The following is a 72,089-nucleotide window of genomic DNA, read 5'->3' on the forward strand; positions in this document are numbered from 1 at the left end:
AGCAGGAGGCCTTCTGTGAGGAGGCAAATAAACAAAGCCAACCGCACAGAAACGGGTTGTTCCGTTTCACATCCTCCCTGGGTTTCCTCCGAACAAAGTGACCCTCCATCTGTCCGCAGGCAGGTGGAGCCCGTCCCACACGGCGCACATCCCCTCCTCCCAGCCGCACAATCCTATACGCGTGCAGACGCGGACCCTCTGGGTCCCAGCTGGCGGGGGAAGGACACGCCCCCTTCAGGGAGCACGCGGCCGCCGCACGCACACCTCGCGCGCGCCTCCCCGCCCGGGAGCGCGCACGCGCACGCGGGGGCGGGCCTCCTTCCCGGCACCCACTGAGCTCCCGGTCCCCTCACCCCACCCCGCCCCACCCCTCTGCTGCTCAGGCTCCGCCTCCGCGACTGGGCTGCTGAGAGGAGGCGACCGGAAGCCACTTAAAAGAAGAGCTCGGGGTGACAGGCGAGCGAGCTGGAGCGGGAGTGCAATCGCGGCTTTCTGCGCTCCCGGCGGCGGAATGGCCAGAGCGCCGCTCGCCGTGTCTTCGGCCTGCGACCCCTAGACGCCCGAGTCAGTCCTCCCCGCCGACCTCCTGGCGCGGACACTGCCCGCTAGCCGGCGGCGCCGCGACTCGCCCCCTTCGGTCCGTTCCCTCAGGCTGCCCGTTCAGGTAAAGGGCTCCGGGTGGGCTCCGAGGGGTCGATGAGGGACAGTAGCTGGGATGGCGGGCACGGAAGGGGGCGCCGGCCTCGCTGCCTGCTTTCACGGATCTGAGGTGATTGATGTTTAAATTTACTCGGATCCCGTCAATACCGGAGTGGCATCGGTTTACAGTTCTCAGTCACTTCGGGCCTCTGGCAGGTGTATAAATCAGAGTAAGACATCGAAGGGTTTAGTCAGGGGCGCCGGCGTCTCCCGATTCCCACTGGGTCAGGGCGGTTCGGGGGCGCGTCTACGCGGTAGCCTCCGCCAGGCAGACCCTAGGTCTCTGAGGGGGAGGGCGACTGAGGCGGAGGGCACGGCCGCTGAGGGGAACCTTCCAGAGGACCCGCGTTCCGGCTGCAGCCAGAAGTTTGCAGACTGTTTTCAGATTAACTTCGAAGTCTTCGCCTTCCTTCTCGCCAGCCTGAGAAGCGCCCGCCGCGTTTCCCCTGCTCTTCTCGGGTCGGTGACACTCGGGACGATCTCGGGGAGGTCGGTGGAGGAGGAAAAGAAATTAACTGTGGAAGGCGCTGCGAGTGGCCTCTGGAAGAGAGGGCAGCCGGGCAGGGGTCGCTGGTTGGGAGGGGCTGGCCCCAGGGCTTAGCGGGGGCGCCCTGGCTGAGGGGCAGGCGGGATGCTCTGGAACATCCGGAATTGGCCGCTCTGAGCAGGAGTTGGTGCGACCCCCACGGCGCCCAGCTGCACAAACCGCCGGCGCCAGCAGGAGGCGTCGCTCGGACCCTGGCTAGGTCCCCGGAGTCCTGAGTTGGGAGGGGGCGGTTTCCAGGGACCGTGCGATGGGCCGGGAGTGCCAGAGAACCCGGGGGCATCACGAGGTGAAGGGTGGAGCGGTAGGTCGCCTGCAGCGGGGACTGGAGGAAGTGTCCTTCCAATCTTTATTTTTATGTTATGCAAACTCATTGAGGAACTAGGTTCTAGTGACTTCCCCACTCCAGCCACTCCTCCAGTTCTCTGCCCTTTCTTCGGTTTTATTTCTGAGTTTGACAGAGGGCAAAAATAGGGAAAGTTGTAGCGTGTGTTTGCACCCGTGTAAATGAACTGGGTTTCGACTCTGTTTTGCCTTGATTGGGTGTGATAGGAATGGGGTGTGTGTGTGTGTGTGCGCGCGTGTGCGTGGGGGAAGGCACAGGCTGGTTTGGTGTGGTGGAGGGGGAATACCACAATCTGTGCCAATTGTGCCTTGAGGCAAGAGCACCAAATGATGAATAATAACTCCTGGCTTGGCTGCTTTCCAGTTGATTTATGTCTTATGTCAAGTCCCTCCTTCTTCATGAAGGTTCTCCTAACAATGCCAGCTCACACTGAACTCTCCTTTTTCTACCTTTTCTTTTGTATTTGCCATGTGCACTAACACCTTGTTATATACTTTTTAAAATTTTTCTGAATTTGATTATTATGCATTTTACACAGGTAGATTTATCTCCAGTTAGATGTCTAATATCCATTTTAATGGGGACTTAATTTTCTCATTTTATTGGTATTGTTGAACCATAAAGGCTCACAGAACTAGATATTTAATAGGTGCTTTTTCTTCAGTAATTCAGCTCCCAAAATATGGAGCATCCACTGTGTGCATTGTGCTAGGCACTGTACTGAGTACCTGGGATGCATACTTGATGAAGTCATGGGCCTTTGCATCAAGGATTTCTTTCAGTCTATTGGACAAGAGAGAAGAGGGTTAGTTGCTCATCGCCACCCCTTTTCCACCTGGCACAATATTCAGTAAATATTTTCAGAATTAGTTAATGAATGCTAGATTGTGGAGGAGACACCATTTGTCATTTTACAAAGTTTTCTTTGCTTTTTATTCTTAAGTTCCAGTTTTTTTTCAAGGGAACTGATTCTTTGAAGAAAGCACTTTTTTATTCTCTGAGTAGTTCATTAGGAATCTTAAATTTGATGTGTCTTTTTTTTATGTTATTTTTCTATGATATGCTTCATTTGTCTTTTGAAAAATATGTATGTTTCTGAGGACAAGGAGGCCCCTTTCTGTATTATGAAGTTGCGTTTGGTTTTTAAAACAATATGCGGTGGTTGTTGCTGATGTAGTTTCTGTTGCTAAATAAGCCCTGGTATTCTCCCTCCAGTAGTGGTAATGTTTTGGGGATTGCAAAAGTAGACTCTTAACATCCTTGGGGAATATATTGGAACTTTCTGAATCTAGAAATGCTTCAACAGGGTCCTGGCTTTCTCCCTTATAACATTTTAATTGAGAGCCCCTGTTTCCTGAGTATATCCTCACACACCAAATTCACTGGTTAACTTTGAAATTTTTCCTGCATTTGATGAATTTTTTTTTAAACAAAGAAACAGTTTTTGTCACCTCAAGAGATAAGTGATACATAAACAACTGTGAAGAGAACCACAAAGCAGTGGAGATGTGGTTTCCCTGCTGTCATCAGACACACTTATTTCTACCCTTCACCCTCACTGTACCCTAGACTTACTGTAAAAATTAACACCCCAGCATAGTTACAAATCGTTATGTATTAAGTTCACAAATCAATGTCAAGAGCCTATTGGAAGATACTGTCTTTCACCTTTACTTGTTGTGGACTTTTAAATAACTTTGGCTGCTTTGGAACCTTGATTTCTCAATAAAATTTAAAACTGGCCTGTAAAAATGAAATATAGTATAAGAGGAATGAGTTCAGGGACTTAGAGACTAAAACAAAACATGTTGATGAATGAATAGGATTTGGTTGTTGTCAGCTTGTAAATAATCATCTTCTTTCCTTTCCTGGTAGGATTTTTAGACTGAGGGGTAATTGGAGCTAATCCACACTATGGAAATGGAAACCACCGAACCTGAGCCAGACTGTGTAGTGCAGCCTCCCTCTCCTCCTGATGACTTTTCATGCCAAATGAGACTCTCTGAGAAGATCACTCCATTGAAGACCTGCTTTAAGAAAAAGGATCAGAAGAGATTGGGAACCGGAACCCTGAGGTCTTTGAGGCCAATATTAAACACTTTGCTAGAATCTGGCTCACTTGATGGGGTTTTTAGATCTAGAAACCAGAGTGCAGATGAGAGCAGCTTACACGAACCTTTGGTGAAAAAACCCTTGGAAATCAATCCATCATGTCCACCAGCAGAAGACAATATGTCTGTCCTGATTCCTGATGGGACAAATGTTGGGGGCCAAATATCAGAAGCCCATCCTCCCACTGATGCTCCAGAACAAGTGGTTCAAATCCAGGATCACAGCTTTCCACCAGAAACCATCAGTGGGACAGTGGCAGATTCTACAGCAGGACACTTCCAGACTGACCTTTTGCATCCAGTTTCAGGTGATGTTCCTGCTAGTCCTGACTGCATAGACAAAGTCATGGATTATGTTCCAGGGGTTTTCCAAGACAACAGTTTTACAATCCAGTACATTTTGGACACCAGTGATAAGTTGAGTACCGAGCTCTTTCAGGACAAAAGTGAGGAGGCTTCCCTTGACCTTGTGTTTGAGTTGGTGAACCAGCTACAGTACCACACTCACCAAGAGAACGGAATTGAAATTTGCATGGACTTTTTGCAAGGCACTTGTATTTATGGCAGGGATTGTTTGAAGCACCACACAGTCTTGCCATATCATTGGCAGGTCAAGAGGACAACTACTCAGAAGTGGCAGAGTGTATCCAATGATTCCCAGGAACACTTGGAAAGATTTTACTGTAACCCAGAGAATGATAGAATGAGAATGAAGTATGGGTATGTATTTATCACTGCTTTAAAGCTGTTGTTAAATCCTGCAGAGAAGGTAAAGAGCCTAAAAGCTTAGTAGGGTGGTTTTTTTCTGGAGTAACCTAACAGGTTTTATTCTTTTTTCTACTGTTATTCTTTTGGCTGTATGCTATCCTGATTTTTTCATGGCAGTTGAATGCAGGCTATTTATCTAAGCAGACAATGAAGGTTTTATGATTTGAACAATTCAGATGTCACTCTGTGCAATATGTGTGTGACTGAGAACTTGCATATACATTGAATGTTGTGAGTCAAATACTATTTTAATCACACAGGAGAGCTTGCTTTTGAAAGAAAATCCATGGAGAATCTTATAAAAAAAATGAATGCCTAATTTATCTAATTGTAAAGTTTTGCGTATTAAGTAGCTGCTATTTTTTTAAAGGAAAATAGTATTGTATGGAGATTTTTGTGGCCCTCTTTTCATTTTGAATGGTCCAAGCTGTTTTTTTCTGTGAATGATTCAGAAGTTTGAGAGGAACTTAAACATGCCCAAACATGTTAAATCTCTTTTTTTAGTTCCCTTAAAGCTTTTTACCGTTAATTTTATTATTCTGTTTATCTTACACATAAAATAAATTGTTCCACAACTCGGTGTTTTTTTAAACCTTTAAAAGAGTCAGTTTTAACAATGAGTGAAGGGAAGATTTATGTTAATGGATATGTTTATTTGTCATTTACATAAAAAAAGTTATCCTCATTTTCTTTGTAGGAAAGACTGTATATAAATAATTTGGCTCTTTTAGTATGGATGTCCAAGCATTATTCACTGATAAGGAACTGAAATTTCCACATTTGAATTCTTCTTTAATGCACTTGAAAGTGGAGAAAATGATAGTTGCCACATGTAAAGTTGCTAGTGCAAAAATGGCTCTATCATAAGCATTAATCTTTGTTTTCCTAAGTTATTTCATCTATAGTGTAAAAGGACTTAAATAAGAGACTGACTATCCTAGCCCAGAAGGTCAGGAGAAAAACTTTCTTGAGAGTCATCTTTGTTCACAGAAAAGTTGGGTTACACTACCCAAGTGTCTGGAGAGTCAGCAAGCGAATGGTGGCAGTGAACCATTCCCATGTTGTCTAATTCTATTAGTTTTGATGTTAACCTTCCGTGTTCTAACACAGTGCCAGAATGTTGTTGGCATTACAGAAACCTGGTCTTTGTTTTTTAACTTTGCTTGCTCCCACTTAGTATTAGGTAAGTGATTTTCTTTGAATATTTCCATTATATAGTACACAGATCTGTGTGTCTTTTTAGCAACTTAATTATCATGAAACTAAAACTTTGCATCTTGTGTTTCAGAAGGGACTTGTAGAACAAGATGAGGAAACAATATAAAGCCCACGTTTAAAGCAGTATTATATAGAAGACCCCTTGGGATAAAAGTAAAGATTATATCAGGAATGTAGTTTTCCTGATCATAAATGAATTCTCTTGATGATATAATGCATTCAAGTACTTGGGTAGCAAAATTCTCAGATCCTATAATAAAGCTAAGTACTTTTGACTTATTTTTTTAAGCCAGCATTGGAAGAGAGAAAAGTGTTTTCCATTTTATCTTAAAAATCTTTTTAATAAGGTATTGTCCAAAATCTCTGTTGCCTATGAGCTAGCCATTCTGATTGGTATGTCAAGGGTAATTAATTTTATATACTCTCAAAGCCACTCAAATCCTTCCATCTCCAGATTGCAGAACTGTGCTGAACAGTGACCTCCCACTTCACTCTTATGAAGCAAATTCTCAGTCTGCTGAGTACTTTAGCATCTTGGTACATTAAGTTTCTATCTGAATTGGTCAGGAGGAAACTAGTAGGATTATTGTCCAACACATAACATTGTTACCATGAGCAAGACAAGACAGGTATTTTGATCCCAGAAAATTCAGGAACTCTGAGGTCAGCAGCATATTGAATATTTTATCCTTTGGTGAAATTTCTTTGCTGAATAGTAGACATAGACAAAAGCCTATTTACACGCATTGCTGGATCAGTTATAAAGTTGTTGCAGTGGGCGCTTAATTTCCAAATCAGTTTTAATGAAGTAAATGTATTTTTTTTGACACTTGAGAGGAAAGGTATGAGTGAGTTATTATAATTACTATTGCTGCTGCTACACTGTTAATGGTAGTAAGTGGTCCTGCCCTGATAAAAATAGCAAAAAATATTAACTGTTAATTACTATTAAAGTGAAATACTCCATGGACGACTACAGTAAGAAATGTTACAAGATTGTAGATAGCTAAGTGTCAAAAATTAGGCTTTTAGGAAGTTGACCTGTGGTCATTGCAACCTGGTTTTCCTTGTATTCCAAAGCGATGTTGTGTTTCCTGGCAACAAGATGCAGATAACGGCATGTTGAGCCTTGCTGAGAGATTCACAAACAAGCTGGAGCAGCCCAGGTTCACATGGTTACCACATTATTTGGCTAAAGCTATTAATCTCTGTGGTCAGGCCTGTAAAGCTGGTCTATCTGTGCAGATTGCACATAACCAGGAAGTGTGTGTTCAGCTGTGTGTATGTCCAAGTCAAAACCAGCAGTCTTTGGATTCAGGAATAACGAATGGCAGTTGTTTATCCCACTTGTTTTCAGCAGTTTATATGACTTGGTAAATCATTATTATATACTATACCAATAATAGTTCATTGTGTGTGGATCTTGGGGAAAGGTCATAGTTCTGAGTCTCTAGCAGAGACAGAAGTTCATAGTTTGAAACTGTGTAGATAAAATATGTGTTTGCAAATGTGTTGGATTTAACACCAAAGTTAATTCAAATTAGATGTGTCAGTTTTCATTTTATTCTCAAGAATGATTGGGAGGAAAAGTTGATCTGCATAAGTTCACAGGTCCCTTCCAACTCTTTTATTCAAAATACTTAGATTCTAAAAACACATAAAAGAGGATTTCAATAATAAAAATGCTTAATTGGCTTATTATAATGAATTATTTTAATTATTCCTTTCCAATTTTGCCTTCATCCCAAATTATGATATCATCCCATTTTGCTTTCTCAATGCATTTATACATCTGCAAACCTTTATTGCCAACATCAACTGGAAACTAGTTGTATGTATGAACTCCCCATATTTAGATGCCAAGGCTTTGGAGAATTTCCAAATTCCAAATATGCAGTTAAGAAAACAACATAAAATGTTGTGTTTTCGATTAAGCAAACATAGTCTCTGACAGTTTAGGCACTCATCCTTAGTGGAAAATGATACTGAGTGGCAGGACTAAGCAGTTTTAAAAGGGTCTCACTGTGCAGAATACTGTTATGGATAATTGAAATTGTGGAGGATGTGCAAATCTCCCTTTAGCAGCTGAGATCACCACTGGTTTTCACATTACATTCATTTTAAAATGTGCCAGAATAGTCTTCTAGTTATCACCCATAAGAAAGAGGCACTGTGCTGACCTTATTTTGGAGTTAATCTGCAGGTGAAAATATGACCAGTGATATTTCCAATTCTGAATTTCCTGGAAAGGAGGGAGCATAAAGGAGGGATTAATTTTTCTCAGAAGACGGTGTTCTTGTCTCCTCTTTAGAATTAAAACTGGTTGATTAAAGAAGGAATTTTACTTACTAAAGCTTAAGCTTAGCGTGTTGTCATAGCCTTAGTTCATTAGTGTTGAGTGATTTTGATTGCTAACTGCCCTTAGAAGTTTTTGATTTTGTTTTTGTTTTTTTAATCTGTCCAAGGGACAGTACCATTAGAAGACGTCACAGGAACTCTGTAAAAGAAGACAAGGAGAATTGCATATTAATGATAATAAAGAGCATATGTTATTCTCTATGACTTGCAGAGTGGATTATCTAAAGCAGAGCAAGCTCCTGACTGAACTCTACTGGAATAGTTAAATTAGCCAAGTTAGCTCTGGCCTGCACAGCTGTGATGATGTATGAACTAACTCATTATGTGTTATTGATAATGCTGGAGAGAGGAGAACAGCTGAAGCTTACTATGCCTTGTGACTTTTGGTATTTCTTGAATATACACAGCTGGATGAGTTTGAATTTATTTAAAAAATTCCTGCCTAAGAGAAAGAGAGAGCTCCATAAGCAAGAACTGTGTTTGAAGTGACTTTCAAAATGTGTGCCTTGTGTTTTAGGATAAAGCAATCCAATGAATTATTTTTTGTACCTCTTTATGATGCTATTTACATATGAAATAAAACTAATTGGCTTCTGTCTGTACTAATCCAGAGAAGTTACTGGGGCTGTGTAGAGCTGTCATCAGAATCAATAGCAATCATTCATTTATTCCCCTTCTGATTTTGTCAATAAGCAGATTAGACTTTTTGAAGCAGCTGTCACCTGGCTTCAGGTTGGGGTCAGTCTGTTCCTGATGTATTCATGGTAATGAAAATGAACCTTGCAGAAAGCAAAGATGTATAACTTTTAAATCAAGACAGTTGGAGGAAACAGCTTATCAGGTTATCTGGCAGTTCCTAAAAATAATTGCCTGACTTATGCATTTTCTCATTGAGTCGACAATACAGCTTTTACTTTCTATTGTAAATAAACAGGAGGAAAAGTAATAACTCTGTTCAACATTTAAAACTTCATTCTTCGTATGTGAACAGGCAAAAAATGCAACTTTTGACTGATTATTTTGTCCCTGTAAAATTATTTCCTATTGTTACACTAGAATTTCTAGATTTGCATTCTAAATTCATAAATTCCTTCTGTGCATCTTTGATGTTAGTGATCCTTAGTTTCATATTGGTATTTGGGGGCTATTTCTAAAGGGTGTGAAGCAGTATGTAGCCCTTCGCAAACCTTGACTACTCAAGGAATAATAAAATCCAGCCATTCCAGATTGTGACTATTTTCTTATGGTCTCTTTTGTATCTTATCCTTTGATCTGAGACCACCAGATTCTGCATCCTTTGTCTGATCATACTTTAACCTGGTAATAATTTTGGTCATATTTACATTAGGCCCTCTGAGGTCCTCTTAACCTAGGTTAGCAGTCTTTGATAATTACCAGTATCCTGTTTGTAGGTTGCAGTTGCCTTTTTGTGGAAGGAAAGCATAAATATTTTTGAGTCACAGGATGATTATTGATTATTCTAGAACAACTTTCTATAAGGTTGGTTCAATTTGGACACTGGCAAGTTTTACAAGAAACTCCCTTTGTAAAAGCAGTAGAGTTTCTCTTTTAAAAGAAATCTGGAAGCTTTAAGCCAAAATGAAGTCAATTTGAGTGATTTTTGTATCTTTGGAAGATATCAAAGTGCTGAGGGTTGAGCCATTTTGTGTTTCATTCTGGGCTTAAAATCATTAGGTAATAGCTTAAGATCTTAGGGTGAACTGTACTTTGCAAGGCCGTAAACAGAAACTGTACAAAAGAATAAAATACTATTAAAGTTCACCATTTCTAGGAGCAAACAAGTCACATTTTTAGATATGAAGGAACTCCTTTAACAAAACCAGATAGTACTTTTATATTTATAGATTATTTATGGCAGTGCTTTCTAGGGACCAGGGATCATACTGCACAGACTCACCTCTGTTTAAAATCCCTGTAAGTGTTAAACCTAATCCAGCCCAATCCCTAACACATTAACTGAAAGCCTTGAATTTCTAGTGTAGACGAATTCCTTGTTAATAGGGGGATTTCAAACTCCAAGGGATAGGTTCTAAAATACATTTTGAAATCTCTGAAAATAAAGAATTTTATGTAAAAATAAATTCCACTTATTCAACTTGGTAGTTTGAAAGATTTATACTCGGGTTTTGCAAAAGATAGTATCACAATCTTGTGATAAGTATAACCAAATCTGTGGTCAAGAACTCAAATATTAGAAGTTGATTACATTAATAAACTTCTCATTGTGAAACTTCCAATTTTCCTTGCTGGCTTAGCCAGTTACTGTTGCTAAGACAAGCATAGAAGGGAGTTAACTAAGCATTCGTATTTGCCATGTCTACACAACAAAATATGCCTGTCTCCTTGATCTTTCTCTGCTATGTGTTTACTTCCCGGTAACACCCACTTGACCAGTAAAGAACCTCTGCATGGTCTTCACAATGAGAGGATAAGCCTGTATGCAAGTGAGAATGCTAGAGGGACTGTTTTTCACATTCTGCAGAAAGCAGGGATTTGTGAATGTGTGTGCCACAAAATGTCATGTAAGGAGTGTATTAGAATCCCACGTGACTAAGTTTGAGAAAGAGTTTGGGAAATTTGAATTCTTCATGCAGATAGATATCCTTTGTTTTGGTGCTGTTGCTGTTGAGCATAAGGAAGGATTTGTGAATAGTCTTGTGTTGAAACTGCACTTAACAATGATTGGAAAATATTTTTAGGCCACATTTACAGGAATTTCTCTATTACATTAATTTTTTTCTCTTTTTGGATTAAGAGATTCTTAAACTGTTCCTTCTCATTTGGCATACAGCCATAGAGTTTTGTGTGACATCCTTTACTCTTAAGTTTTTACCAGTGTTGAATAGTCAGTGAAAAATGGCAAGAGTAGGGGCCCAAGGGTGAACTTTGCTTGCAGTTTTAGTGCATGTGCTTTCAGAATCTGGCCTGCACCTTGTGATCTTCACAGCTTCTGCAGCTGATCAGGGTGTAGTGAGGGCAAATGGCACAAAATACTCTAATTTCCTGCTGCGGTTGGTCTTTGGTTTCTTACTGTCACCTGGCTTTGCTCTTTCATTTCCAGGCGTTGTGAGAATAAAATAAGCACAGGAGAAATACTCAGTTTGCCTTCCAAGGTAATAAAAGACATCCTTGAATGGGGGTAGAGTATATGAAACAGAAGGAACTTTGCTTGCTTGCTTTCTAATGTTCAGATTGTCCAAATGCTGCCACACACCAGAAGCACTATATAAAGTGTTCTACAATTAATTTGTTACTAAAAAATAATTTAGGCTATCTCAACTAATTGATAAAGTTGGAAGAGAAACTTCGTTTTGAAGAATCCATCTCCTCTAGGAAAAGTTATTGGCTTAAGACACTGTTGGAAGGTTTTGTGGTCATAGTTTACAAAAACTAGACAATAAAAAAAATTATCTCAATATATTTTTTGTAGAAAGTCTTTTTTTTCTTTCAGAACTTCGTTTCAAAAACTGTCAGGGAGTGATAATTCTTTGTATAGTTTGTACACATTCAGATCTTTCATGCTTATTATGAGAACCCAGATATAAGAAACTTCTTATATTTTTAACTTGGTCATTTATTAGTTAGTTTATTTGTGCTAATTATAGCACAAATAAAGGAAAAGACAAGACAAAACTGAGAAAATTCTAAATAAAAACTTTTTAAAAGGAGATGTTTATAATTTAAAAAGCCAACCCAGAAATAAATTAAGCTAATAGGTTGTATCTTACTAGGGGTTATTAGAGGATATATTTTATGATAATTACTTATAATTAGTATTTAATTTATGTGTAATGAGTTCTGAATTGTTTGAGGTTATTTAAAAACAATTAATTAATTTTAGCATTTGCATACAACTGATTTTATAATTATGTAGAAGAGTTTTATAAACATATATTTCAGCCCTCTTTAAATATTGTCAAATTCTATATCCTCAAAATTTAATTAATCAGCAAGTATATGGCAGACTTTTTATTGTCTACTTTGAGGGAAGATAGAAACCTGTCAGTTTTAAAAATATTTCACTTAACAAAGGGGTTTACTCATCTTCATAAAAAGCAATAACTGCATAATTTAAGGTAGTATAAGGCATGATACACATTTTTTAAATCTATTGTGCACTTTCTATCCCAGCTGTTCTTGTAGAAATTAAGTTTCACTTCCTCTTCAGGCTATGGTTGAGAAGTATGTCTCATTTAAGTTACCTTCTAGGAGTCTCAGGACATGTGACTGAACTTGGATAAAAGTTAAGGCTGTATGACATTTCTCATGTCTTCAGGGTGCAAAATTTAATCCTGCACCTCCATAAATAGATACCAGTGAGGTCTTCTGATCTTATAATTTTTATTTATGAAAGATTTTAGGCTTATCCATATCTTATTAAAAAGTTCTTCTGTATTCTCTGCTTTGATCCAATAGTTTTGTAGTTAAAAAAAAAAAAAAGCCCAACATAACAGTATTTTAGTAGGTTCTCTTCCTCAAGTAGATATGGTAATTTGCTTTAAGTGATTGCATGGGGTGGAGGGGACATCAATGTATGATACGATTTCTTAGGGGTTTAGGAAACATTTAGATTTACTCAAATGGCCATGTCTTAGTACAAATTTTTTTGAAAATAAACAGTATTATGTGTCTGTTTAGTTCCCCATGTGCTTTTGGAGACTATAGAATTACAAAAGCGTAAAAACAAGGTATATCCTTTCACTTATAAAACCTACCTGCCTGCCTTTTTTTTTTTTTCCTATTCTTAGCCTCTCATTTATATTTCACTGTGTTCACTTCTAGATTCAATGTAACACCAGACATTAGATGTCTAACAGTTTGTAAATCAAATATGGGGTTTAGCATACAAGTAAATGTGATTGCACCAGCATCCACTCAATAACTTACTGGTTCTCATTCACCTGTGTCCAGGGGATCCTAGGAGGGACCAAGAGAGCAGCACACACAGAAGTTTGCCCTAAGAAAGCTGGTCCCCAGGAGCTCATTGTATCTTAGAGTGGGGAATTGTTTTTCCTAACCAAAAGTCTTTTGAGGTAAATCTATGATCCAAGTTTGGTATTAATTGTTTTACAGAACAATCTAAGCCTTAGTGATCCTGCCCTGGTTAGGTCAAGGTCTTCATAGAGGTGGGCAGATATAATTGAGAGTCAACATTTGATTCTTAGCTTGCACATAACTACAGAGTGTAAACTCCCAATTTTGATTTGTAGGTATGTCTGTGTCTATAGCTACTTTTGGATACAAAGGGGAAAACCCAGTATTACCAGGATCCAATATCATAGTCTAAAAGTTAAGTAGACAATTTTAACCTCTGGTAAATACTGAAAGGTGTTGCTTTGCTTGCAAGCAACATACAAAGATAAATTTTATTGCCTTCCCCAACAGCTTTGTGCTATTTATTTGAGTTGATGTTAGCAAAAAAATCTTAATTAGTAACAGAATAAATGACAGTTACTATGCTTCTAGAGCAGAAAGTTAAGAGTACATAGTCCTCTGAAGTTTAATAACTACACTGCTTTCACAAAATATGTTGGTATTATGTATGCTGTGGCTTTGATTCTCAACACCTTGTAACGTATTTGAAGGGCTATATAAGCTGTCAGATATTCTAGCATTGCTAAATGAGTTCCTGGAAACATCAAAGCCAGGTATCAAAAGCCAGCTATATTTTGTGCGCCTGTGAAATTTCTTTAGCAGCAGCAAAGATACCCCATCTGTCATGCCTGTCTCAAGTCTGTAGCAGAAGAGCCTAAATACTCTCCGTACTGTATTTGATCTTTATCCTTCTGGCATTATGACCCTCATTTTGGGGAGATATTTCACTTTACATCATAGTAATAAATAATTATGTATGGTTAATCCACCTATTGCAGGGGGTGTTAATTAGTTTGAGGTCACAGATTTATCCTTGCAGAAACTAGTTAACTCTTACAGGCAGGAAGCCAAGGTTTCGAAGTCTAACCCATCTGGTTAAAACTGTACAAACTAATGTCCAGAAAACTTTATATTTCACTGACCTTTGCTAAAGTCTGAATTCTATATTTTGTTTGCATCATCTTCCCTCTTAAATGTGTTTCATCTCCTCCTGCAATTCCTGTCTCACTTAATGGCACCATTATCCAGTCACCCACATCAGAACATGGGACACATCCTGGACTCTTCTCACTCCCTTCAGCCCCACATGTAATCATCCTCCATGCAGTTAGATTCTCACTCTTAAATACCTCTCAAATCATCTCCACTGTTGCCTCCTTAGTTCTCTACCATCATTTGTCTCACGTGCAATTCTGGTAGCTATAGATGGCTAACCATAAAATAATAAATATTAATGGTAAATAAATATGCTAATAAATATTTAGCAAGTAAGTGCCTGTCTCCACTCTTCCCCCACCTTTCACCACCAAAAATAAATCAACCAGTCCTCCATACTACTACTGTTGAAGTGACCTTTGTAAAAGGCAAGTCTGAACCTTGCCGAAACTTTTCCAGGGATCCCTGCTGCCCACGGAATCAAGTCGTAACCTCTTAACCCCATACAAAGCTCTTTAGCATCTGGCCCGAGCCAACCTACCCAGTCCAGTCTTACCATCCTGTTCACACACACATGCATCCTGACTTACCACACAAATTGCATGTGCTGCTCCTTCTTGAGTGTCTTGTTCCTCACTTAGTTCACTTTTACACGTCAGTCACTCTGCATGTAGTGTCCTGCCTCCTACTGTCTGTCTGGTGGCCAGCCAGACTTGGCTCTCATTTCATCCACTCTGGGACACCTTCCTTGACCACTTTTCGTGACCCCTTTCCCAAGAGAGGTAGACCCTTTGCCTCTGGATTGTTCTCAGACCACATTTGTGCCACATTTCACACAGTGCCACAGGGTTTTCTTTTCTCTCTTGCTTTCTTCCACTGACTCTGGCATTTTGCCTTTTTCATCTTCTTATCCCCAACACGTAGCCCAGTGCCTAATCAATATGTCTACTTAAGATTACTGTTATTTATTTTCATGTCACATTTTTGTCTTGGCTTCAAGCAATTTACAAATAGAAAAACTGCCTAAAATGGTTACAGTCTACTGAGCTCCCAAATGTAGAATCCCAGGAACTATTTATCTAGCTAAGAAATCATTTTCTTACTAATTTGTTTCATTCAGCAACTATTTCCTTTAATAGTTTTGGTTTTTATTACAGCTGTATCATTGTAGGACCTTTTTAGTATCTGAAATATACATAAATGAAATGATGGTGTATGGGGCTTACTGTCTGACTTAGTGTGGGTGTTGGTGCTCAGTGCGTTGATAATGTATGTTGGAAATGTTGGTATGTCAAGCTATTTGTTGAGTGGGAAGAGAACCATTGTTATAAAGCATCTAAATTATGAGAATGGCTGTCCTTTTCAGAATTTTAAATTAGTTTTATATTTGGATTCTTATATTGGTATGTGGTGGTGTGTTTGTTGGTGAAGCAAATAGAAACAGAATTGTTAATATTTCAGCAGTTCAAGTTCGTTCTTCCCTTTGAAGCAAAAATCAGCAGTCTGTCACAAGATTTTTTTTCTAATTCATCATGATAGGGTTATATTTTGGGTAAATCAAGGTTGATTGGTATAGCCACATGATACATTTAACCAAATCTAAACCCTGCTCCAGAGTGGCTATCTCCCATTACTCACTCTTTTCTGGCCATCCCTCTGTAGGGCTGCCGTTAAGTCAGATCAGGTTCCCATCTGCCAGGATGATTGCACCCTGCCTTTACAGAGCCCTGCGCTCCCCTCTACCCCAACCCCTATCTCTAGTACTGTCTCTGTTGCTCTGTTTTTAATATCCTGGGGTTGTTTTTTTGTTGTTTTACTACTTTTTTTTTTAAAGTTTACTACTTTGACCCTTTATCACCATCTGCTCAATACTCTAAATTCCTACCCATATTTGAGGCTCTGAGACCCTGAACTTACCCCCTTAGCTCATGGCCTGGCACCTCTCACAGTGCCTGTTATACCCTCTTACACATACTCTCATCTCTCGTGTATCTCCTGTTCAGAAGGTTTCCTTCTCCAACTTTCTGTTCTGCTCCTGTCCTTCCCTGTCCCCACTCTTCTTCCAGGAAGCAGTGCTTGAAGAACTCTTTTCTTCTTGTTCTTCCACACAACCTTTACTTCCTGGTGATATTTCCTATTAAACTGCTCCTAAAATTCTTTCTCTCACAGAAAACTATCTTGGATTGATACTGTAAAGCCTCTTACTTTTTGTCCATTCCTGGAGGAGTAACCACCTCCTCTCCCATAATGCTGCATGCCTATTCTTTGTCCTCTCATTCCCAGAATTTACTTGCCACCAACTAGTTTAGAGAGACAGATGTACCACTTCTTTGGTTTTACATTTTGTTATTTCTCTCTTGAAGCCTCTGGAGCCAGGGACTACATCTGTTTAGTTCTTTGTGTTGCCTAATACAGCCCACCATCACCATTTCCACACACACAGCTCCTGACTGCTTTCTGATAATATGAAACAATGGTTTGATAAGAGTAGTGGATGTTGAACATTTGGCATTCACATTGCATGAATTTTATTATACTGATGCAGATTGAGGAGAATAGACACTCTTGGCTTGGATGTTGTAAGCATTTCTTGTTTAAGGGAGAGCAGGTGGTAAAATTAATCTTATAAAAAGATAATTTAATGTTTTTCAGATTTTTTGTTTTGTCTCTGTTGAGTCTAGAAAAGCATATTGAAAATCAGAGTTAAAACAGTTCTTTGATACATCAATCCACAGAACAGTTGATTGTAGTAAATTAGGATTTGTCGTGGAAGTTTCATAATGCCCGAAGGACTGAAATGCACTGAGAATGTAGCACAGGCTGCAGCTTTAGATGTCTTTCTCATGCAAATCATTATCTATGAAGTCTTAATAATACAGGCATAAACAGAAATTGCTAGAGCGATGTCCAGAATAAAATCTGATACTTTAATAGCAAAAAGCGTTGGTGTTTATATTATAATGTATGTTAACATAATGACTGTTCTTCTTAGAACTCCTTAAAGAAAATACTGAGATTTGTTAACTCATAATTGGGAACAGTTACTGGGAAATAAACTTAAAATGGGAAAATCTGTTTAGAAACTGGAAATGATGTTAAGAGGGAGAAAGAGGTTAATATCTGTCTACTCATTGATAGCATCAGATTCTCCTAAGGGTAAAGAAAAATTATTTAAAGCAACTTGATGTGAAGTTTAATTTACGCATAGGAGTTCCAGTTTTCATTATTTATCTTCTTTGAAGAATTTTCCAGACCTTTTTTTTATTAAATATTCCTATTTACCATAAGTAATTTTAAACAAAGCGATGCTCACATATGATTTAAACTACATTTTATTGCCTTATTCCCATTTCACACTTAATTAAAACTGTATGTTCCTTTTAATACTACATCCTAATGGGATGAAATTAGGCATCCTAATCCTAACTTGAAGTTATGCAAGAAATTAGGATTTTTGGAAGCTCTTTAGGAATTTTTAAAGGAATGTACTGCTTTTTACAAGTTATGTGCTCCGTGGCACCATTAATTGGTGTATGGCTTGAGGGGTTTGTTTTTGTTGTTTTTCCAAATAGAACCTGATTCACAAATTATGAGCATTGGGATGGAGGGTGGGAAATATTTTCTTTCCTTCATATTTGCCAGGGGTGTTTAGTGAGAGATGTTAATAGGTATTCATGGGTAAAAGGGGAGCGTTGTTGTAGCTTTTAGAATATTTATAGTCCTCATCATGGTACTTCAGTATCGACCTTAGCATATTAAAGGGACTGGGGAGTGTCTACAGTAAGTAAATTGAAAATCTTGGTTACACAAAGTTAAACAAACTTGATCACAGAATGCTTTTTGCATAGAGTACCTATTAACAGTCCTTGAAAAAAGTGTTCCAAGAATAGAGTCTAGGGTGTCACACTAACTAGCAAAACCCATAGGTCTGAATTAATACCCTTTTCAAAATCGTAATTTACAGCAAGGAAGTAAGTTAATTATTGGGAATATCTGTCCAAACACCTGATTGCACATGAACCAGTTGTTCTGAGTACCACTGGATCTGGAGTATGTGGATATGTGTTATAGATATTCACTTAGAAATCTGTGGTGGAAAGCCGGAAAAATGTATTTGGAAACTTGGTCACTCTGCTGATACTTGTGATGTTGTTTTATGATTTTTTTGTATGTTTTCTTAAGGAAATTTTGAAATATACACAAAGAGAATGCAATGAACATTTTGCCCGTTACTTAAAATAATGGTTCAGATGTTTCAAACACTAGGTGAAGTTCCATTAAAAAAGCACAAAATTTTTGGACCACTATTAAGTTAATTTTTCAAATGGTTCTGATTTATATAGGGGGACTCCACCCTACCCTACCCCCAAGTGTACTGAGGTGTTTGTAAAGTGCTGGTTCAGGAGCAGCAGACCAAATAATGACTAAAATATTCTCATAGCTAAATTTCATAATAATCTACACTATTTCATCATGTTTTGTCAATTTTTTCCACCCACAGGATAAAAGATAATATTGATGTTGGGTAGATTAGCAGTACTCGCCTCATCTGGGATCATTTTATTTTTCCCATCTTTAGTTTTCCTGTCTTTCATCAGGCAATATTGTATATTCCTGTTGGCTTAGGTAAACTGATGCCTCTGGAAAAAAGATAAGCCTCAAGTGAAGTTTCTTTTGTTTCTCTGTCTGCTTTCTGTCAGCTTCATCCTAAAACTGATTCCCTCATTGGCTGAGGCCAGGCTTGGCTCATCCCACTTTTGGTGGGGAGCATGAGATTATGTTGATTGGTTTAGGCCAGTGATGCTGTGAGATAGAATCAATCGTGTAATGATGCATGACCTGGAAGTTTTGGTCTTGTTAAGAAAAGGCACCTAGGAAATGGAGAAGCCACCAGTAATGATGTCCTTTCACTCCAAATAAGACAAGTTTTGAAAATTCTGTAATATGCTATACTAGGTATTTTTATTGTCTGATGAGATGTTTAGATATTTCTATTTTTCAAATATATTGATATTAACAATTCATTTTTTCTTGGGTCTTTTTAGAGGACAAGAGTTTTGGGCAGATTTGAATGCCATGAATGTGTATGAAACAGCTGAATTTGACCAACTACGAAGGCTGTCCACACCACCCTCTAGCAATGTCAACTCTGTTTACCACACAGTCTGGAAATTCTTCTGCAGGGACCACTTTGGATGGAGAGAGTATCCTGAGGTATTTACAGGTTCTTTTTCCCCGAAGTACATTTAAATTTTTTTGTGTTTCACTGTTCATTTCCAACAATGACTAGACAGAACCACAAATCAAAGAGCTTAAATAGATGTAAAACTGAGTCTTGTTGATATAAGTAACACTTTGTTTTCTCAATTTTTCTGAAAATGTAATTCTTTTGATTAATCTCCTGGAATCCATAAATAAAATACTAATATTATCAGAAAATGCTTTTCCCAGTATCTAATACTGTAGAGACGAAGTACTTACAGTGGTAAGTACTCAGACTCGGTGCCGCCTTTGGAGTAATTTAATGAGATGAGCACTGGTGTAACTTTTGGCTGTGTCTGGCTCCTAGTGATTAGATCATGTGTTACACTTGGCAGTTGAGAAGTCTAGTGGGAAACAATCACTCTTAAGCCCCTGGAAGAAGTACTTGAAAATGTTTATTGAGCTGTGGTCAGGCAAATCGGTCATTTCGAATTCTATCACATGTGCACATGCATCCTTAGCCTGAGATGGTAAGAATAGCTTATCAGTCACAAAGCAAGGTTTTAAAATTATGGTGGCTACTTTGCCTCTGAATGAGAATTCTAAGTCCCGTTTAAACACCCTGAAATGGACTTTAGAGATTAATTTCACATTTCAAAGATCTGCCTTCTTCAATCTGATTAAATTCATTCCCAGCATTACAAAAAGGGAGAACTGACTTATCTACCACAGGTTTTCTTTTAAGACAATGGCAAAAGAAAATGATCTAGTATGTTCATTAGTATAAAACACAATATTGAATAAAAATTTCTGACTCTCTTAAGTAATCATTAGTATCTGATACCTTCCAAAGAGATTAAGAGGCTGTTTAAAATGTATTTTCAGAATAGCTGGATTGTCCCTGTGTTTCTCCTCTGAGAGGTTTCTTGGGATTTGAACTCAGCTGGTTCATTTGAACTGTATACACTACCATCTTTAATTCTCTTCTGAAATTCCTTTAAGAAATATAAACAAAAAGATCTCCAGGACATTGTTAAGGCCTCAAAATAGAATAGACTAGTTCCCTGTGCCCCACATATTTCATAAGTTGAAGTCCATGTTCTTCTGAACAGGAAGCATCTTTGAAAAAAATGAATAAATAAAATTTCCTACATATAACGGGAAATAATTTGACTAACTGTACTTTATTGAAACTCTTCTGATGTTAACAGCGTGGTTAACTGTTCTTACGTTTAGTTATATTAACATTCTTCATATTTTATAGTGATTATATTTATTGTATTTTAAACTTCTTTTTCCCTTTACCTTCTGTTTTCTACTCCATAGTCTGTTATTCGATTGATTGAAGAAGCCAACTCTCGGGGTCTGAAAGAAGTCCGGTTTATGATGTGGAACAACCACTACATTCTTCACAACTCATTCTTCAGGAGAGAAATAAAAAGGAGACCCCTCTTCCGCTCCTGTTTTATACTGCTTCCATATTTACAGTTAAGTGTCCAGTGGAAGTCGCATCTTTACTCTCATTTTATGTAAATGTACAGTTGAATACCAAAGAGAAAAAGATTGACACTAACTTTTTTATTACCTGTAGAATGTGAAATTCTGAGTTATTCTTCAATTCTTCAAAAAATAGTATCAGGTTAGTTGTAGCTTATCTGAACTCTAAAGGAGTGAGTATCCTATTGGATTTTTTGAACTGAAAAAGTAAACATTCTTCCACAACTAAAAGTAATTATATCTAGAATGAGGCAGAGTTTGCATTTGCCTCCTTCATGAAAGATTGAGATACCCTTCCGTGTTACGGGACTGTTTCCCAGCCCTGGCAAGCCGTCTTGGCAAGTAGAGAGAGTCCCTCAAGATGGAGTCCTCCATTCTTCTTCCTTGAGTGAGTTTGTATGAGAAGTCATCACCTTTTCAAAGAATTTGCACCCTCATTTGCTAATTAAGGCCCATCTTCCTGTAATACTCACTAAAATAACCTGTCAGACTTTTACGTTGAGACTGAACTCATCCTTCTGAATTATAGATGAGCTCTCCTTCTACTTTCCCAAGTGCCATTTTTCCTTTCCCTCTCTGGAGAGCCCACTGGCACATCTTAGTAGATGCCAAAAGGTGGGCACTTTACAATTAGCATGGCTATCTTTTGAAAGTATTCTAGGGAAATCATTACATACTCTAGTCAGATATACCATATTTGAGCTTGATTTTTTTAAATGATAGTAGATTTACTTGGTTTTACGAATTGGGGAGGTCTACAGTAATACTGGTTGGTCTCTTCTGATCTTTGAAGTGAAGATAAGTTTTTAATATTCTTATTAGTAGTTTTTTATTTCAAGCCCAAAGTGTTTTTCCTAGATAATTATGGCAGAATCTTAATGATTCTAATTCTGAGATTGCAAAGAGAACATTCCCTGAAACGCTCAGTATCCAAAAACAGTTTGTTAAAAGTCCAGATTTAGAGATAGATACTGATTTGAGGTAAATGTGTGCTTTCTTCCTAGTCCAAGTGTGAAAATTTTTAACTTGTAGGGTTTTTTTTATTAGAAACTAATAAAAATGCCATTCTGTGATTTCACTATCACAGCTGGAGATAGCGTCAGCGTCCAGTAGTTAGGAACATATTGTCCTCCTAGTGAGACAGTAGGACTCATTAGTGAGACCAGCAGCCTGGCATGCTGAGCCAATCAAGCAAGATGCAGCTTCTATGTGAAAGGAAGAATGCTCACTCAAGTGCTGTACCGTTGGGGAGTTTTACAGAATGGTGAAAATTGATTTGTCTTAGGATTGAAACAAGTAATTATGGAATACCCTCTCTCCCTATCTTTGTTTTTAAACTTAGGCTTGTTTTGTAAAAGTATGAACTATGAAAATAAGATAAGCAGGTAGTAGAATTAATGCCACAAATAGGGCCTTACTATTTATAACATGGGCTTACAAGAGAACAAAGAAAGTCACTCTGTTCTCTTTTCCTTTTTCTTTTTAAAATTTCCTATTTTAGTCGTCTTGTCTGGAACACTGATAATTGGGCATAAAGTAAGAGCTTAGCAAATCAAAAAGATTATGCAGACATTTCAATGGGAAAAGAGCAGAGCGGCAGAAAGTTCACCGGGGTGGAATGGGAAAACGCAGCCATTCAGTTCCTATCTGCCCTAGAGTCTGGGGCTGAGGGGGCACTTGGGCCGGCCTAGTGGGGAGGAGGAGGAGGAGGAGGGAGGCTAGTTCCCAAAAGCAGATTTCAGAAGCAAATTTCTAGAGAGACTATGATCTTAGCCAGGAAGAAAATTTTGTTCTTAAATGTGAGTAAATGCAAAGGGTCAAAGAAAAACATAGGTGTCCCAAAGGCCACAATTATCAGGGAATCAGAGATGCCTAAGAATTGGGAATGCTAGACTTGGGAGGAGGTTGAGGGGCGCAGGCTTAATTCATGAATTTCCTGCAGATGTGGCTCTTTTTAAATGAGTGTTTCCCTGCTGCTGTTTTTCCCCTTCCAGTTTTATTGAGATATAATTGACATCAAACATTCTATAAATTTAAGGTATACAGCATAGTGATGTAACATATAAATATATATAATATAGTAAAATTACTACCACAGTCAAAAATTACTACCACAGTCAAGTTTCGCTAATATTCCTAATGGTTAAAAAAATTTTTCCTGTGTGCTTGCCAGTTTCTAGTAGAGCTGATAAAAGGCATCTCATTCTTTAGTATTAGAATACTTGAACTGAGGCTGCATAAAACAAGTATTAGACTTAGAAGTTTGGAAGTCCATTTCAGCTGAAAGGACTTCTGCCTTGTGCGGTCACCTCTTGGTCAGGAGGAGGCCTGAGAGGATTTCTTTGACTTGTCCCCAGATAGGATAAAATGAATTAATTTTTCCCTCATCACGGAAATAGGTTAGGAAGTCTTTCAGAATGGCCAGGGGAGGGAAGGAGAGTGATAAAAGGTGACCTTGGATTCTGAAAATTCATTCATCAGAGGTCCTGAGTACAGGCTCCTTAGCCTTCGACTCTGCGGGTCTAAAGCAGGCCGGCGCATACGCGGAGGACGCGGAGCGTTACCCGAGTGCCCGCGGGCTGAGCGCTGCCCCCGCAGCCTCCGAAAACAAAGCTGCGTGTGAAACTGTCTTTAGAATATGGATTTTTAACCCCTGGCAACAAGAGTGTAGAAGTTCTTCAGATAGATGTCCACATGCATTTTTATGTTTTAGCCCAACTAGGATGCTAGCTTATTAAAAAGCATCAAGGGGTAGGAATGGATGCTTAACCAAATATATAAGAAACCTAATTTAATTTCATGAAATGGGCAGGATTTATTTACGCAGGCACATTTTCAAGCATATGTAAGGAAATAACGGAGCCCCATTTCCCTGAAAAAGGAAAGGATACATTTTGTGAAACTGATTTCTAGGCAAGAGTGGTATCAGAAAGAAAAGGAGCAATGACAGCGTGAAACCTATTTTGGGCAGAGTGGTTGGGAGAATCTTACCTTCCTTCTTCAACCGAGAAACTTCTGTTGATAACTTCACCCCCTAACAGGACTGGAAGGCCTGGCGGGCTAGGATACACTCTCTTTGCAGAGCAGGGGTAGAAGGAACAGCTAAAATAAAGAGATTATATTCTGCTTCCTGCCATTCCTTCAGAATAGTGATGGCTTTTTAAGGAGTCACAGACCTTTCAGAATCTGATTAAAGCAGTTGGGCCTCTCAGAAAAATGTACCAGCGAAAGGAAGGCTCTGGAGGAATCTGTCAGGGCTTTGTGAAAATGCTCCAGAAGACAGAGCTCTTGTGCCTTCTGTTGTGAAGGTTGGAGAAACCAGCATCCTTTTAGGTCTGCTCCTGAATTTAAAAGCACCCCAGGGGAATTCTACTGTAAGCCCTGGATCCACCCAGAGCTCTGTCTCTGCCTCACAAAGGTATTTGGAGGCAGAATAAATCGGAGGCACAGCTACTTGAAGGGGGTGGGGGCTAGAGAAGGCAGTTGCGCCTTTACAGTTTTTAGCTTCTGATCAAGCCATCTCTTAAAATTCAAAAGACCGTGAGGTAGTGGTAATGGTAGTGGGGGTCAGGCAGACCTGAGTTGCATTCCTAGTATCTGTCCATCACAAAGAAAGAAAGAAATATATGTGTATATGAATTGTGAAGTATATGGAAATGCAGAGTATGCACTTAGAAACTAGATAAGCTTGCACTCAAATCCTGTCTGTTCTTTACTAGTGAGTCAGGCAGTTTTTTGAAAGGTGTGGATAACCAAGCCATCTTACAGGGTTGTTATACATAGCAATACTCTGTGTAAAATGCTTGCTCCATAGTATGTGCTTAGTATCAGGTGGCTGTAATTATGAGGAGGCTGATGGTAAGATATGCTCTCAGAGATTAGATGCATGTTCACCCACAGTTGTAACCTCTGTGTCACAAAGCTCTTTTGAAAATTTCAGTTTCCTAATCCATTTGGCAGACTTACTGCTTCCTTGTGACTACTGCATGCTGATGGGTCTCAGGGGCAGGATTTCCTTTCTCTCTGCTTCTTCCCTTTTGCTCTGATTTGAAAATGGCCAAGAAATATGATTTAAATCATTTAATCAGGGAGGAATAAGTAACAAAGCTGCTGCTTGTCTAAACTGATCCTACAAAGTAACAAACCTGAATTTATGGTTCAAGGATATTCTGGTGTCTAGAGCTTAAAGTAATTAGCTCCATCTTAAGCATATCTGAAGTTATAAAATTTGAATAGTATTGATGGTTTTGTTGTTATATGTGGTATTTTAAAATGAAGCAGTTGCTCGCTCTCTTGCCTTCTGAGACAGCCTGCACTCTATGGAGTGTGTAGCTTTCTAAACTTGCTTTCACTTTAAAAAAAAAAAAAAAAGCAAATGCCAAATGTCACCTTTTAATACCTGCTCTATGTTTTTTGTTTGTTTTCATACAAAGCCTACAGTGTAAGCTTTTTATTTTTAATATTTTCTCTCATCTCCCTGGAAGCTCTCTCTTGCCCACCTGCCTCACTTTGTCTCCGCTCACTATGCACCCCCATCTATGTAGCCTTCAGTAATGATGTGTTTTTTGCTTAGTACAGCAGTTTGAAGAATGCATGCAGATTATCGTTCCTCCCTTGAAACAGAGTTTAAATCTATAGGCAAAAGAGGAATCCAGGAATCAGAAAGTAAAGTTATTTATAAATTGGCTCTTGCTTGCTTGCCTTGCAGCATTACTTTCCAGAGTTTTCTCCACAAGGAGGAGGCCAGGGAAAGCCAATAAATAATAGGTTATCTCTGTACAATCAGTGTTTGCTCTAAGATTTTTTTAACAGATAGCATTTTCTATATTGTTTTTTAAAAAGCATTTGGCCTATGCAAATTGTAACATTAGACACTGTGATGGAGTGCTCTAATGTGAGGTGTACTCACTGCTGAGTGTTTGACATTGCCATTCATCCCTTTCCCTTTTAGGACACTTGGTGGTGTTCCCACACAGGCTCCTCCGCCACTTGAAGCAACCTCCTCATCACAGATCATATGCCCTGATGGAGTCACCTCAGCAAACTTTTACCCTGAAACTTGGGTTTATATGCATCCATCTCAGGACTTCATCCAAGTGCCTGTTTCTGCAGAGGACAAAAGTTATCGAATCATTTATAATCTTTTTCATAAGACTGTGCCTGAGTTTAAATATAGAATTTTGCAAATATTGAGAGTCCAAAACCAGTTTCTTTGGGAGAAATATAAAAGGTGAGTCAGCAGTATAAAAAGTTCAAGAGATCTTTTCTTCATGTAGCTGATGACAAGTGACACAGTAGTCAAGACTTACACAGAACTTAATATGTCATCTTTTTAATATTAACTCATGTAATTCTCATAACACACCTGTAAGTAGGATTCTTACAGTCTCCATTTTACAGAGAGGAAAGTCACAGGAAGGTTGGGTAGCCTGCCACATGTCACATGGCTGAGAAAATACAGTGCTGGCATTTGAACCCCGGCAGTCTAGCACCAGAGGCCTTGTTCTTAATCACTTTACTGTGTGGCCTCTCAAGTCCCCAACAAATTAATGGAATTCAAAAGGGATGCAGGTAGTTCTGAGAAACTTCAGAATTAAGGTGTAATTAGACAGGGAAGTCATCCTGAGAAGGTAAGATGTGAGAATGAACTAGATTTGAAATGCAAGAGAGAAAACAAGTGAACAAACGGTTGGTGGAGAAAAAAGGAAAAGGGCTTTTCTTGTCTGTGGTGGAAAAGTCTAAATTTTTAGTATGCTCTTTGATGGTATTTTGCCCTTGATACCTCCGCTGAAACCATAGAGACGTTTATGACTGCATCATGCCTATTGAACTGACCTATACTTCCCTTTTTCTGAATTTCCTGACCACTCTTTGCATTAGGAAAAAGGAATATATGAACAGGAAAATGTTTGGCCGTGACAGAATAATAAATGAGAGACACTTATTTCATGGAACATCCCAGGATGTGGTCGACGGAATCTGTAAGCACAACTTTGACCCTCGAGTGTGTGGAAAGCACGCTACGATGTTTGGACAAGGCAGTTATTTTGCGAAGAAGGCAAGCTACTCTCATAACTTTTCTAAGAAGTCCTCCAAAGGAGTCCACTTCATGTTTCTGGCCAAAGTGCTGACTGGCAGGTACACGATGGGCAGCCATGGCATGAGGAGGCCCCCGCCCGTCAACCCCGGCAGTGTCACCAGCGACCTGTATGACTCTTGTGTGGATAATTTCTTTGAGCCTCAGATTTTTGTCATTTTTAATGATGACCAGAGTTACCCTTATTTTGTTATCCAGTATGAAGAAGTCAGTAACACTGTTTCCATTTGAAAAACCTTGGTACTGCTAAATTATTTGTATGAACTCAATCCAGCATTTGTAGCAGGTTTTGGACGGGTGGGACAGAGCGGGGGGAACAGCATTGGACATTAATAGGGCACTTTTAAGAGCTATTTTTTTAAGTGCTAGAAAGTGAGATTTTTAAGAAAAACACAGGTTTTAAAATGACCACTTATTCTTTAATTATTTACTAATTGTTGTTAGTGTACTCAGTGTGGAAAAGACTACATACTGCACACTCTTTTCACTCACACTTGTACATATAGGCAGCAATGTTATTAGGAGCATTTTAAAGAAACTGAGCAGCCTAACTAATTACATGTGACTTAAGTCTGGTAGGAGTTTGGCCAGATGACATGGAGGTTGCGAGCAAAGTGCGGATTCTGTTTATTTACAAAGATAAAACTGCCTGGAACTAGTGCTACCACACTGACTCCTTGCCCAGAGCACCAGTGCTGTGGGGTAGGATGAGTCCATGGCATCCTGGTGGGTGGAAAGAAGCTTCTGTCAGTAGGACTGAAACGTGTCACCCCACCAGAGAGCATCCATGACTTTCACTGTTCTGCAGAGTTTGCCTGAGAACTCAGGTTCTTTTTAGAGGAAGTAAGAAAAAAGGAAACATGTGGAAAATTTTTGTCACCAGCAAAATTTTTCATTAACTGGTTATATGAAATGTGATTCTCATGTTGTTAAACTTCAGCCTCGGAAAACTCAAGTCTCTTTCATTGCCATCCTCCCCCGCTTGAAGGAGGTGGGCACCTTATTTGGTTAAAGCCAGTCTTGAGAATTAGAAGTATTACTTCTGATGAGGGTTGCAGACTCAGGCCCTGACCGAAGGCTTTAGAGGAAGGGAGTCCATCTGTAACTGGACTGATCAGGTTTATTGCTGTGCTTTGCACAAGGCAGACCCTCCAGAACGCACTCACTGACATGGAAATGCTGTTAAAGGAGGTGAGCCCACTCCTACACCTGCTTAGCCAGAGGCAGCTGGGTTCCCCAGCCAGCTCTGTCTTACACTGCTTCACAGAAACACAAGTTTGGAAAGTGTGGCCCTGGCCCCGTGGGGGCGGCGGTAGGCGAGTGTGCCGACACCTCAGCTCGGAGCCTCGCAGTCCCGTGCGCTTCGCCCTCACAGATACCCGGGATTTACAAAAGTGGAAGTAGTTGTTCACAAGAGAATTCACCACAGAATTCTCTCAGATACCAAGCTCTCCTAGTATGTCTGTGGTTATTTCATTCACACACAGCTCTTCAGGAACTAGTGTTGTTTAGAGCAAGATAGATCTATACTGATGTCTCAGTGAATCAGCCTGTTCAAGCACTTGTCGGGGCTTCCACACAGTTATTTATTTTGCCCTAGTTGGTCTTGTTGTTTGCTGCCATTGGCATGAAACAGCCAATTGTGGCTGGTACAGCTGTCCTTTCATTCAGTTACGAATTGTAAACCAGTGATTCCCAACCTTTTCAAGTTAAGACACCTTACCATTGCTTATTTGATTTTATGAAACTTGTTCCTTTTTTTCTCCCTAAAGGAAAAAAGCTTTATGACATATTTATTTTTTTAATAAAACTAAGCAAAAATAAAAGTTCTGGTAATTCTTTAAAACTTCTTGTTGTCTTGGTTCCATTTAATACAACAGAATTCCACACATAGTGGATGATCTGTGAATGCTGGTCGGGTGATGGAATGAATGTGGGATTGAGGGACTGAATGAACGGACCTAACCAGAAACTGCTGCCTAAACGCTTGTGCTTTGAGAATCAGCAGAAAGCACATTATCTAGCAGTCGACTGTAAGTCACCTACAAAATATTCACTATTCTCTTGTAAATGTTTAAGGGAAAGGGACAAGTTTTATATCAGCAAACAGCTGTAGTAAAAAAAAAAAAAAATAGTATGACCAGGCTGTCGCCTTCAACAGGTGCTGAAGGAAATATAAAAATCTTGTAGAAATCTTGTCAGCTCTCAAGCACCTTAGCTTTCAGCTAACTTAAAGCACCAGATTGGTAAACACAAACGTCTCAGACCGGCCTTCCCTGCAGTGTGATGATTTTTAAATTCATGTATAGTATTGTATGTTGTTTTAACTAAGCAAGAACTCTGGAGTCAGACTAAATTTTGTAATGGTTCCATGGATTTACAACATACTGAAAGGCATTCAGCACATCTATCTCCCTACCGGCACAGCTGTACTTACACTATTTCAGAGAGCTGGAACTTACTCTTAATTTAAACTATAATTAAGATTTCCAGGGGAAGTCTCCAAATGCCCTAAGACATTCCAGTGTCTTTCAGTTCTGTAGACAGGAAGGATTCTTGTGTGCACAAAGTTTATAAATATTGAGCCCTTTGTCATTGTAAATTCTAAAACCCAACTCTGCCTTTTGCTACAGACCTCATATTAAATGATTATTTGGGCATAAAAATAATCGTTAGGGCCTGAAATACTGATCTTTAAAGACGAATTTTTTTTTCAATGTAAGGTCTGAAAATGACTTTAAAAAAAGAAATATTCAGTACCTAAACAGGTCCTGTACAGTTAGTTTAAATCAGAGGGCTTTTCCCCGCTTATTTAAGGAAGGTAAGATGGTTTCTCGTTTTCCTTAATTGGGATAAGATCATCAAAATGTGTTTAGAAAGTTCTGTATGGCACTTTTCTGAAATCTAATCCACATCACCTATGATCACCTGTGTGCTATTTTGTGCCTTTTTTCTCAAGCTCATAACTGTTATAATTGTGGATGAATTACTTAACCTTTATTTGGTTAGTGTTCTCATCTGAGTTTTTTCTTTTTTTTTAATGAAAGTCTGTGAATGGTAAGACTGTTCCGACTTTGAGACCCTACAATGCAAACTTTTTTGGGGGTAAAGTACAAACCGATAGCATTTATTTAAAAATTAAAAGCCAGAAACATGTTCGTTAAAAACAATAGTGTTGGGTTTTAAAAACAGACCCATCTGGTTTGTCCATTTAGGGACTCTTGGCAAGTAAAATAAATGAAACAGCATTTTACCTTAGCTTGCTAACCTTATGTTTTCATAAAAAAAGATGCTACCAAGGTTTCATCAACATTATTAGTTGGTCTTTATTTTATTGCTTTACTCCCTCCTCAGCATATTTTGGGGGAGACTAACTCCTGAATAGAACCCTCAGGCAGTTCTTGTAAGTCTTACATGAATGGGAGGTTTGTGTGCTAGAAGTATTTTATGAAGAATGCTAAATTCTCCAGACTAAAGCAAGGCTGCCCAGCCACTTTGACAATGTCAGAATTTCATGGACTTAATTGTTAAGTACCTAATGACTAATAAAGTGAAAAAATGATCAAAAACTGCTATGAATTCAGTGATCTTTGAAAGCAAATTTGTATTACCATCACAACCATATCTATGTTTGGTATGTAGGATACACTTAGCCTACAGACAGCATTTGGGGCTCAAATGGATTAATGGGCTCTTTACAATAACTTCCATATGCCACTAAGGTTTATCAACAGCAAGGTGGAAACCACTATATTTCTATATTCAAGTTTTGTAACTATATTTCCTTAATAATATCCAGTCCTAAAACAGCCTTAATCAAACCAGCTAAGAGGCTCAACCCAGTGTTCAAGAGCCCCTAACCCTTCTAATACTTAGCAAGCTTTAGGTACCAAATTGCCGTCACTTGGGTCTTTTGTTTAGATACATCGGCTGCACTTCAGAGTGTTTCACAGGACATTAAGGGTTGCATGGACAGATTTGAGTGGCACAAGTACACTAAACAGGCTATTCAACTACCTGATAATGTAAGACTCTTCAATGCTAGTATGAAATTCTTGTGCAACCATCAGTTTGTAAGATTTCTGAGTAGCGCTGATGGATTTGGGGCATTAACTCATACTTTCCTGACAGAGGTCCTACTTGAAGGTTTGCATTTCGTAGTATCTTGGTCAAGGTTTTAAGTCAAAATTTCTAAGCTGAGTGCAATGAACTGTTGCTGTTAGGAGTAGCAACCATAAATCTAATTACCATTACTCTCAATGATCTAAGCCAGCTGAACCTAGTAACTACAAACTTGAGTTCCAACCACTCATAAATGTAGCCGAATTTCTTCTAAATGTAAATTTCTACTCATATGACTACATTTTCTAAAAATACAAGTTTGTAGTTTTATTTATAACTAACTTGTAGGCATATAAGTCAGTGCTACATAGGAGTGGGAATGCAGATTTTGTGAATCACTGTTACTCAATTTTGCAATGAATTACTGTCATCAGAAAGCAATGGCTTAGTCACAAGCCTGTCTGAGAAATTAACACAATCTTAGTATGTGGCTCGTGGACTAATTAAGATAAAGAACATAAAGCAGTTAGCACAGTGCCCGGCTCATGGTATACAATCAAATTTTAGCCAGTGGTAGTAATAGCAGAAGTGGTGGTATAGTAGGCTGAATAATGGCCCCAAAGATATTCAAGTCCTAGTCCCAGGAACCTGTGAATGTTACCTTATATGACAAACAAGGCTTCGCAGATGTGATTAAATTAAGGTCTTGAGATGGGGAGATGGTTCTGGATTATCCTAGGAGACCCAGTGGAGTCTCGAGGGTTCTTATAAGAGTGAGGCAGAAGGTCAGAAAGAGACTGGAAGATGCTCTGCTGCTGATTCTGAAGATGGAGGGTGAGTCCACGAGCCAAAGAACGTGGGTGGCTCTAGATACAGGAAGGGTAAGCCTCCAGGGGAATGCAGTCTGACGGACACCCTGATTTTAGGACTTCTGACCTCCAGAACTGTGAGAAAATAAATTTGTGTTGTTTTAAGCTGCTAGGTCTGTGGCAATTTGTGACAGCAGCAACAGGAAACTAACTCGGGTAGTAAATATAACAGAAATTACATTGGAGACTCATCAGGAGGATGCTCTAGTGTAGATTAGTAATTAGAAAGAGCACTACAAAGATGAAACATCCCAAGGCTTGCTGGAAGTGTTTAAAGGTTATGTGAAATCCCAAGAGAGCAGACTACCAGTGGCTTCCAAGAGTAGCAAACACACATGCCAAAGACAAACCTCGCTTCAAAGAAGGCTGCTTCTACAGGGCAAAGACTGAATAAAGACAAGCACCGTACTAGTTGGATAGCCCAGTCTTCATGAAAGGCAGGGAGAGAAAGCAAATTACTTTCAAGAAACAAATGGTGAAAAAGATGTAGGAATCGAAACTTTTAGCACTGAGGTTGTCTAATAGTGGGTTTACTTTGAAGATTCTAGCATCCTTTGAGTGATTTTTGTTCTTACATAGAAGGGTATACAACTATTTAGAAAACATTTGTTGACTAGTTTCTAGAACCCAGGGAATTCCTCCTTGAAGTCACATTTTTTAAAACTACAAACTAAAAAAATGAATAAAACGCAGCTAAGCAGGATATAATGAACACATGAAGTCTGTCTACCCCATCTCTTAGCATCAAAGCCAACCCCTCAGCTTTAAGGAACTGCCACGGAAGCCTGGGCTTCTCACTCAGAATTTGGGAGGGGAGGCAGGATTAGCAATGGGCAGCAGGAGAAATGGACACTCATCCTTCAGAATATGCTGGGACACCATAGGCCTTGAGCTTGTGGTGGTGAGATAAACCTACTTGGAGAGGATACAGTTAATTTCACTCGTTACCAGCAAGCAAATTCAGCTAGCTCTCTCCGTTAATGCAGACAGACATCTGATGGCATTCAGGTTATACCTGGCAGTATCTGATCAAGGAACTCAGGCAAACCCCATTCTGGGTATGCCTGGTTCCGCCCTGGATCCATCACTTCTCCCCACCAGATCTCTGAGGAGGTATTTGCCCAAAGGGAGCAAAGCAAAGAGACTCTTCATTATCAGCCAGGTCTTGGCTCCAACCTTTAATGCAATGAACTGGACTGAAGTTTGGAAGGTGGAAGGCTACTTCGTCTATTATTACTTAGGACCAAACGCCCTTCAACTACCCCCTCCTTCTAACGCCTTAAGTGGCTTATTAGCCTTTACTTCTATGATACGGAGACCGGTTTAACTCACTTTCCTGCTAGCTCCAGAAGACGAAACTATTCATTATTCAGAGCAAGGGTTGACAAACTTTTTCTATAAAGAGCCTGATAATAAATATTTTAGACTGTGTGAGTCACACAGAACCTCACAGCTACTGAACCCTGACGCCGTAGCACAAAAACAGCCACAGACAATGTGTAAGTGAATGAGAACGGCTGTGTTCCAATAAAACCTTACTCCTAGCCTCTGCCACCCCCCTATGTACCACTTTTCATTCAGCCTAAATAATTGAACCAAAGTTCACTTATTTCATTTGTCACTTGAGATGTCCAGGTACTGAATCAAATTTCTGCTTCTAGCTCCTACTAGCTGTGCTCCTAGTTATAGAGAAAGCATTATCATTGCTTGTTAACATCTGACTTTTTCCCCTCCCTCTATTAGGCCATATTCAGCTCGAAAAGAAACTTGAAAACCCTTAGGAAGGTTGTGCCTTTGTGCCCAACATTATTTTTGAAGGTCTGTTTTCCACTCTGGGGGCAGTGATGGATCATGAGGCGGCTATGAGAAGACTTCCATCCTTGCACTGATAGACCTACCAGCTGAGAGGCAACCCTGTCCTTGCTGTTCTGGCTCAACAGAAATGTCCCTTCAGAGGGCAGAGTAGATGATAAACCAATTGGATCTAATAGTGGCAGACAGTCTCTTACCAGGGTGCCAAGTGGATGGAAAAGTCCGACTTTGGGGTTTTCTGTCATAGGATGGCCAAGGGCCTAAAGATGTTCCTAAAGGCAAAGAGTCACTTATAATAATTCCCATCCCCTTTTTCAAGAGGTGTCTGGGTGGAGGTATGGTTCCCGAGAGCCAGGAAATAGAGCAGGGCATTTTCTCTGGAGACAAAGGGAGATGACAGGCTGGAAAACGTAGAAACGATATTACAAAACCATGACCACATGTTTGACCAGGATCAGGATCAGCCCCAAGTCTGAAGGAGCCAATGTCAGATCTGTGAGAGATCAGGACTGGGATGTGGGTTTTATTCTATCCTTCTTCCAGAAATGGGGGGAAAAAGTGATGAGCAAAAAACATTGGAAGCAGACAGCTGACAGACATGCCTATAGATTTCCCCAAATAAAGAACTCTAGAGAGCTTTGGTGGCTTTTCAAAGAATTGCCCCAGGGCCTCGGAAAAGCCAACAAGGAGGCGATGATGGCTACGGAGGTAGTGATCATGAACTACCTTGGGAAGACTACAGGTGATGGACAACTGGGCCAGGAAACAGACATCAGGCAAGCAGCAGGAAAATGCAACCACCAAAAGAATGTACACACCCTCTGCAGAAACTCAGGGGCATATGCCTGTCTTCTCACAAATGAGATGGGAGGACTTGAGTTATTTTATTGGGATATTAAAGGGTGACCTTGGAGGGCTGGAGAACTTGGAGATATTTTAGGTATAATGATAATATTTACTGATGTTTATTGAACATTTACTATGTGCTAGGCTCTGTATTAAGTAACTTACGGGCCTCATCTCAATTTACAGCTGAGAAAATAAGACCTATAACAAATTATTTAAATCAAGAGAATGTAGCCAGTGAGTTTTAAACCTCTCTGCTAAATTCCAAACTCACACTGAAAACTCACAAGTCTCTAAACATTGTGATGACGCATTTCTACCATTAAAGACTTTGGGGGCATGCACCCCAATCTATGTATGTTTACTCATAAATTATATATGTATATATCTTCTCCACTAATTATGTGCATTATAAAATAGACATAAAAATAGAAGTCAAACAAAAAGTAAATTTTTTAAGTTTTAAAAACAAAAAATTTAAGTTTTAAAAATAAGAAAGTATTAAATGCACACAAATATTTTTTGTTCTAACTAAAAAAACAATAGTAACTGGAAAAAAATGTATCACAAATATATCCAAATGGAAATCATCCACCACTGACCGAGTTTACTAAACCATGATACTCATCTTTTTATTCATAACCTCCTTAGACAAAGATTTGTTGAAATTTAGCTAGTCAAATATTCAGCTAGTCAAATGTTCATATTTTCAGATGTCATTCTTGGAAACTAATAGAAAAGTGTTGTATTTTTACATTTTTAACATACAGCTTCAAATTTCATTGAAATGCTTCACTTAAATGGCTTTTAAGTGGAAAATTTCACTTCCAAATGTTTCCAAGAGTGCATGTGAGAATATTTTTATGTGATATACTTACTTTTTTTTTTAAGAAACAGAATCATACAAAATAGAAACATATCAAAATATTCTTTTTCTCCAGAGTAGGCTTCTTGTGAAATACATAGTATTTCTCGTCCATTGTTTAAAAGTGAAAAGAACACAGGGAACTATATTCAGTATCTTGTAATGAACTATAATGAAAAAGAATCGAAAAAATAGATAAAGACATATACATGTATAACCAAATCACTTTGCTGTACAGCTGAAACAAATATTGTAAATCAACTCCATTTCAATTTTAAAAATTAATAATAAAAGTGAAAAGACAGGTTCACTTGAAAAGATAATTTAAATGTGTGGGCATTTTTTTGTTTTGTGGTTTTTTTCCAAAAATATTTTCTAGGTCACCAGCATCAACTGCTTGTCATCAGAAAGAGTCAGCAACTTTGAAACGTTAGCATTTTCAGAAAATAAACATGTATAACTCATCTTCAACATCCCTTTCTTTTAAGAACTTCGTCATGAGATAACCAGTGAACCTAGGTGTGAGCCAGATTCTCTTGGCCACAATCCTCCCATACCCACCTCAGAACATTTTATAAAAATTGAACTACTCAGATAGGGTTTGGCAAGTGTTTTCTGTGAAGGCCTCAACAGTAAATGTTTTAGGCTCTTCAGGCCATACAGTGTCTGTTACAACTTCTCAACTCAGCCATTGTCACCTGGAAACATCCGTAGATGATATGCAAACCGAGGCATGTGGCTGTGTAAGTAAAACTTTATTTACAAAAACAGGTATCACGTGGGATTTGGCTGTGAGCGTAGTTTGCTCCCCCGAGATTTAGGATGACATAATCCTTAAATCCACTCAGCCCAGCACAGATAACCTGCCATATGTTCTTCCAAACGAGAAGAGTACTGAGCATTGTCAGCTCTGGGAACCTCTCACTTCTGACCGAGGGTACTGCACCTACTGTGCATGATACGTGTCCTTCCAACAGACAGGCCTGATGAGGGTGCCAGTGTCACCAAAGCTCAAAGTTGGGGAAACTTCAGATTTTTCTTAAATTATTTTTAGATAAAAGCATATGTAAGTAGACGTTCCTATATTTTTGTCTTTCATCTCAGTTGATCACTGTTTACACCATATTCTTGAGATACTGACTCAAAGCTACCGCACATCTGCCTGTGAAAGCAGGTCGCTGGGATACAGTGGGAGGTGAAGTGAAGGAGAGGGAGTGTGGGGCCTTTGCTGTCTCTAACACTAGTCCGCTTTCAGATGGGTGGGTCGGGGGCGCAATGTGATGACTGCCTTGAAGAAAGAAGGTCAAGGAGTAACGATGAACTAATGGAAGAAGAAACAGAACAGGCTGTGGGCTTTGGACAGACTTTCTAATCACCGTCCAGACAGAGCTGATCATGCTCTCACCCACCCCACTGTCATGATTTAATTAAAGGTATGTCTCTACCACTAGGCTAGGAGCTCCTGGGGGTGTCTTTGTATCTTCGGTAACTTTTTTATTTTTTTGAAGAGACCAGGTGTCATGAACACTCAATGAACAATGTTTGTTGGGTGAGTGAATACAGACATGCAGAAGAACCACCACGAGATTTGGAACCCACTCTTTAGGAATAAGGCTAATTTAAGATTAGCTAAAATCAGACAGACACATAAAAATATGAGGCGGTAGACGTCTCCAAAGTGTCCCTGCGCATCAGAGACCCACCCCGAGCGAGGGAAGGCAGAAATTACTATGACTCGGCAGAAGGGGACATTTCACCACCACCAGGAGATGTGCTGCATGAGGAGGAGGTGTGGGCAGGGCACCCGGTTGTTTTAATTGCATTTTTTCACAGCTAGCCCGAGTGGCAGTAATTTAGTTGATTTAACCAACACAGAGTACAGAACTGGAAAATTCTGGTAAAACACAATCGACTTAATGCCAAATTATGTGGTTTGTTTAGACTTACTGAACTGGAAAATGCCAAATCCCTTTTCACTTGGCACTGCAACAATATTACCTGCAACGATTAAGAGCAGAATCCCAGACCAGGTCAAGATACCAGCCAGCTGATGGCCTATTGTCCTTAAGCAGACGTGGCTTCCCCTGCCAACGAAGGCTACTCCCGTCTTCTGTGTTTCGTGTTTGAGTTGCTGTCACTTTATATGTCAAGTGCTGTTCAACCTGGACCTTAGCTGTCAGTTAAGATTCTTTTGGCCACACTAATCTTTGTGGGCCTTACATATAGGCTCTCTCTCTCTCTTTATTCCCCTCCCTCTCAGCTCAGCTCTCTGAAAATTCCTGCTGAATCAACATATTCACTTCTCTTTAGGACAGGGAAATGGACCACACACTTTGAAACGGAGTGAATAGAGGTGTGAGTAGAATGTGAAAGTAGGAAATTCATGTTACTTTTCAGGCAGCAAAGGACTCCGCTTGGAGAAAGAAAAGCTAAATTCTAGCCCCAGCTTTTCTGATAGATGCACCCAAGTTACTTAACCCTTCTAGGCCTCGGTTTACTCATCTGTACAATGAGTGGGTCAGATCCCCACCATCCCTTCCAACTCTGTGGTCCTAAGACAAATTAAGAAATAATAAGTCCATCATTAACCCTAAAGACCTTGACCTTAGTGACATAATAGGGCTGCATCAGGAAAGTCATCGATTCCAGGCCTAGTGTCTCCAAAGAGGGATCTCAAAATAGAAGGTGGGAAATACAAGAGGAAACCCAAGATCCTTCACACTTGTCACCCCTCATCTCCACCAGACCCTCAGACACACTTACTGCCCATGAGAGAGCAGCCCCTCCTTGGGACAGAGCCCATTTGAGGCTGGATTTCTAGAGGTCTGTCTGAATTATTCTTTCTCAGGGTTCTCTGTCCACCTCCACCAGCCAGTGTCCACACCACAGCCCTTTCCCTCCCTCCTCCAAAAATACCAGAGGGTGTGTGTCTTCAAGGGCCACCAAAGCCTTTCCTGCAACCTGATCATGAGGACAGGGAACCTTTATCCCGAGTTAGCCCCGACCTCTCCAGTGACCCACTATTTAGTAACTTCCTCCCTGAAATCAGGTTTGTCCACACAGATAACAGGCCAGCCGCCCGGGAAGGCCTCCTGCGGTGTTGACTCTGGCCTTCTCCCCTGAGGCTCGTGCGGCAGGGCCAGCCAACGGCCTGTGAGCCCGAGTTGGGGACACCTTTCATCCACACCGGCTTCCCAGAGCAGGAAGCTCTGCCAAGAACTGACAGTCTCTTGAATGGGACATTCAAAGCCCCTGCCGTGTGTTGAAGGTGAGCAGTTTCCGTCCCGTGTGCCCTCCGTGGTCAGGCTGTGCTCTCTGACCCCGCTGCACGTGCAGCTGCCTGCCTGGATGGTACCACGGGTTTTTCTAATGAGCCATTTTTCTGCCCTGCAGCCCCACGGGGACTCAAACCTCAGGCCACTCCACCCATTCTCCAGGCTCTGCCCCAGCCTGGAGTCACGCGTCCACCTCGCAGCAGATGAAAACCTTGCCTGCGAGCAAGATAATTCCTCACCCTTCTACTGGATACATATTTAATGCATTTTTAAAATAGATACTGAATGTCATTTCCATGGCTATTGCAGATTATCAATGGGAAATTTTCTTTTCAATAAAACTTTTATGTGCATAAATGATTTATTTAACATGGCGCAGATTTTAGTACCATGAGAAACAGAGGTTAAAAGTATTATTTGCTGCCCTGCCCTGGCACAGCATTGTAGGAAACCAGAGATTGTGCTCTGAATACTGACCATCTGAAAAACATTTGATTTCCATCTTATTTCTCAAAAATTTTACTGGTAGCTGAAGACTCTTATCAGTCCATAATTATAAATGGACCAGAACATGAGATAGCTGTGAGAGTGAAGAAAACATTCCTGCTGGAACAAGTTCATTCTTAGAAACCAAGGCCTGTTTCAACTCAGGAGAAAAATTAAAATATTGTATGTGCATCAGAAAATATTTTTCAGGGGGAGGGTATAGCTCAGCAGTAGAGTGTGTGCCTAGCATGCACAAGGTCCTGGGTTCAATCCCCAGTATCTCCATTTACATAAATAAATAAGCCTAATTACCTTCCCCCTCAAAAAAAAAAAAAAAAGGCCAAGTTCCAGAAAATATTTTTCAAGAAAAAAAATTTTTTTCCAATTCTTTATCTGAACATTGGTCAGGTCAGTTGTTCAAATCTTCAAGTGAAATAGAAATGAGTGTACTGTGTTCCCAAAAAGGTTGTCCACCCTAAGAGAAAATGCCTTTCCTGAAACATTCCCTAAACTCACTCATACAGAGACCACATCCAAACCCTGGCTGAGAAGCGCCCACATGTTGAGCCAGCCAAGGCAGCGACTACACACTGATTTTAGGAGCTTTTCCACTTTTAACACTTAAAATTCGTTCCAGCCGGAACTGTGATGTGTAAGTACATGTAAAAAGAACTTTGTATGAAAACTACATATATAATTAGTTTACTTCAATGCTGTTTTTTTCTGACATATCTGTTCATCAAACAGCTCCTGCATGCACAAGGTAAAAATGCAAAAGTTACAAAATATATAGAGTTTTCATAATTCTCCCCTAACCCCTGCTGAGGCAAAAACTGTTACTGGTTTTTTATGCACCCTTGCAAAGATAATATGTACATATATATATTTTCAAAGATGACAGGATATTGAACATAGTTCTTGCATCTTGTTTTTTCTTCACTTAATTTACCTTGGAGCTCAGCCTCATTCTTTTTAATGACTGCAAAGTGTTCTCTCAAATGAATGTTCCATAATTAGCCAATCCCCTAGTGATCAGCTTTTGGGCCATTTCTGATCTTTTGCTACTATCACCAATGCTGTGGTAAGTATCCTTATATATGTGTGTGTGTATATACACACACACACATACACATCTTCCTGCATATATGCCATTGTTTCTACAGGTTAAATTCCTACAAGCGGGGTTGTTGGGTCAAAGGATAACGTGTGTCTCATTTTGGTAGGTATTGCCGTTTTGACCTCTTTAGAAACTGAACCAATTCACCAGCATGACTTGCATACCTCTCCCCACTCAAAAAAAAAGTATGAAAGGACAATGCTTCCCTAATCAGTCTCTGCTCTGTTTGAGTTTATATGTCTGTGAAATTGCTTCAAACACAGAGAAGAAGCTCAGAACATGACACGGTTAGCATATCATTCAGGTCTCGACTCAAATACTGTTCCCTCAGCAAAGTTCCCAGACCTCCCGACACCCCCCCACCACTTGCTCTCTAGCTCTCCTTGTGTCTCACCGTCACTTGTGGCTACAGAAGTGATGTTGCCTCTTTGTTTATCTTTGCCCTGTCCCCTGCCACCCCCACTGGACGCTAAGCCTTGGGAGAGCAGGAAGCATGGTGAAGTATGTTGTTCACCCAGCACTCGGAACACAACCTGCACGGAATCGGCCCTCAATACATGTATTGAAAGAAACTCTGGCTTCAAAGGTATGAGTTCACTCTGGAATAAGTTTCCAGAGCCCTCCAAGAAAAGGGAGCTAAGAAGGGTCTCAGAGGAGTTTCTAACCCATTCTGGGAACATCTTCCAGGCTTCAGAGAGAAGACAAGGCTCACGCAATTTTGAGGAAAACAAATGGGGCTGGTGGAAACTATCCAGTCCTCTGATTCGGGCCTGAACAAAAATAAATTGCATTATCCTCAGTTCTGAGCAAACTATGGGTCAAAGTGGAATAGAAATTAGTATTTGTAAAGGAGTTTGAAGAGTGTCAAGCACCACTGCTAAAACTATTGAGAGAGAGAGAGAGAGAGATTCTTTAGTGAAAAATAGAGCAGAGATCTTTGACTTTCAGTTCACAAAGCCGCCTGTTTTGAGGAAGTTTTGTCAGGCGGTATCAGCTAGAGAGGTGATTCACTGAATACAGGTGGTAATAAATGAGTGTTTGTCGAAGGGGTGTTTCTAAGTCCTCTCTGGGTATTTGCCTGGGCCCCGGGTGTGGCTGGCAGGTTTGGCTAGGCCTAATTAATTGGATTCAGTCGTGTGGGAAACCTCAGTAATGACTGTCAGTATGAACATTTCTTGCTGCTCATTAACTGGCTTGGCACCAGGAAGACATGAAAATGTCATCTGAGCTTTCTGGGCGTTACGTATTCCGGGAGATGCAGGCGATACCATGTGAATTTTCCCATTGGAAAAGATTTCTCAGCCTTGATTAATTAATTACAGGAAGTAGATTCATCTTCATTGCCAAAGAAACTGTATTTCTCAAAATTCTCGGGGAAGCCTGCTACCCAGTTGCTGAGATAGAAATTACATCTGGGTTTTCGCGAGCCAGTGCCGTGCCAAGGCTTTGGCGGATTAGACCCCCTTAATCATCATCAGAATCACCGTCGCCAGTTCTCTAGCTGGACAAGGAGTGTTTTCTCAAGCTTAAAGTGTAGCATGTAAGACAAGTCTCCCAGCCGGCCCCTGCCTCCAGCTGCATGGCTGCCCCTAAGCCCACTCCACCGGCGCAGTTCTGAAGTCAGCCCTGGGCCTCCGGATCTGAGGACACTGGGAAAATCAGCCATCACAGGCCGTCTGTCCCAAGATGGCCCGTTCGCTGGCTCTCCACTTCCTCCCATCAGCTAGTCCGCCTCAAGGGGACCCATTCAGGCAGCCTTTCCTAGCGTTCCCTGCTCTGCTCTCAGCAAACCCAGGGACCTAAGTGAACCTCTGACTCCATGGAAGAATGTGATGGGACTGGGTGATCCTGTGTGGGGCGGAACCAGCGGCACCAGGTTCAGGAGAACGCTACCCAGTTGGCCAAGTGGTTTCTTCTCAGGCCCAGGCTCTACCCATGGAAACTTCAGAATACTAACACTTAGCAAAGGCGCCTGAAAGTCACACGGGCCCCTTCCTCTGGGTGCAAAGCCCTGATCCCTCTAGACTGGGGCACTTGAGCAAGTGTCCTCTCCAAAGCTGGGAAGAAACTTGTACAAAGGTGGGTGGGGGGTGCAGAGAGGCATTCAGATTTTGTTTCAATCACACGACTTCTAAGATGAACGAACCAAAGTTGATCTGGTAGGAGTCAAGATAACTCCTTTTCATAGTATATATTTTCCAGACCTTTTCTAAAACACCCTTCTAAGAAAAATGAAGGACATATTTGTGTTTAAGAAATATATAAGATTTTGGAAAAAGGTAATGCTAGAATCTGGTCACATTGAAGATTCTCCAATGTATTTCCTTACAGGTTATCCAACATCCATCTGCCTGCCTTAAATTTTTCTGCCCAGGAAATAAGAATTTTCCCACAAGTAACTTAGTTGCATAGGGGGAAAGGGGGTGGGGAGAGACACATACTTCCCAGTATGTGGAATGAGGAATGAGGTTATGAGTCCAGCTCATATGACCCACTGGGGTGGTTTCTGAAGCAAAATGCCCTGTAGTTAAGACAGCTGTTCCTTGGAAAGGCTCATCTTGCCAAGCCTGGCTTTAAAGTGTCTTAACAATGCCTGCCTTTGAATGAATATCTCATAAGAACCCATGTCTCCACTCAGTTTTTCAGAGCCGAGGGCACAGTAGTGAGGACGCGGCTTTCCCTGGAGTTTCTCAGTCCTCTACATAACTGTCTGCCAAGGACTGTGCCCTGGGTGACCCGTGCAGCTGTGACTATAGCCTCAGCCTGAGTCAAGTTTGTATTAGAAAAGCCAACATGGGATATTGTCTTAAGTCAGCCTGGGTCCTCATAACAAAACACCACAGCTCGATGGCTTAAACAATAGAAACTTATTTTCTCACTGTTCTGGAGGCTTGAAGTCCAAGATCACGGTGCCAGCTTGGCCAGATTCTGGGGACAACTCTTCCTGGCCATCCAGCCATCCTCTTACTGTGTCAGAGGGAGAGAGAAGGAAAAGAGAACATGAGAACCTCTCCCGAGGACCACTCTCCAAATACATCAGACTGCAGGGCGCAAGGCTCACAAAAGCACCAGCCAGGTACGGCCCAGCTGTTAGCACGGAAGGCTTACCGTATGCAGCCCAGAGTCCTTTATATTCATCTAGTATTTACCGAGCCACTACCATGAGCCAGGCTCAGGTCTAGAAGCAGCATAGCAGCCAAGAAAAACCATCAACACTCCCTGCCCTTAAGAGGCTTCCAATTATGTATTGCATCAAGTCTGGCCCTCAATAATTCTGACCCAGAAATAGAGGTGTTGAAAAGCTAAGGTGTGAGCACTCCATCAGTGCTGCGTTTTTTTAAACGAACATTGTTTAATGTCTCCTCCCTTTGTAAAGTTTTAGACACTCCAGGAGTACATGCTGTTCAGAAGCGGGGCTGCCCAGGGCAGGAGCAGAGGACCGTGAGCCTCACCCCACGAGCGCTGCTTGGCTCCGTGGCTGACACGCTTGCTGTGTGACTGTCGGGCTGCACCCTGCAGGCCTGCAAGCCTGTAGTTCCCCGGCCTCAAGACAGAAGAAAGAGCCTGGAGACAGTGACAGAAACATCAGTGGCTTACTGGACAGGAGATCTTACACAAAGGGCCCTGAAGCGTCTGTGTCGCAGACAGCGGACAGAACATGGCAGCAGCCTTCACTACTCTGGGGAGGAGGAGGCTACCATTTATAGGGGGAACTGTCATCAGGTGGGCCCAGTTACCAGGAACTAATTAAGCCCTATCATTAAGAGGATTGGATAGTCATGTGAGAGAAGCAGAACCCGCTCAAGCTGGGGGTATACAGACAGCAAGAGAATAGCCATCTTGAGTGGTCTAACCGAATAGTGGCCCTGGACCGGAGTTCCCACCGTGTGCCCATCTTCACGGACAAAGCAGGGATGATGCCATTTGCCTGACTCCCAGACATGTGTGTGAATCACCCACCAGTCAGAGACTAGAAAGTCCACGTAGATTGAAGGACATGTAAATGGGCTTTGCATCTTGACTTCGTGCAGCAAACTTGCTCCCTGCCTTTCAGGAGATCTGCGGTAAACACAGGACCGTGTAATTAACCTGATGTCAACACTAGCTGAACAAAGGCACGGGGTCGAAGAGGGCCAGGTGGCCCAAAAGCGAGACATTCGGGCAGGCTTTGGGAGACAAGGAGTCTTTTTCTCCGGCTCCTTATTCAAATCCCTTCAAGGGAGGAATGACCTACCAAATGTGGGCAAACAGTTCCCAGAATCGGTGCGTTTCATTCACACAGAAAAAAACAAAGTTACCCCGGCAGGCATTTATTTTCCAAGAAGCCATGAGGAGCCAGCAGCTGTGGGCACTTGTCCAGATACTTCAAGTGGACGCTGCCATTACCTGAATTACCCCCAACAAATTCTCTGATACGGTGATGCCGGCTGTGCTAAGTAGGGTGTGGAAGAGGCACTGTGATTGGTCCTGTGACTACTCGCAGAGATGGGGGAGGGGTGGAAGTTAATGGTTAAATTTGTACCTCCCACTTTATCCAAAGTTTTTCTTCACTTGGAGAAATTATAAATATTGTGATGAAACAATTTATAATGAATAAAGCAACTTCAAAACAGAAAGCATGAAAGAAAGCCATGTTGTTTTCATAGTAATAAAAAATGCAAAGGTGAACTCCATATGACGTTAAGACATAAAGATCACAATAAGATATCACTTTAAGGGGGGAGGGCATAGCTCAGTGGTAGAGTGCGTGCTTAACATGCACGAGGTCCTGGGTTCAATCCCCAGCACTTCCATTAAATAAATAAATAAATAAACCTAATTACCTCCCCCACCCCAAACAAAACAAAAAGATTTCACCTTACAACTGTCAGAATGGCTATCATCAAAAAGATTATAAATAACAAATGTGCGTGAGGATGTGGAGAAAATGGAACCCTCTGACACTGTTGGTGGGAATGTAAATTGGTGCAGCTACATTGGAAAACAGTGTGGCAGTTTCTCAAAAACTGAAAACAGAACTGTAATATGGCCTAACAATTCCACTCCTGGATATATATCTGAAAAAAATGAAAACACTAATTCGAAAAGATACATGCACTCCAATGTTCATAGCAGCATTATTTACAATTGCTAAGATATGGAAGCAACCTATGTCCATCAACAAATGAATGGATAAAGGTATGGTGTGTATATACACACACACACATACTACTCAGCCATAAAAAAGAATGGAATCTTGCCTTTTGCAACAACATGGATGGACTTTGAGGGCATTATGCTTAGTGAAAAAAGTCAAAGACAAACACTGTATGATATCACTTATACGTGGAGTCTGAAGAGGAAAACAAACTAGTGAAAACACCAAGAAGGAAACAGACCCACAGGTAGGGAACAAGCTAGTGGTTAAAGTGGGGCGGTGAGGGGGGGAGGGGCGGGCTGGGGGAGGGGACTGAGAAATGCAAACTACTATGTATAAAATAAACTACAAAATATATTGTACCCCCCAGGGAATATAGCCAATATTTTATAATAAGTACAAGTAGAGTGTAACCTTTGAAAATTGTGAATCACTGTGTTGTATGCCTGTAACTTACATAACATTAAACATCAACTATACCCCAATTTAAAACAAGACATAAAGGGCTCGAAGATGGTCAGAGCGAGACGTGGTATCATGAAGGGATTGTCTCCCCAAGACATTTCCACAATTGAAAGGAAACTCTTTTTATTTAGCCAACATGTTACCCCTCTTTACCTTAGAATGAATGAAAAGCTTACCCCAAGGAAGGTAAACCAACATAGCAAAGGAGGAAATGGTTTTGGCTTAAAACAAGTCTAAATTGGGAGCTGAACCTCTCACTAATGTGTGACTAGGGGCCGACAGCCCACCTGTCCCTCCTTCTCTCCTTTCTGTTCTCCACCTTCCCCTCTCCCAGCTCTTAACCGAGATGAGCAGGTTTAGGGCTGTAAGGAAAAGTGTCACTTTCTTTGACCTCTCTGTCGTCTGAGGTATTCCAAGCATGTCACCTGCCCAGTGTGACTGAACAGTGACAGGGCAGAGCTCCAGGTCTGGCTCTGGGAGGAAGGTCTCATCACTCTGAAGCCACAGTGCATTGTTTTGGGGGATTATCAGCTTCCAGGGAGGAAGCCAGGCAGGCAGGCAGGTGAGTGACCCCACAGGAATGCGAGTGTGTGACAGGTGGCTCTGGGTAAGTGTCACAGTAAGCCAGCTTCCACTATGGCAAAGCCGTCCCTTCCAGAAGGCCAGGCAGGCTCACCGTGGAATCAGGTGCTTTGCAGCCTTCTTAGGACAAGGTGTCTGACCGCACGCACGTGTAAAAAATGCTGGGAAGTTTCCTGGATTATTCCTGAGGTGAAGAGGGCAAGAACAAAACAACCAAACCAGACACCGCTCGCTGCCTTTCCCTCAGGTCCACGCGTCCTCTCCTCATGGGTCCCAGATTCCCCGCTGACTTCAGAGCCGTTGCAGCACATCTGTCCCGACCCTCCAGGAGTTGTCCTCTGCCCTGGATCCACTGAGTAACAACTAGATGATGCTGAATTCTGACTTCTGCCCTAAACAGTTGGCAGAGCTGAGTTCTGAACTCTGTTGTTTGTTTGTTTTTCCTCCTCTCTGTATTGTGTTTGTTTGGGGGTAGGGTCATTCTTTGTAGGCCGGTCTGTTTTCCATTCAAAGGTTAACTGATGAATAAATAAACATGGGGAGTGGAGAATTCTCACTCGGGGTGTTAGTGCATCAGACTGATGAGTCAAGAACACTGAGCCTCAGAAACTAATGACAAGGACCACACATCACTTCGTAAACATGCTTACATCCCTGGGTCTGTCGTGAGTGCCCCCACACTCTCGAACAGCAGACCTTCCAGAATCGCAGCATACCAGGCCCAGGGTTTCTCTCCTCGCCCTGATGAGGAGCTGTGCTGACACAATTTTCTGCACAAAACATGCAGCCCGGCTGGAGGGCTGGGTGGATATGCTCCCACTTTATGGTTTTCCCAGTCATCACACTCTTCCTATGCTCGGACTAGCAAGTCCTTCTGCACTTTTTGGAAGCACATCTGTCTCAGCTGGAGTTAACTCCACAATGCCATCAACAGTGTTAATTGTGGTCGGCCTGTTTGTGCACACACCTTATGGACTCAGGGGCCGGGTCCAGATGATGAGTTTTGTCCAGGCAAAAGGAGAGTCACTATGCTTATCTGTCATCAGGGTGCTGGCTTAACACTAGGTATTTCTAGTGTGGTTTTTTTTGCCTTCCCAAAAAAGGTAGCACCAGCTTTCAGAATCTTTAAAAAAAATACCAAGCATAGGTTACCATAGGGATCATTACATTTCTTATTTTGAAAATTGAACAGAGTTACAAAAAGGCAAGGCAATACGTTGATCCTTATAGAAGCTACGTAAAAGGCACAGGGAGAGTTATTATACTATTTTCTATACTTTTATGTGTGTTTGGAAGCATTTAAACACATTTTTTAGAGAGACTCTAAACACCCATTTGAAATGATACAAAGACAATTGACACGTACAAATTCCTACTCAAGTGCTATGTAGGTTCTCATTAACTGAACACTCAGCCCTGGATCTGAGAATCTTACATGCATGATTTCCAAGCCTCACCACAACCCTGCAAAAACAGGATAATTAATCCAATTTATAGGTGAGACTCACAGAGGCTAAATGATTAGCTCCAGGCACTTATTAAGTACAGAATCAAGACTGGAACACAGAGCTGTCTTTCCTTAAGGAGCAGAAATTTCCACAAGTTCACACAAACTTCAGCTTTGTGTGGGGGCAGAATGCATGACTTCCTAGACCAGTGATTCCCAAGGTCACGAGGAAGGCGGGCAAAGCTATGTTTACCCCCAGGCAACTCCAATGGCAAGAGAATTTGGGGGATTCTCCAATACTCCTTGATTTGAGGTTCTTGGATCCCCTGCCACAACCCACACCAGAAAAAAAAAAAAAATAGGAAGGAAGGATGGAAGAAAGAAAGAAAAGGAAAGAGAAGAGAAGAAAAGACAAGCCTTGTTCCTCCAAAGTGTCTCCTCTTTAGATGTTGTCTTTTAAAAACTTCCTGCTTCTGGGTAGCATAAAGCATTACAACGCATTCCTAATTCTTTCCCTTTGAGTTAATTTTTTATGTAGCTTCATTTTTTTCCCCTGTTGTGAGAGAATGCCTTAAGAGGAGGGACATCTGGAGCAGCGAAGTAGCTGAGAGGTGATACAAGGTTGCAAAAAAGGAAAGTGGGGAAAGGTCCTTTCCTTTGCAATGCCGTCCAAGCAGCAGCCAGCACCACACCCTTATGGGTGTAGATTTGATCTTTATACATTGTAAAGTCTAAAAATAAAAGAACTACCTTTGAAAGCGAACACTGTGCCCCTCGTTTTTGAGGAGGATTTGAATCTAATGACTAAGTCTATTTTTCCAAGGCCGATTTCGATATCTGCATTTTCTTGCTCGATGCCTCTTCCCTGCCTGGTGCAGTGAGTGTTGGCTGAATGGAAGCAAGGGTCAGTTCCAGGCCAGAAAGAACAATGGGTGTATTAGAATTGCCAAGGGTCAGAAACCGAAGCATTTCACATTGTAGGTCTGAGTTCCAGGAAACCATGAAATTCCTGAGCTCTTTGGAGATACTGGCATTCGAAGAGGCGTGGATGATTTCAGCTTTGTTTCAGGCCTCGGGGGACTGCATCAAGTCCTGAAAATCTGCAAGAACGAACACATACACACAGACACTCACACACACCCTACCGGTGAAAACCACACCATCTCAGTGACTTAGTGGTCTTGATAAATGTTTATCTTTCCCAATACCATATCCACTCTTGCTCTGAAGGGTTCAGAAGGGGCTCTTAATATGCCACTGTGAGAGAAGAAACCAACACTGGATCTTCCCACAGCGTGCCGGCTGTCAAGGCTAATTCACACCCATGGCTGCTTCTCTCAACCAGCTGAACCAAGGGCAGTGGAGTAGATGGGAGCTGGGGCCTCAAGACTTCCTGCATCTGACCTCAAGTCCAAAGACGATGACCTTCAAAGAAAGAATTCTTTGAATGTGTCCATGTCATCCTGAGACAGAGGATGAAGGTGGCTGAGGCCGACAGGCACCCAAAGCAGCAGTAGATCTTGCATCCTTCCAGTCAGGATGCCAGCTTGGCTGGAAAAGTGTAGCTGTAGGAATCAGACACACCACGGAGACATGGGGTCCATGATTAGCAGTCGCTCTGAGAGAGACTGCATAGTCAGCCACTGTCCCAGACTTCCCCTCCTGGGCCCTGGCCGGGGACTCTGAGGGCATCCAATAGGGCACTGGCAGTTCCAATAGACAACCTCCTCAGAACCATTTATAAAGTTCTACGCCCTGAGAGGCCCACACCTTCGAGAATACAGATTCTCAGATCCAGAAGGCATCCCAGAGCTATCTTATCATGCCTGTTCAGGGGATAGGATAGATCTTGTAAGTAAACTCTCCACTTTTTGTTTTAAGCCCTAAGAAGTCTCTGGTAAGCCACTTTTGAAGGAAGCATTTCTAAACGATGTTATCTACTAACCTGTTTTATTAAACAGGTGTTAACCAACATAGAACGCTTTCATAAGAACTTGACATCACCCTTAAACTTCAGTTTTCCCATTTATAAAGTGGAGAAAACAATAGCCCTGACCTAACAGGGATATTGTCATCAGTGAATGAGACACAACACGTAAAGTGCCCCGTACAGCGCCTTACCCATTATCAGTGTTAAATAAACAGCAGCAAGAGTCAGGAACCACCGCGGTGTCAGCAACTCCAACCATCAGACAGCTCCTTGGCTGGCAACACCATGACTCTCCAACAGCCCCCTGCCACACCCCTGTTAATCCTGTTGTTTCTTATCTACTGTGGACTGGGAAACTAGAAAAATCAAGCATGTCCAGAAATATGTTCATATGCTCGATTAGAATCAGCAGATCTCCAAATGAGTGGTTAAACGTATAGCTATGTGAGTGCTTAATCTGTTTTGCAGAAACTTTTACCCCACCCAGGAATACAGTCCGTGTTTTGAAGGGTTGAATATATCATAAATCAGTCCTCCAGAGTCTAGATGAGTAAGCTGTTACTGTACCTATTATTCCCTACAGATACAAGGTCATATTTCTTTTTAATACAGTAGTTTTAATTAGCTATCTTTAAGGTCTTGCTGGGAAGTTACTCTCTTTCCACTTCCTGGCAAAGAGACACACCGGAGTGCCAGAAGTGATGTATTACGATCAAAATAAACCAAAGCCATGGCTCCTCTGAGGACCATCTGGATTTAGAGATATCAGATGCTTATTAACCCAGGAGAAATCTCTAGTCTTGACTGTGCAAAACAAATCTTACAGAGGAACATCTACCTCTGGCTCTGTAAGAAGGGGTAATGGAAAACAGTGATGTGTTTCTGGGTTGGCAGTTTGACATTGCCCGTCTTCATCATAAAAGGGTAAGTGTAATGTGATGTAACCGTCTGTTATGAAACCAGACAGACACAAACGTGCTTTTATAGTGAACTGTGGTTGATGTCTGCCAGCTCAGCACCATTCACCCTCCTTTTGGTAACAGCACTCCAGTCCAGGGATGGGTATGTGACTTGGGTCTGGCTGATCAGAGCACTGTATCTGAAAGGGATCCAATGATTGGTCCAGCAATAAATAGTTTAGTCTATGGAAGCCCCACAGGGATTTTTGTTGGTGCTAACAGAAAAGAGGCAGTTTCTTTCTCTTAAACTGGAGATGCAAGCCTGGAACAGTGAGTGGTCATCTCGCTATCACAAGAGGAAAGCTGATTTGAGAATGAGACGGAATCTTGTGGACATCATGTATGCACTTTTATTCAGCCATAGCAAGATTTCACAGTTAAATCGGCTAGTAGATATATTCTCTTTTATTATTTTCCACCCCCTTGGGACCATTTGAGTTGGAAGTGAAAGATTTCTGACCGTGCATTCTGATAATATGCAGTTCTTAGCTCTGTGTGACCTCATGGTAGCCAGCCTCCAAGATGGCCCCCAGTGAACTTTACTCCCTAGGAATCACATCCTTAAGGACTCCCCTCCTACACTGAATTTGGGCTGGTCTGTGTGACTACAGAATACAGCAGAAGTAATGGTGTGTGACTTCCAAGGTTAGGTCAAAAAATGCACTGCAGCTTCTGCCTTGGTCATTTGAGTCTCTCATTCTGGAGGAAGCCAGCCACAGGGTTGGGAGAACACTCAGGAAGCCTGTGTGAGAAAGTCCACACTAGGAGCATTCAGGCTTCCTACCATCAGCCAGCACCAATTGGCCAGGCATGTGCATGAGCCACCTTGGAAAGACCCTCCAGCCCCACTTAAGCCTTCAGATGATTGCAGCCCAGCTGACATCTTGACTGCAACCTCATAAGAGATCCTAAGCTAGAACAACCCTACCAACTTGATCCCCAAATTCCATATCCACTATGGAAAACTGTGAGGGATAATAAATAATTATTGTTGTATCAGGACACTAGGTTTTAGAGTAATTTGGAGTAACACAGCATTAGATAACTACTAGACCTCTTTTGTTACTTCTCATGTTCTGGCCCCTGTGAGAAAAATAGGAAAACAGGATATTAACTCATACATCCCAGGCTCTAGTCCCTCAAAGTCTCACTCAGTTTCTCTGAGTTCCCTGGAGGGAAGTGATTATCATAGCAGAGTCCCTCCCACCACGTGCCCTCACCTCCTAAGCTCCAGCATCACCTCTGCTAGGCACCACCATCACCTCCCCAGGGATCAGTGCCTCTGCCAGGTGACGGGCTGTGCCCTGGCCCCGAGGCCTCCTCCGCAGTAGCCTTCCCGTTCCCGTAGGAGACCTCAAGCCTCCTGGACTGTTGTGAGCTCAGGGCTCACTGTGTCCCCTGCAGTAATGGGGCTGCTTCTTGTCCTCTATGTCACTTTAACCTTTGACTGCCCATGAAGTTTGGAATGTGAAATTCTGTACATACCATATGATCTCAGAGCCCCAGCTTGGCCATTTTCTCCTTATTGGAACAAATAACTTTTTCTTTGAAGCAGGGAGGCCTAATAGAATTTTTTACAAAATGGAAATGATCTATATCTTCACCATTCAACACAGTAGCCACTAGCCACATGTGGTCACTGATCACTTGAAATGTGAGTAGTGTGATATGAGTTGAATTTTTAATTATATTTAAATAGTTACACATGACTAATGGCTTCTGTAGACAGTACCGCTTTCGATGCAGTGGTTGTCAAGCAAAAAATTTTAGTTTTGAGCAAAGAGTTTGCACTAAGATCAATATGACTTTACAGAAATGCTTTAACTCCAATGTCTTACCTGATTTTAATGGAAGTGGTTCCTTCAGGTTTTACTTTCAGAACCTTCTCCATCTTCCCCTCAGGACTCAGACAGGAGCCCAGGACTGACCAAGCCCCCATCCTCCAGACATGCCCACACAAAACTGAATCCCAGTGATGGGTGCAGCCTGCTTTCAAATGGACACCCTGCTACCATCAAATTGGCATCTCAGGGTGGGAAAGATCTGGAAACTTATCCAGTCCACGCTTCCATGGGCCCCTCACTGCCTATGACTGCGTAACCATCCACTGAGCAGTCCCAACTCAGTGGGGTCTAAACATGAAATGGTTCTGATTTTTCCAACTGCTAGCTTCAAATCTGATTTGCTCTGAACTGAACAAAACCAACCTACAAATAAAAAACAAAAAGCTTTTCCCTTAGCACATCTAGGGCAGATTCCATTAGTCTTGTCACTTTCAGTCCATTTAAAAACCTCCTTCTCATAGCTGAATTCAGAATTCTATGCCGGCCTATTTCTCTCTCTCAGTTTTAAGACCCCCTCCAGGCTGTGGGGGTGGGAAGGGGTATGGAAGAAGAGACCGCACGGTCCCCTGATCTGGGAGATCTAGCTCGGCGAGGCCTCTCCTGCCACCTCCGGGCTCTGCCCTGGTGGCCTCGCATACAACGTCTTGCTGCTGTTTCGTTATCAGAGGGCGACTCTCTGGAAAGGGTACAGGGGAGACAGTGATGGCTCTGGGCCCATCCCCCGCTCATGCAGGCAAAGGGGGCGATCTGCAAGTTCACAGCCCAAGCTGACGCCCACCTGGGGAGTGCGATGCTGCTCTTCTCCCCCCTTTCAGCAGCGCCCCCATTTCTCTGGCTTTGGGGCAGGAGTGGACATCGGGGCACAGGGAGGCAATCACTTCTCACTGAGAACTCTGCCCACTGCTGTTGACCTAGATGCCTCCTGTTCTTTCCCGTGTAAGAGAAGCAGGGCGGTGGCGGGGTAGGTGTTGACTACGGAAGCCTGATCTGTTGCCCCTTAGAAAGCCCAGGGAGGTGGGGGTGTGGGAGGACAGTGTGGCTTCTATTAACTCCCTTTTGAATGTGAGGCATTTAGCACCTCTTTTTTTTTTTCCCCCCCAAATGGGACTCTAAATGCCAGTTCCAGAGCAACAGGAACACCCTCATCCTACCCTCCCCCTTCCTGATTTTGTTTGGTTTAGGCCATCTTGAGCAGGAAGAGTAGCTCTGCATGGATCTTGGTGAGCTGCTGGCAGAAGGGCTGTAGACAGGCTGGCCTGGACACACAGAGGCTGGACAGAGACACCAGCACGAGGTGGCAGCTGTTCTGGTGTCCTTGCAGTGAGCAGGGGCTGCCTTGCCCTCTGCAAGGCCAGGCAGAGGGGCTCCCAGTGGGCTGGCCCAGGCCCAAGGGTTAAGCTCTTGCTAGTCTCTGCATCTCACAGACGCGCAGCTGGGGAAGTTCCAGCCCGAGTGACAGAAACTTTGGGATCAATATGCCATTTGTGGGGCACGGGGTGGCTCAAGGACCAGTGGTGGCTGAATTACCCCAGTGAAGCAAACCCTGAAGGGCAGGTCTGGGGACTGAGCTGAAGGCTGGGCGGGATGGAGCTGGTCGGTTCACAGGGCTTCTTAGGGGTGGATGTTGCTCCAGCATCACTCGGTCTCCTGGCTGCCTGTACCTGTTTTCGGGCAGAACACCCAGCTATGACCATTCTCAGTGACCTACACACTCATTCATGTACACAGACACCTGTGGAGGCCAGGAGGCTGGGAGTGATGGCTCAGGACTGGCGCCAGCATCAACCTGCCTCCCCAAACCACCACTGTGTCCCAGGACCGTGAACCTGCCCTTACCCCACCCAGAATGAAACACTCCTCTGCCTTTCCCCTTCCCCCTTCCTTTCTGTTTTAAGCCCAGCATAAAGGGACAGCTCGCTCCATACCTTACCATTCCCAGGAAGGTTCACTGTATAGATTCCAAGGTGGTTTTCTGAGCTGCCTAAATTTTGCAGTATCTGGCACTTCTCTCACTTAAGAACAGAAAAGGAAAAAACAAAAACAAAAAGCAAATTAAGTCTCCAGGACTTGGCTCCAACAGAGTACCTGCTCCCCATGCACACTTGAGTAAGAGAAAGAAAAAAAATACCATCGCTCTTAAAGCATTCATCTCAAGCCAGCTCTTAGCAGTTTTTTCTCAGCCTGAATATGTCCCTGTTCTCAGTACCATCTGTTCTCACACACCTGCGGCATTTAAATAGTCTAAACGTTCCTGTGACAGGTAATAGGAATGATTTCTATAAGCCACATACCCCGTAAAGGAAATGCGGTTTCTTTAAACTCACAGTGTTTTGAAACGTACTTATAATGTATAGGGAGATCATCCCAAATGAATTCTTAGTAAAAGATATAAAGCCTGATTGCCTTGTCTCTTTATTAAAAAGGGGATACAAAGCTGAAAGCTGGGCGAGCCAGTTTTTTTCTCTTTCAACTGTTTTATTCTTGTGGTTTGGCTAACTTTCAGAAGACTTTTTTTTTTCTAAAAACAATATTCTGTTGGTTCTTAAAGATGAGAAGGTTTCACTCACTGCACTCAAGGTTACATTTTCATTAGAATTATGGTGGTGTTTTATATTGTTCATATTCTCGCAACAGAGACACAACTGTATGGTCCCATTTTATTTATGAGAACAACTGAGGCATTGGAAACTCAGGAAAATCTCTCCCAGGTTATATAGTGACTGACTGACCCAAGATTTTAAGTCATCATGCTGTCCCAAATATTTAAGCAGTTATGCCACTGTTAACTTTCTGACTGGCTAAGAGTTTTTCCTTGAGTTCTTGATGCCAACTCCTTGACCAATGTTATCATTTTAAGTTCTCTTGTGCTAGGTGTAGATTGGTAAGTATACAAACTGGAAGTGTCTTGACTCTTTTTATAGTGGCCTAAGGAAATATATAAGTAAATGTGATCAGAATTTTGTCTCAATTTTTAATGTTGTTTCAGCATTGATGAAAATCACACTGCTAATGATTCTCTTTTATTTTGTTTTTTTTGGGGGGGGTAATTAGGTTTATTTATTTAATGGAGGTACTGGGGATTGAACTTGGGGATTGAACCCAGGACCTCGTGCATGCTAAGAATGCGCTCTACCACTGAGCCATACCCTCCTCCCCCTAATGCTTCTGTTTTAAATGAGAAGCCCTAGTAGCCTCCTGGAGTAAACAAACAAGGGGTAATCAAGCCACGCCCCCTCTCAATGCTTACCTTCTATATGAACAGATCTTCTTTCATGCTTTCTTTTCATGTGTATTATTAGCACCTCATCTGTGTGTCCTTGAATTCTTTTCCTATTTGGTTGTCTTTCTTTCCCCTAAAACCACCCCGATTTCCCTCTTTTTCTACAGATGCATAGCCAGCTGGATCTCTCCCTCTCTCTCCCTCTCTCCGTTGTTTATTTTCATACTTCTTTTCTTTTCTTTTAATCTGTAGTGTGTGCCCTACAACAGGATCAGGGGATTTAGGAACTGCACTTTTGGCCTTGGCCATACTGGCACCAATACAACACCTCCAGAGAGTAAATATTTATGCACCCTGGCTGCTCCACAGTCTCAAATATTCAGGCCAACAGTGTGGGTTTGAGCTGGTCATTCTTGGTCACAGGAGTAGGAAGCTGAGTCCTTGGTGCCTTTGCTGGGGACGGGGGTTGGGGAGCTCCAGGCAGCTCTCCTGGGCTGTCTGCTCCCCTGGAAACTGGTAGGAATCTTCTCTTTCCAGAAATGTTTTTGTGTGGCTACTGTGTTGTGGCACCTGAGGAATGTGGGGCTTCGCCTCACTTATTTGCCCAGTCGCAGTCCTTTGACCCATCCTGGGAATGCTTGCCACCACCTGACTTCTGTGAGCCCCCATTTCACTCTTTTAAATAAAAAAGATACTTTAAAAATCACCAAATTGCTCATCTCTTAATTTAGGCCATGGAAGGTCCAGACTACAGCCTGGAGAGATAGGAAGTACCCTGAAGCCACGTGGACCACCTTGAAGGCACATTATGTACAAGCTGGCAAGGGGTGAGGGGGAAAACTCAGTACTTGGAGAGACAGAGAGAAAACAAATGCTAGGATTGAAAAGAATCTAGAACCCAAGTCCAGCAGTCCCCAAAGTTTGTCTTAGCACAGGGGAGACTCTGCTGCCTTAAAATAACCAATAGAAGGAGATGGTAGAAAAGGAGTTTTGCAGAAGATGTGTTTTTGGTCTCCAGGTTTATGAACTACTGGAAATTTAGCTTTCTCTCAGTCCCCAGTTTACAGGTGACGCCTGGGACGGGGACATGAGTTTTCCACTATCTATGATCATTTAGTGGTAGAACTACAACACAAATTCCCCCAACTTACTGGTTCATGTCTCCTTGTAGTTCAACACAGAAATAATGTACCAGGACTGTGCTTTGAGGGTTGGGGGCCGGGGGGAGAAAGCACTCTGCCAACACAGCAATAAGAGCTAAAGTACCGAGCACAGCTCAACGGAAAAGGGGCAGAGGCGGTGGGGGGAGGTGGGGGGCAGATGGCTCGGAATACTGTTTGTTCCCAAACTCAAAAGCACATAAAGGTCAGACATGTAAGACAGATAAAACCGACTTGATCCAGATCTGGGAAATCATTGCCCCAAGTATGTTTATAGCCCTGCTTCCTACTCCCTCCCTTCCAAGGCTTGGGCTGGTCCTCTTGCATGGAAGTTAGGTGGATTCCCCAGGAAGATTTAGAAACTCAGAGCCCAGGAGATGATTACAGTCCTTGTATTCCTAGCACAGAAGTGAGTGTAGGAATGCATGATGCAGTTGTCTTTTAAGTAAAACAAAACAAAACAAAACAAAAAAATAATACCTAAGAGGCCCTCAAAGAAAGAATATTTTAGGTCAAATATTAGGAAAAATTTGCTAAAAGTCAGCCTTTCCTCTGATGATCTGGCAGCTTCTTTCCCTGCCATATTCAGATCACAATTTTTTTTTTCCACAGCAGTGCAGCAGCAAGGCAGAAATGACCATTCTACCAAATTCAGGTCAATTTTTGGGGTTGTCTGTCTTGTTTCTGCACTTTAAGAAATCCATTCGGTAAAGATAGCAGGCCAGTAGCGTGACTGGCCTTTCTGCAGTTTGAGTCAGCCCCAAGCATCCCAGCTAACAAGGAACAGGATCCCTTTTTAACCCTTCAGATGGTGCCAGGGCAAATTCCTCAGTGTCTGCATGAGTCAAGGGACAGCATCTCCAGTGTGGAAATGTCTGGCAGGCTGGAATTTCTGGGTGGCTCTTCCCACTGCAGAGTTCAAGCAAACCGTTGTCATCCTTCTCTCTCTAGAAAGAGAAAGCAAAACCCCAGCCCTTAGAGCATTAGTCCTGGCTCACGAACATGGGTGTTCTTTCCTGGAAACAGGGTCTGGCTCAGTGAGATGTCCTCAGAGTTGGTGCTTTGTGTTGCCAAGATGCCTGCTTCTGGCGAGCTACGGAGGGGGTGGGAGGAGGAGCGGGAGGCTGCCTGAGAGAGGGGGTCTTAATGCCCCTCAGAGAGACACAAAACCTCCATTATTTCACAGTTATTCAGCACGATAGACATTTTATCCCAAGAGAAAGGCTTAGACAACTCCTCACTAGTAGGAGTATTTTAAGAATTATAAACAGAAAACAGATCACATTAAATAGTGAGTTTCTGAGCAGAGTACAAGTTAAATTGCCTAACAGGCTGAATTGGGAAACAAAGAAGTTAGTTGTGGATTCGCAGTGCTGTGAGTGTGTCTATAGCTGGCAGCACACGGACTGGGTAAGCCAATTTCCTGCGCCCTCCAGCCAAGGCCTCACAAACACCTCAACACCTGGATACTCCTAAGACTCCTCTGTTAATGGCCCTATGTGATGGCAGCCACTGGGTCAACAGTGAAGCTTGAACCAAATGCAGGGGCCAGACCACGATGTGACACAGCACTCAGTCTCTCCCAGGCCCTTGCCATAATCACTTTGTATCCAGAACTTCTAAGAGGTTTCATTTACCAAATTATCACCTAGTGTGGCTGTTCTCCAAGTGGTCTGTGGACCCTTGGGGGAGTCCAAAACCATTTCAGGTGGCCCATGAGGTCAAACTATTTTCAGGATAATATTAGGATGCCATTTACCTTTTTCACAGTGTTGACATTTGCACTGATGATGAAGAAGCCATGGTGCAGAAAACCAGTGGTGCCTCAGCACAAGCCCAGGCAGAAGCGCCCAGCTGCACCAGTCACGGTCCTCCTCACTGCCACACATTCCAGCTACCAAAAACCCTGCCCGCTGCGTCTAAGAACGCCCTTGACAAAGCCCTTCACATTATTCATTGTATTAAATCTTGACCTCTAGTTTGTATCTTTTTAACATTCTGTGTGAAGAAATGGGAAATATGCATAAAGAAAATCTGTGGCAAATTGAAGTACCATGTTTGTCTCAAGGAAAAGCACTTGTGTGATTGAGCTACAAGCTAAACTAGCTGCCTCTGTCAAGAAATACTACTTTTACTTGAAAGAATGATGGAAAGACAAATTATAGTTATTCAGACTTGGCTGTTTAGCAAATATTTTTTCAAAACTAAACAAGTAAGCCTATCCCTTCAAAGAAAATAACTGACAGTATTTTGCTGCCAATGGTTGAAAACTGAGCCTTCAAACAAAGATAAGAATTTTGGAAAACTTGTATCAGTCACCATCATCTTCACAGCTTACCAATATTTAAACACTTTATTGATGATAACAGTGGTGATGTTGACAAATGCAATTTTTGATGCTGTATAGTATAGTACGTCAACATTTGGAGGATCTGCATAACTCAGTGAATCAACATCTTCCAAATGACCAATGCCTAATGTTAAAAATTATGCATGGGTTAAAAAAATCACTTCATAGTACAAGGCAGACCAATGGATTTTAATGCAAGAGAGATGAAAATTTCACTCATTCTGTTTCAAGTTCCACATTGCAACTAACCTTTAAGAAGCCACCCTTGCGCAGTTTTGGTACACTATCATCGAATATACACAATATCTGAAAAGGCTCATAAAATACTCCCCTCTTTTCTAATGACATATCTATGTGAAGTCAGATTTTCTCTGTATACTTCAACGAAAAGAATACATCACAACAGATTGAATGCAGAAGCAGACAGAATCCAGCTGCCTTCTAGTAAGCCAGGTGTTGAAGAGATTTGCAAAAATATAAAACAATGTTACTCTTCTCACTATTTCATTAAGTCTTAGACAATCTAATTATTTTTCACAAAAATACATTACTTACATTAGTATTAGAGAAGTTAATCAATGTATTTTTCAATGAATTTTCAAAAATCTTAAATTTCTCAGTTTTAATTTTTAATATGTAAAATATCAGGAGATAGAGCCTAAATAAATGAAAACCCTTTAAAATTCTCAATCATTTGTAAGAATATAAAGGGATCCTGAGTCTAAAAAGTTGAGAACTACGGACCTACTGAGACCTCAGACGATAAAGCTATTCACACTAGGAAGCGTGGTAGAGTGGAAAGCCCATGTGCTTGGGAGGCAGACAGACGTGGGCTCAAATTCCAGCTTTAGCACTCACTAGCTCTTTGACTTAATGAATCACTTAATTGCTTCAAGTTTGCTTCCTCATCTATAAGATGGGAATAATGATACCCAACTTACAGATTGCCTGAGGATTAGGGATAAATGTACTTAGCACAATGCTCAAATATGTATTGATTAAATGAATATAGTAAGGTATTCAGTCTATAAGTGAATGTTTTGGGTTGCAAGCATTAGAAATGGCTTAAATGGTAAAAACAAAAATAAAAAACTTACCTTCCGTAAAAGAGGTCCAGACACAGAAGAGCACAGCAATGTCATGGACCCAGGTCCTCCCCCACTTTCTGCTCTGATCCCTCAGCACTGACTCTTCCTCTTTAGGCAGGCGGCATGGTAGCAACACCAAGGCATCACATTCAGGCAGGATAATGTTCTGAAGAGGAGACGTTTTTTCCTCCAGTTATGGCTTTCTCTTAGGAAAGAGGAAACTTTTTCTAGATTGCCACCAGTATACTTACCCTTATATTTCATTGACCTAAATTTGGCCCCATGTCCATTCCTGAACCAGTCCTAGCCAGAAGGATAGGCTGTGCCTTTGACCAATTAGGCCCACTTCTTGGGCTGGAGGTGGGAGCCAAGCTTCCCTGAGGCCCAGTCCTGACAGGTAAAGGGCTGATAACTGAACAAAATCAGGGCTTTGTTAGGTAGGGAAAAGGGAGAATAGAAGGAACCAGCAGGTGATCACACGGGGTCTACTACATTCAGTAAATGGGAGACTAGAACAGCAGGTCCCAGTGCCAGTTGGCAGACTGGCTACATAGAAATCATCTGGGAGCTTGTTAAAAAAAAATATAACTCAAACAGTACTGTGCATATGAATTGCCCTGGGATCTTGTTAAAATGCAAATTCTACTTTTGTAACAAGCTCTCAGATAATGTAGCCAACCACTGGCCTATGAAACCCACTTTGATTAGCAAAGATAAAGCTATCTTACCCCCAGATTACTGACTCAGTCTCCCAGGTGATCCTGGTCTAAGAATTGGGTACAAGTGATAGAACATCAACAATATCAAGACTGGCATTCAAGCCCACACACCTGTGGTCAGTTAATCTTCGACAAAGAAGGCAAGAATATACAATGGAGAAAAGACAGTCCCTTCAGCAAGTGGTGCTGGGAAGGCCGGACAGCTGCATGTAAATCAATGAAATTAGAACACTCCCTCACAAAACACCAAATAAACTCAAAATGGCTTAAAGACTTAAATATAAGACATGACACCAAAGAACTCCTAGAAGAGAACACAGGCAACATATTCTCTGACATAAATTGCAACACTATTTTCTCAGGTCAGTCTCCCAAGGCAATAGAAATAAAAGCTAAAATAAACAAATGGGACCTAATCAAGCTTATAAGCTTTGCACAGCAAAGGAAATCATAAACAAAACGAAAAGACAACTAAAGAACTGGGAGAAATATTTGCAAATGATGCAACCAACAGAGGCTTAATCTCTAAAATATACAAACAGCTCATACAACTCAATAACAAAAAAACAAACAACCCAATCAAAAAATGGGCAGAAGACCTAAACAGACATTTCTCCAAAGAAGAGATACAGATGGCCAACAGGCCCATGAAAAGGTGCTCAACATCATTATTAGAGAAATGTAAAGCAAAACTACAATGAGGTATCACCTCACACCAGTCGGAATGGCCATCATCAAAAAATCTACAAGTAATAAAGGCTAGAGAGTGTATGGAGAAAAGGGAAGCTTCCTACACTGCTGGTAGGAATGTAAACAGGTGCAGCCATTATAAAAAACAGTACTGAGGCTCCTTAAAAAACTAAAAATAGACTTACCATATAATCCAGCAACCCCACTCCTGGACATATATTTGGAAAAACTTCCAATGTGAAAAGATACATACACCCCAATATTCACAGCAGCACTATTTACAACAGCTAAGACATGGAAGCAACCTAAATGTCCACTGACAGATGACTAGATAAAGTTGTGGTACATTTATACAACGGAATACTACTCAGCCATAAAAAAGAATGAAATAACGCCATTTGCAGCACCATGGATAGACCTAGCGATTATCATACTAAGTGAAGTAAGTCAGACAGAGAAAGACAAAAATTATATGATATCACTTACTTGTGGAATCTAGAAAATGATACAAGTAAACTTATTTACAAGACAGAAACAGACTCACAGACTTAGAAAACAAACTTAGGGTTACCAAAGGGGAAGAGTGGGGATGAGGAGGGATAAATTAGGAGTTTGGGATTAATAGATACAAAAATACTATGCACAAAATAGATAAACAACAAGGTCCTACTGTATTGCACAGGGAACTACATTTAATACCTTGTTATAAACTAATAATGGAAAAGAATCTGAAAAAATATGTTATAACTAATCACTATGCTGTACACCAGAAACTAACACAACATTGTAAATCAACTACACTTCAATCAATTAAAAAGAAGATTGGCATTCCTTCATACAACAAACATTTGTAGAAACTTCTACCCAGCCAAACCTGGTGCTTATTGCTGAAACTACAGTCCACATTCTGCTGGAGAGGGAGAGCAGGCAGATGGACGTATAAGCAGATGTTGTTATTGTGAGAAATGCTCTAATACGGCTCTGTACCATGATCGAGGGGCAAGGAGTGGCTCACTGGTGAAGTCGGGGGAGACAGGTAGGGAAGGCTGCACAGAGGAGGACATTTGAGCTGGGCTTTCCTGGGTGCCCAGAGTGAGACAACATGGGTGCATGAAAGCGTGAAAATACGAATGAGCAAAGTACATTCGGGCACATCGAGAAGGTCTCTTTGCCTTCCGTACAGGCTACGGTGCGGATGGAGAAAGAACAGGTCAGAAAGCTCGGCTGGGGCTAGGTTATGGAGAGGCCTTAAATGCTGTCTTAAATCATTCTGTAACTGTTCTCAAATTTGCTCATTAGAATCACTTGGAGAGCTTTAAAAGATCCCGATGCCCAGGTCACACCCTGGGTCAGTTAGATCACTCTTGGGGGGGTGGGAGTGGGGCAGGGAGGCATCAGTCCACGTTAAAGCAGGTGATGCCATGCGCGGCCAAGTGGAGAACCACAGCTCTACAAGAGCCAGCGCCTGTCTCACCTGTTTGCATAGAACACGCGCTTCAGTGTGGACAGGGCCTATCCTTCCCAAACGCACTTTTCATTTCAATTTGATATTCAAAATCAGAATTATTAAAAGGCTTTTATGCCACAGAGGCCATGTGATGGGCACTGGAATGGCGCTCCCCCTGCACAGGGGCCTGCGGGGCGCGGGCAGATGAAGCCTGCCCTTTGTTCTCCGGCTGCATCTGTGAAAGTTGATCCCCGCCAAGCTGCAGCCAGGCAGAGGGCACCCCTGTCCTCGCTGGCCTAGACCACGGGGATCTTTGACGAGATGAGTCTGCAGAGTGTCTGCCCAAGGACACCTCCCCCGACTCCCTTGTCCGAACTGAAAACCTACTCGGGAATCGGAGCATATTTTCACTTAATGGAGATGAAAAGATGAACTCTCCACATTGTGAAAGCTGACGGAAGAATCTTTTTGTAGGCTCTTCACAATACAGATTTGGAATGCCTGCCCTTGGTTTTGATCTCTGTATTCAGCTGCATATAAAATGTTCTCGTTAATAAAAGCTGTCCCTTCTCATTTCTCACCATCTAAGTCCCTGAAGTCATCTTTAAAGTGTCCAAACACAGCTCTGCAACTTTCGTAGTCGTCCCCTCAAGTTGCGGAATTTTTGGAGTGTTTTGAATTGAAAAATTACTTAAAATCATTCCATGTATAACACATAAACACAACTCAAAAACAGCACTCCAAACTTGTTTACCATCAGGCTCAGTCCCCCAGTTTTGAGTCAATAAAATATTCAGGCGTCTTTAATGGAATGGAACAAGCTCTTCCTTTGGGAGACAATGGAGAGCGGAGACTGATGTATGCAAACACCACAGCCCAGCAGGTTCCTGGGAACGTGCGCCTGGCTTGGGGCTGACTCCAGTTTGGCCTTAATGACTATTTTGACTGTGTCCTGTTTTGCAATTCCCCATCCAGCACCCGGGAGGTGAAGTACTCCTTTCGTTTCAGAATTAAACTGCCTTCCAGCAAGCCTTGTGGGGTCCCCTCCACTTCTCCTCAGAGAGGCCCCCAGAGGAGGGAGGCACGCCAGCCTCCTCCACAGCAGTTCTCAGGGCCTCCGTGGCAGACTTTTTAAATAATTCACCCAGCCTCTTCCCTTCGTGATAGCCCTGGCTTCCCCACAACCAAATGATGTGTAATCACCTTGAAAAGAAAAATAAAACAAACACTTATCTGCAGCTCTGACTCAAAGAGCTGGATTCTATGGAAATTACAGGCTTTCACTCTGGCTGTGCAGATGTGACCAGGAATCCACGCCGTAGCTAATGCAGGAGAGGGGCTGGCCCCCATGTGCACAGACGTGCCAGTGTGTGGGTGGCCCGGCGGGTGCAGCCAGCCCCTCCTGGGGAGGCCTGGGCTGGGCTGAGTGTCTGAGCAGGAAGCCCGGCTGATGCCTGACCACTTACAGGGAGAATATGTAATTAGTAAACAAAACCTCAACAGCCCCCCACCCGGAGCCTGCGTTCCCACAGCCTCAGCCGTGCCTGGCCTCCCATTCCTGTGGCTGCGGCAGCTCGGACCCACCAAGCGCCTGGCTCTCCCATGGCCCCGCTCCGATGCGAACAGGCTGGCCTTTGATGACAGGAAGGGAGTGGAGTTTTCATCTTGGTTCAGGGAGACATTACCTCCCTCTTTGTGGATCAGCGATTGCTTTCAAAATACCGGGAATCATTATTTTACCTTACAGTAAGGGTTATTTTGTGTCATGATTAATTTAGCTGAGGCTCTTAGAAAACAGTAAAAGCTGAGTGGCCTTATTAGTCCTCATTTTAAAAAGCACTTTAACATCCCCGGGCAGCAGGTCTGATGAGAAGTGCTACTTACCGTGACCCTCATGCACATTCCTTCTTCTGAACTGATTCTCACAGGGCTTTTTAGTTGCTCTGATGAAAATGCACTGGTTCCAAATGAATCAAATAGAAGTGAGGCAGGAATGTAATTTTTATCTTTAAAGAAGATCAATACCAGTTTCTAATGAAGGAGAAAGAAGTCACTTCATGCTACCTAGGAGAGAGACATCTTGCATTCTAGAGAGAGGTAGACAGGGGTTTGGGTTTAAAGTTTAATTAGAAAATGCCCCAAAGAAACTCATTTTTTAAGCTTGCTCACAACCTGGGACCCTGATTCAAGGTCTTCTCATCTTCTCATCTCTTCCCCTCTCCCACTTCCCCTTCCCTTCCTCATTTCCCATCTCTCTCTCTGCCTCCCCTCATCTCCCCAGGCATGAGTCTTTACAAGACCCATCAGTACATCTTGGGTGGTGCCGAAAGGCAGGGATTACAAACTCAGGGGACGGGTTGGCAGAGGGAGGCACCTCGCCCCAGCTCTGTGGATTCCACATTCTTGCCCTGAGGGGAGCAGCCCCGGTGGCCTGCAAACCCATGCCACCAGCAGCCAGGAGGTCAGCAAGTGCCCTGAGAGCTGAGGAGTTTTCTGGAAACCGGTCCAAGCTGTACCTCTGTCACCAAGAATGTACCAGGATGTGCCAAACTCTTATTCCATTTGACAGTTTTAAAATTGCCCTTTACATGTGCTCTTAATTTTTACTTAATAAAGGAACAAATGCTTTATAGTTAAAGACCACTTGGTGATTAAAATCAGTTTTACTGATGGCTGACAACACAAGTAAGAGCTGATCTAAATCTTTATGAGCTCCACAAGGCCCACAGCTGCTTGTCAACAAGTCCTCCTCTCCCAACCCTGTTTTCTCTGAAGCAACATGCCTCTCACTTTCCCCCAATTTTGTTTTGGCCTAGTAATTCTATCCTATTACACAATTGCTCATCCTTTATCCTCCTGTTTTTGATTACCAACTGTTGTTTATTTTAAATGTAGTTACTGACTAATTAAATAGAAATTAACTACATTTAAAGACAGGGTTCCCAATTATTGGATTATTGCTCCTTCCTTGGCAAATACTCATTCTTCTTTAGGCAGTTCTGACAGCAGATATCCTGAAGGCCAAGCCCAGCACCCTTTGCCAAGGCCCCTTCAGGCAACTACCTGCTAGACCCAGAGTTGCAGGAAGTAGGGATGAGATGCTCTGTTCACCCATTAGGGCCCGGAGCAAGCTGGGCTGTAACCGGAGCTGTTTCCTGTTGTGATTTGGTTAAACCATTTCTGATTCAAGACAGACTCTCCTATCAGAAGCTCAGGTTTATTTCACTGAAGAAGGAGGGGAAAAAACCTTGCTTTTCTTTGTTTTTTGGGGACAGCTGGACTGCATCTTCCTTTCCGCCCAAACACGGAGCACTGCTTGGTTGGGTGGAGGGGCAGCTGGCTCCCTTCCTGGGTTGGACAGAGCACACCGGCTAACTAAATCAGCAGGCTTCAGGGAACAGCTGAGCTGTAGGCTTCTGACTTCCAGGTCAAACCCATTGTGCTAATCACCCAGATAATCTGATATGGGCATCATTTATTCTAGAAGAACAAGAAACACACCAGTGACAGAATTCCATAATGCAAGCCTTTTTCAATCTCGACATGCATTTCTGTAGATTTTGCACAGATGTATATAAATTCTATGTGGGTATGTCTCCATTTACATCGCCTTCCTATCAGGAAATGTCTTTTCCTGTCTGACTATTGTTAAGCTACCCAACTTTCAAGGTTCAACTCAGGCCCATCTCCTCTTTCATGAAGACTTTCCCTAAGGTACTGAGTCAAGTCCTAGCTCCATCACTTAGTAGCGGTGTGGCCCTGGGTTAACCCTCTGAAGTCCTCTAGTTCTTATTTTCCTAACAGGGAATGCAGGGCATTACTGTTAAGATCAAAAGGTTTAATAAGTGTGAATGATATTAAGTTCTACACAGATGTGAGGCAACATTATAATTCCATTATGACTCCTTGTCATTATTGCATCCTAGAATGCTATTTGGGCATTCATTATATCTTACATCATTACTTAATTGTTCCTGTTACGCTTGCCTGTTCTCTCTAATTAGGTTGTAAATGACTAGAAAGTAGTCAAAGACAGATTTATCTACAAGGGTGATTCAACCTTGCTTATAATAGCAAAAAAATGGAAAATTGTCTAAAAGGACAATAATAAGGGACTGGGATTGGTTTTAAAAAGCAGATTACATATTCATTTAATAGAATACAGTTCAGTCATTAAAATGAAAGGGAAGGATGGAAAGAGCTAGAAGGGGCATCACTTTTACCCTTACAAGAATAACTAGATTAATGTCAAAAGTCGCAACTTTTCTATGTTACCTTATCAAAGAGCTGAAGTTGCAAAGCAAACAACAGGCCTAAGAAGGGATAATGCCTGCAGAGAGAAAGGGAATGCAAAGTACTCACCGCGGGTAGTAGATGCCACCAGACACCAGTAAGTGAGTTCAAATAAAATAGCTGATAAATTGGTAAAGATGGAATACAGGCTAATAGGCAAGTGTGAAACCCTAGAGGGCCACAGAATTTGGAGGATTCTACACTTCTTTCAGGCTCTTTCTCCACAACCCCAGCAGATCCTCACAGAAAAGACTGGGACAAGCCCTAAGTTAGGTCAGCATGTTGTAGGGCTAGGAGGGTGGTAGAGCAGTTTTGTGGGAGGGGCCAGAAACACTGGCTGGGTCCATCTCTCCCACCTCTGACAGGGAAGAAAGCCTTTATCTGTAGAGGGAAAGGGCACCGAGCACAGCTGCCCTGAGGCTTTGGAGAAAATTCATTGCAAGCGGATGAAAGGCGCCAAAGGGAAAACTCAAGGAGGGATAGCCTTACACCCTGGGCACACAACACAGCCAGGGCGGAGGACGAGAACCGAAAGGCCATATCCTATATGGTGCACACCTAAGACTGAAGCTTATTCAGAACACAGAGAACAGATTCCCACACTATACCTCCCCCACTGCAAGCTGGCAACAAATTACTTGAATGACAAGTAGCAGTAGAATATTCCTGAGAGAGAGAGATGGGAGAGACACAAGAGCAAGCAAAGACACTCTTGATAAGGTACAATGCAAGGAGAAGACCTAAAATTCAGAATCAAGCAGATCTTGTTCTGGTAAATTCACTTCCAACCTGAACACAAGGTATCTCTACAAGAATTTAAAGCCTGTGATACATTGAGAATCAGCATAGCAACCCAAACCTAGATTGCTTCAAGTCACTACATTAAAAGCCTAATAGAAGGAAAGGTACCCTCATATTAAGACTTAAAAACTACTTATTCCAGGTCCTACTAACATACACAACATGATCAGCTCTCAACAGAAAATTACAAGGCACAGAGGCAAGGAAAAAACACATTCCAAAGAAACAAAGTAAACATTGGAATCAGATAGTTATGATACATAAGTTGGAACTATCTGACAAGGAATATTAAATAGCTATAATTAATATGTTAATGACCCTAGTGAAAATGATAGACAACATGCAAGATCAGACAACTAATTTAATCAGTGATAGAAAAAATGAGAAAGAATCAAATCACAAAGCTAGAAATGAAAAACATAATAATAGAGATTAGGACTGCCTTACACAGTTTCATCAATAGACACAGACAGATGGGCAGTGAACCTGAAGATAGGTCAATATAAATTACCAAAAATGAAACACAAAGGCAAATAAGAGTGGGAGGCAAACAGAACTAACATCCAAGAGTTATAGGACATTATTAAACATTCTAACATATGCATAATTGGAATCCTAAATGTAGAAGAGATAGAGGGGGAAGCAAGATACATCTGAAGACATAATGACTAAGAGTTATCTAAACTTGATGTCAAACACTAAACCACAAATCAGAGAGCACAAAGTTGGATAACACAACACATACATCCCTAGGTATATCATAGTATTCAAACTGCTGAAAACCAATGACAAAGGAAAAACATTAAGGGCAGCCAGAGAAAAAGAAACATTACATACAGAGGAACAAAGAGAAGAGCTGCAACAGAATTCTTCTCAGAAATAATGCAAGCCAGAAGACAGAGAAGTGACATATTTAAACTGCTAAAAGAAAAATAAAAAACCAAAAAAAACCTGTCAACCCTGGATTCTATATCCAGCAAAAATGTCTTTCACAAAAGAAAGAATTTTAATGACTTACAAAAATTGAGGGAATTTATTACTAGAAAACCTACTCCATAAGAAATGTTAAAGAAAGCTCTTCATGCAAAAATAATATGATATTAGACTGAAGGTTAGAGCCACACAGAGAAATGAAGAATTTGGAAATGGAATACATAAATAAGGGTAAAATAAAATTCATCTCTTATTTTTGATAGCTCTAAAAGATAACTTTTCATTACTGAAAGCAATGATAGTGGTATGTATTCTATCTTCATGGCACGTGTAAAAGTGAAAGGTATAAAAATAATAGCATAAAGGATGGAAGGGAGGAGTTGAGATTATACTGCTGCTAGGTCCTTATACAATACATAAAAAAGCATCATATTTGAAGGTGGACTCAGGTTAATTAGAGATGTATACAGCAAACCCTAAAGAGACCACTAAAAATATATTTAAAGAAAAATAAATAATAATTCAGTAGGAGAGATGAAATAGAACAATAAAAAATTCTCAACACAAGAAAAGGCAGGAAAAGAAAGAAAAAAGGACAGATGGAACAAGTGAACTCACCTTAATTATAAAGACAGATAGATTAAAAATAAAAAGAGGAAGAAAATTATGCCATGCAAACACAAATCAAAAAAAAAAGTTGGAGTAGCTATGCTATCAAAGTAAACTTCAGAACATGAGATATTATCAGGGATAAAGAGGTATACTACATAATGATAAATGGTTTCGTTTTCCAGGAAAACATAACCAATTAACTTGTGAATGCACCTAACAGCACAGCTTCAATAGACATGAGACAAAAAGAGATGGACCTGAAAGGAAAAAAATACACAATTATCTCTCAGTAATTAATAAAAGAAGCAGACAGATTGTGGAAATAGAACCCCTGAACACTATTAACCACTGTGCCGAATTAACATATATAGAACACTCCATCCAACAATAGCAGAATGTATTTTCTTTTCAACTACACATGAAACATTCACCAACATGTGCCATATTCTGTGAATTAAAATGACCTTTAAAATGTAGAAACCATTCAAAGTATGTTCTCAGACCATAATGAAATTAAACTAGAAATCAATAACATAAAGATATCTGGAAAATCCCCAAATACTGGAAATTAAACAACCCTCTTCTAATAATCTATGAACCAGAGAGAAAGTCTCAAGGGAAGTTAAAAAAGATTTTTGTTGGTGCAGCCACTATGGAAAACAGTATGAAGATTCCTTTAAAAACTGAAAACAGACTTACCATGTGATTCAGCAATCCCACTTCTGGGCATACATCTGGAGGAAACTCTAATTTGACATGATACATGCACCCCAATGTTCACAGCAGCACTATTTACATTAACCATGGAAGCAACTTAAATGTCCATTGACAGATGAATGGATAAAGATGTGGCATATATACACAATGGAATACTACTCAGCCATAAAAAGAATGAAATAATGCCATTTGCAGAACCATGGATGGACCTAAAGATTATCATACTAAGTGAAGTAAGCCAGAAAGAGAAAGACAAATACCGTAAGATATCACTTATATGTAGAATCTAAAAAATGACACAAATGAACTTACTTACAAAACAGAAACAGACTCACTGACATAGAAAACAAACTTATGGTTACCCAGGGGGAAAGCAGGGAAAGGGTAAACTGGGAGTATGGGATTTTCAGATATTAACTACTATATACAAAATTGATAAACAACAAGGTCCTACTGTATATCAGAGAGAACTATATTCAATATCTTATAGTAACCTATAATGAAAAAGCATATGTGTGTGTGTGTGTGTGTATAACTGAATCATCATGCTGTGTGCCAAAGACTAACACAACAATCAGAAAACAACCTAATTCTTAAAAACAGGCAAAAGGTCTGAACATATATTTTACCAAAGAACATATTCAGATGAGAAATAAGCATAAGAAAAAGTGCTCAATATCATTGATCATTAGGGAAATATAAATTAAAGCCACAATAAGGTACCACAATATGCCTATTTGAATATTTAAAATGTAATAACCTGGCAACATGCAAAATGGTGAAAATGCAAAATGGTACAGCCACTTTGGGAAACAACTTGGCTGTTTCTTATAAAGGTAAACATTTATCTATTATCTGACCCAGCAATCCTACTCCCAGGTATGTATCCAAAAGAAAAGGAAACATGTTCATACAAAAACCTGTAAATAAATATTCATAGCTGCTTTAAAATTGGAAACAACTAGATGTTCCACAAACTGTAGTATATCCATATATAGAATGCCTCCAGCAATAAAATAGAATGAACTATTGATTCACAAGACAGCAGGCATGAATCTTACCTGCATTTTTGCAAAGTGAAAGCAGACAGACCCAGAATTGTTTGATTCTATTCACATGACAGTCTGGAAAGGATAGTATCATAGGGAGGAAAATAGACAAGTAGTTGATGGATCAGGGCTTGGGGGAGGGTTGTCTGTACAGGCCTAGCAGGAGAAACTTTGGGCTGATGGAGTTGTTGTGTATAAAATGATGGTTCATAATACTACTCTAGCATTTGCCCAATTTGGTAGAATGGTAACAAAAAGTGAATTTTACTACATGTTAAAAAAAATCTACCAGGATGTGGGAGAAAGATGGAATGCAGATTGTGACAAATGCACTTAACTTATTACAAATGAATCACATAAGCACACTGAAGGGGATGGGGAAAAAGGAGCTGACCTAAGTAACTTTAGAAAAACAGTGTTTTG

General features: G+C 41.4%; 1 protein-coding gene across 1 annotated transcript; it reads left to right on the forward strand.

Moving 5' to 3' along the window:
* Positions 1-417: 417 nt before the first annotated feature.
* TIPARP (TCDD inducible poly(ADP-ribose) polymerase) lies at positions 418-28,737 on the forward strand. The gene is made up of 6 exons (XM_006200874.3): positions 418-664; positions 3,465-4,420; positions 19,141-19,309; positions 20,624-20,784; positions 25,746-26,024; positions 26,675-28,737. Exons 2-6 carry the CDS (start codon positions 3,504-3,506, stop codon positions 27,120-27,122), a joined length of 1,974 nt encoding a protein of 657 aa, XP_006200936.1. The 5' UTR covers positions 418-664; positions 3,465-3,503; the 3' UTR covers positions 27,123-28,737.
* Positions 28,738-72,089: the final 43,352 nt, after the last annotated feature.

Source organism: Vicugna pacos, chromosome 1 (genome assembly GCF_048564905.1).
Source record: "Vicugna pacos chromosome 1, VicPac4, whole genome shotgun sequence".
In the NCBI taxonomy this organism is placed as follows: domain Eukaryota; kingdom Metazoa; phylum Chordata; class Mammalia; order Artiodactyla; family Camelidae; genus Vicugna; species Vicugna pacos.

Bases quoted from the DNA above. Each gene is read 5' to 3' on its own strand.
- TIPARP (XM_006200874.3), top strand. From the start codon at position 3,504: ATGGAAATGGAAACCACCGAACCTGAGCCAGACTGTGTAGTGCAGCCT. The intron at 19,310-20,623 runs GTATTTACAGGT...TCTACTCCATAG, and splicing joins GATGGAGAGAGTATCCTGAG to TCTGTTATTCGATTGATTGA. The intron at 20,785-25,745 runs GTTAAGTGTCCA...TTTCCCTTTTAG, and splicing joins ATACTGCTTCCATATTTACA to GACACTTGGTGGTGTTCCCA.